We start from the raw sequence: 72,089 nt of genomic DNA, 5'->3' as shown, positions 1-72,089 counted from the left end.
TTAGTAATTATACGTCGGCAAGAGTTGATTTTATTTGGATATCTGCTCTGTGTCGGTCGTGGTGTCCGGTCAAAGTCGGTTGGGTAGCAAAAAAAATTAGAAAAAAATTCTAAATAAATCTTAATTTCTACATTATGACTTTTGTGTATAAGGTAGAAACCTAAAATTTTTTTAGTGAATACTTAGATATCAATGACCATCTGAGAAATGTGGTGTTATGACCGTTTGACCGCTCCCTGACCGACTTTATGACCGATTTTTGTCCGGCTTTTACTACAGACATATATCATGAATATCGTGGCTTGTATTACAGCTAGAGACCTATAATTTTTTTTGGTAAATCCTTGAGCAATAATAAACAGATAAAAATATTATTTGCGCCGCCAACCGCCGTTTTACCGCCGTAACCGCCGAAAATGGCGGTTTCCGTTATTTGCCGTTTTTCGGCGATGATCAGAAAAAGTAATTTTTTTGTTATGAAAAATAAAAGTTCGTCCTAAAATTTGGTCATCCTAGCTGCAAAATTGGCCGCTCTACGGCTGTTTTAAAATTTAGCGGCTGGCCGCTAAAAAGCAGCTAAGGAGCGGCCTGACCGTTATGACTAGAAAAAGTAATTTTCTCTTAAAATATACATGAACCAACAGAAAAAAAATTTTATGTCTTTATCTGTAACAGAAGCAGAGATACAGGGGGGGTCAATATGACCCCCCCCCCCCCCCGATCTATTAAGGTGGGAATTGGGGCCCGATCTGTAAGGGTTAAAAATAATTTGGTTATTTTTGGAAATCAGCAAACATGGAGGAAAAATATTCATTTGTTTAGGTGCAAAATTAATTAATTCTTGGATTTTTAAGTTTAAAAATTTATACTTTTTAAATATGAATTAAATTAAAAATAGGCATACCTACTTCAATTTAAGATTATATAGTATAAGTAGAACTGCATATTTTCCTTTGATTTCAATGTTTATTAATTAAAATTTAATATTTTTTTTCCTTTACTTGCTTTACTTTAATGGGTAATCTAGTCGCGTTCCTGTGAATCACCGCTGTGATCCTATTCCAAGCTCCCTGACTGCTGTAGCTTTAGTGTGGCCTTTACAATGCCAGCCACCCAACCTAATCCTCCAGGTGACCAACCTTTGCAGACCACCAGGTCTCAGCCACAGCAACCCCCCTCCCATCATACCAACAACATAAACAAGAAAAAGAAAAAAAATAGTTGGTGCGCGTCCTTTTTATGAATATAATGGGTAATCTAAGTATACTGATTGATCAATTTTATGGATATACATACCTACTTGAATCTAAGGTTATGTAACTGCATATTTTCTATTTCAATGTTTATTAAATATAATTTTATTTTCATTTACTTTGTATGGGATTAATCCTTGTTATAAATTTTTCTTACAAATAATGAGGTCGTCTCAATGATTTCCTTTCAATTGTACAACTTTTTGAAATGCAAAAATAAATCAGGGAGTAAGGGAGGGGGCAATGGGAAATTTATTAAATTCAAGAGTTTTCGCTGAAAGTCAATGAAAACAAGATTTATCCAGGAACTCCAACTTTTGTAGTCCAAGGAGAGAGAGGTCATACTAGGTAATTTTTAAAAAAAGTCCCCAAAGTTTTCATAAAAATTTGGGTACCAAGCTTCACATGTTTACTAATGGTTATAAAACTTTGGGTACCAAGTCAAACTCCAACCCTTATGGTCTAAGGAGAGAGAGATCATGCTAGGTAAATATAAAACTTTGGGTACCAAGTCTAATTTAGAGTTCCAATGTTTACTTAAACTTTGGGTACTAACCAATTGTAATTTACAGTCAAACTTCAAAGGTCCTTGAGGTCATGTTACCTATCTAACTATCTATCTATCTAACTATATATATAACTATCTATCTAACTATCTATCTATCTAACTATATATATAACTATCTATCTAACTATCTATCTATCTATCTTTCTATCTATCCAACTATCTATCTTTCTGAGCGAGCTGGCGGTCAAACTCCAACCCTTATGGTCCAAGGAGAGAGAGGCCATGCTATGTAATTTTTATAAAAAGTCCCCAAAGTTTTATAAAAGTCCCTAACGTTTTTATGAAAGTCCTCAAAGTTTTTATAAAAGTCCCCAAATTTTTTATCATATGTCCCCTAAGTTTTTATCAAAAGTCCCCAAAGTTTTTAAAAAACTTTAGGTACCAAGTGTCCCATGTTTGCAAATGGTTATTAAACTTTGGGTACCAAATGTAATTTATAGTCTAAAGTTTACTAAAACTTTGGGTACCAGATGTAATTTACAGTCTAATGTCTACTGATAGTTATAAAACTTTGGGTACCAAGTGCAATTTACAGTCCCATGTTTACTAATGGTTGTAAAACTTTGGGTACTCAAATTTGTATGTTTACTTATGGTTATAAAATTTTGGGTACCAAGTTTCCCATGTTTACTTATGGTTATAAAACTTTGGGTACCAAGTTTCCCATGTTTACTAATGGTTATAAAACTTTGGGTACCAAGTGTCCCATGTTTACTAATGTTTATAAAACTTTGGGTACCAAGTGCAATTTACCGTCGAAAGTTTACTAAAACTTTGAGTACCAAATGTAATTTACAGTCCAACTCTAACCCTTGTGGTCCAAGGAGAAAGAGATCATTTTAGGTAATTATAAAACTTTGGGTAGCAAGTGTAATATACAGTCAAACTTCAACCATGGTCCAATGAGAGACATTAATCCGTCAAAATTAAACAGGATTTTTTTATATGATTGTCATTGAAATAAAAAAGTATCAGCTTTTTTGTTCCAAAATTGTAGACACTTTCTGACAAATAATGTGGCCGGTTTGTTCCTACACCTGTGGTGTACCTTAGACCCAGGAGGAGACATTGGACTCAAAATTATTTGCGATTTACAAGCTTATGGAAGTATGGAGACTTAAATGAAATCTTGATAGATGGTTTAACTTAGCAAAGTCTAAAATTTTCAAATATTATTACATCCATCTATCCATATATACATTTATCTATCTACCTACCTAACTATCTTATCTACCTATCTATCTATTTAACTAACTATCTTTCTGCCTATCTAGGAAAGAAAGCGGAGTGTGAAACTTTCTGGAATTTAATCCATCCATACAATTATCTGCCTATCTATCTATCTTTCTATATATCCAACGATCTATCTATCAATCTATCTAACTATCTATCTATCTATCTATCTACTACCTATCTATCTACCTAACTGCCTATCTAACTATCTATCTACCTATCTATCTAGGAATGAAGAAAGCTGAATGTGAAACCTTGGGCCTGGAATTTGATCCATCCATCCATCCATTTATCTGTCTATCTATCTACCTACCTATCTATCTAACTATCTATTTATCTATCTATCTATCTATCTATCTATCTATCTATCTAGGAATGAAGAAAGCTGAGTGTGAAACCTTGGGCCTGGAATATGATGGAAAACTCAACTATTGGGACCTGAGATACTTTCAAGTCAGTGTGTGTGTGTGTGTGTTTGTGTGTGTGTATGTCAGCCATGGTGAAAAATCATGTATAGCATTTAGCTACAGACAATTTTCCGTGGATAATAAACTAAATTATTATAAAATTAATACCTATTTTGTTCAGAGTTTAGTTGAAGAGAAACAGTATGCCATAGATCAAGAAAAATTAAAAGAATATTTTCCAATGGAGATTGTCACAAGGAATGTGATTTACTTTAATATTTGTCAGGGATCTAAAGGGATAAGACAATGGCTGATAAATTGATGTACATCCCCAATGATGATACACAAAATTGCCCCTTCTGTAGATTTAAATTAGTTTTTAAAACATTTATATACTCAACCAAATAAAATTCTAGAAAGTACCCAAAGTTGTTAAGCCAGCGAATAAGAAAACGTTATTATAAAAACTTACGGGCTAGTGTAATAAACAGCTCAATGTCCCTAATTTTTTATTTTAGATTTTAAAAAAAAATTCTGGGGGCAATTTCTCTTGGGAGGGTGGTGGTACCCTCACCCAAAATAGTTATAAACCTTCCCTGGACCACTGAGAAGCTACCCTGTAAAGGAGAACCATATTGGTTCAGCAGTTAGCAAGATCCTTTGGTACAAAGACACACTTATAGACAGACAGACAGACATTCTGTTACTTTATTATAAGGATAAAAAGATTAAAGTAAACATGTACAGAGGATTGTTGGAGATATACCAGCGAATCCTGGGCCTCAAGTTCACCAAGCTTGATGATATGGAGGTGTGGCACGATGATGTCCAGGTCTACAAGGTCGAAGACAACTCTAGTGGACAGGTAACTTTAATCCTAAAAACACTGAAAATAATAGGTCTTCTGATATTTCTAGAATGGAGTTCCCCAAGGTAGTATATTGGGTCTTTTGATATTTCTAGAATGGAGTGCCCCAAGGTAGCATATTTGGCCCTTTGGTGTTTCTAGAATGTTTAGTAAGAAAGGGTCAAAAGTTTTGAACACCTTAATCTTGATGACATGGAGTTGTGGCATGATGATGTCCAGGTCTACAAGGTTGAGGATAACTCCAGTGGACAGGTAAACGCCTTGTCTGATTTTTATTTTTCCATGTCATATAAAGCATCTGGATAAGATAAGATAAGATTTATTTCCTAAGGTGCATACAACAAGGGCGAGTTACTGATAAAGTTTACAATGTTTTTACTATAGATTTCTTCCTGAAATTGCAATTTATATTTAATTAGTTAGGTTTCTTTCTGAAATAGATTGCCTTGTTAAGATTAATATATCAATCACAATAACATTGGATTATTGATTCAGGAATGTAATTTTTATCAGTTTATTTAATTTACACAAATATGTTTAAGGTATGTACCAGCTCAGGGCTGTATTGAACATTACTTCTCCTCCTTATTCACATACATTTGAAATATATGATTTCATGAAATTTTAATTATGAACACTGAGCAGCTGTGACATGAGTGGATGGCTTAACCCTTCAGGGTTGTTTAACTGCATGGTGTCTTTGCAGCGCTTACCAAATCACGTCAGAGCTTATATGTAGGATATTGCATGAATGATATAATAAAGGGTGTTTAAAAAAAACCAATTGCTTCACTCTTTTCAATATAAACCCTACAGTTTAAGTAAAAAAACTAACAAAAAATGACTCAAATCATGTCCAAGCAATGACAATGAGAAAGCACTATTGAATTTCGATTTCTACTCACATCTCCTGAGCACTACAGCTTGAGTCCTAGCCCTTGTGAAAAATTTTTCCTTACATGGAGATTTGAATACAACAAATTGTCTTAAGTACTTAAAATCTTGTAGATAGACCCCATAATGTTTGGAATCTTTAATGGAGCATGTAAAGACCTTTCTATAGACACCTTAACCAGGTTTCTAACTTAATCCTAGCCAATTTGGCATAAAAAAGACTCTCTAGTTCTTGATGTTTGAGAGATCTTTCTTTTTGATGTCAAAATGGCTCAGATAGTGTTAGAAACCTGATTAAGGTGTCTATAGAAAGGTATTTACATGTCCCATCAAAAATTCTAAACATTATGGGTTCTATTTACAAAATTTTAAGTATAAAAGACAGTTAGTTCTTTTTTTTTAAAGACAGAGCAGTCATGTCTCAATGTTTGATTGGTCTGTCTTTTTGATGCCAAATTGGCAAGGATTGTGTCAGAAATCTGATTAAGGCGTCTATAGAAAGGTCTTTATATGCCCAATCAAAAACTTTAAACATTATGGGGTCTTATCTACAAGATTTCAAGTACTTTAGACAGTTTATTCTTTTTCAAAAAAGACAAAACTTTCTTAATTTGTAATAAAATATGCACTCTCAACGTATGGAAAAATTTCTACAAGGGCTAGGACTCAAGCTATAGTGCTCAGGAGATGTGAGTAGAAATCAAAATTCAATAGTGTTTTCTCATTGTCATTGCTTGGACATGATTTGGGTCATTTTTTGTTAGTTTTTGACCAAAACTGTAGGGTTTATATTGAAAAGAGTAAAGCAATTGGTTTTTTTTAAACACCCTTTAATAACTACATATAAAATAAAATAAATTCGCTAATAGTACCATTATGGCAACAGTTCCACCCAACTAGTTTCGGGGTTTCCAAGAATAAGATCAGTACGATTATGTTACCGATGCCATAGAGTTACCCTACGTTTCTATTCCCGTTTTGGACCCTCCCTTGCCCCACCCCAACGTTTCCTGGGATTAGTTGTTTGTACACTATAATGTTATTTTATATCCCATGGGATATATCATCCCATTTTAGTAGGTACCTAGTGACTTATTCTCATCCCGACATTTTCCTACATCCCTGTGGCAATCTAGTGATTAATAAGTGTTAGATAAACATTAGAATGTTAACAAGAATGTTAACAAGTTTTTGCCAGTGCATTGGATGTATTTATGACAAACTGAATTTTTACTGTATAAATGACAGTAAAATCGATTCTCATGCCATAAATACATCCAACACTGGCAAAAACACATCCCATATTTTTATACATATGTCAAAAATACATCCGACACTGGCATTTACACATCCATACTTTTTCATTTATATGTCATAAATACATCCAACACTGGCATTTATACATCCATAGCAATTTAACACAAATTAATAAGAAAACACACTTGTATATTATTTGAGTTAAAATATATTTGTCAGGTTAAAATAAAAAAAACATTATGTGATGGATTGTTGTGACGATCTTGACCTTGTCACAATTCTATATATTGGTCTACCAAAATCATCAACCAACAAGTCAGACATATCGCCACTTCCATATTGATTGTGGGGTCTTGGAGGTCCTGTCCCTTGAATCCCTGTACTTCTATTGTTAATAAACAAAATAAGATTAGTTTTTATTGTTTATTGAATTTGATTATAAACCTTATTTTATACCAATTAAATATTCTCTAAATATAAAATGAAAATACTCACCAGATGTTCTGATAGAATTCAGTGTGGTCGCGACACAAGCTTCGTAAACTTGGGTGATGAAGGAGACGGATCGGATTCTATAGCTTCCCGGATGGTAAATTTGGTCTTGGTGACTTTTGATTCAGCAGGGCTAGGTAGATGTAATCTCCCATCACTCATTATATGCACTGTTGGAATACTAAAAAACAAAATGCAATTTACAATTTGCAAAGGAATAATATATATTTTACAAATAAATAACAAGATCTTATGTAATTGTTTAGAACCCCCAACTGTTTTGATATATACATATATAATATATATATTAATTAAAATACAAAACGTAAATTACAATTATTTTAATCCCAATATTATATATTTTAAATCGATAACAAGATCTAATGTAATACAATTAATTGTAAATAAATATTCATATAAATTAATCTAGATGTGTATTTGCCAGTGTTGGATGTATTTATGACATATCATCGAAAAAGTATGGATGTGTAAATGCCAGTGTTGGATGTATTTATGACATATAATTGAAAAAGTATGGATGTGTAAATGCCAGTGTTGGATGTATTTATGGCATGAGAAAAAGTAAGAAAACATTTTGCCAAAAATACATCAACTGTAAATTTGCTGGATGTATAAGTGCTATAGCCCCATTATTTCAGGTGAACGGCAGAAATCCGTGGTGGCAATGATCTGCAACTTCTCCAAGTCGACAGCGGACAAACCCTCGCTGCTGGACCACAAGGAGGTCGAGACTTACTTCCACAAGTTTGGTCATGTCATGCACGGCATCTGTTCTCAGGTATCATATTTCATAATATTACAGTTTATTGTCTGTAGCCGAGGGTCTTGCTAGCCGCTGCTAAACCAATATAGTTCCCCTTTACAAACAAGCATCTTATATGTGAGCACCTTTTTCACCAATAAAATGGCCAGATTGATCTGCCACTGTAATTTTAGTTTAGATTTAGTTATACTGGGTCTTATATATTCAATTGTCACAGGCTGATACAAGCAAATTCTTCGGCACCCATGTGGAAAGAGACTTTGTGGAGGCGCCAAGCCAGATGTTGGAGAACTGGTGCTGGCAGGAAGAGTCCCTCAGCCTCATGTCAGGTAATCCAATTTTATGTGGAGTCCATCAATTAATTCCTCTGATTCAAATCAGTTGGACTGCTATCAATGCTATAAACTAAAATATACCCCATACCTAGGGTGAGGCGGGGATGAACCGGTAACTTTTTCGGTTTTTTTAAGAAAAAAAATGGGGTAAATATTAATATTTTTAAATGGGACCAAGACCATTAGAAAGCTTACGGAATGGACTATCAGGTCCTATAAGGATGTTATCCTAGGACTTTTAGAAGTTTGTCATAATTGGACTCAAAGAAATTACGGACCAATGCCCCAGGTAACGTCTTTTTAACCTAAAAAAAAATCGATAAAAAACGGCCAAAAGGCCAGTCAAACATAAATAATCATAATTAGTTTAGGTTATAGGGATTAACCACAAAAATTTTCATAAGGATCGGACTATTCCTACTATGTCAAAAATCATTTTTTTTATAAAACGAGAAATTTTGATTTTTTTCTTGCAAAAATTTTCTTAAAAAACAAAATTTAAATTTTTTATATAAAAAAACCTGTTCTATTCAGTTTTTGGCCTAATTCTTAAAAAGCCCATATTGAATTTTAGATTTTATCAAAGAAACCTAAACATTGATCTTAAAAATCGAATTTGAATTTTTTTTTCAATGTTACTGAAAAATACCCCACGTGAACTTTGGGCATTTTTGAAAAAAATATTAACTCTACATTTAAGTTCTCAACGGATTTGGCAAGAGCGGGCAATTCTTAGTTTAAAAGGTTTTTACGGATCAGTTCTAGGTCTTACCAATTTTTGTGTAGGTCGATACACCTAGGTGTAAAATTTTTTGAAAAAATTAGAGCTATTAGAGCTAGAGGGCTAAAATTTTTTGTGTAAGTCCCCTGTGTTATGATGAATTTCCGACCTAAAGTAAGTCAAGGTCAATTTTCGCTTCCTTCATCCTTTTATTTAACAACCTTTGTTTTTAGGTCCTTTTTTACTTAAAAATTTCAAATATTTCAAATATTTAGCTAGAGTAAAAATTATTTTTGCAGAAAATGTTAATCTTTATGTAAATTCTATATTTCAAATATCAAAATATAAATTTCAGCGGCCGCAGCTGTACTTAGCAGCTGCCAGCCGCCGCAGTCGGCGGTCGGCGGGAAAATGGCGGCTGATCGAAATTTTAATACGTTATGTAGACATGTAAGAAAAGCTTAAGTTTAAAATTTGAAGTCTCTAAGTCAAAAATTGCGGCCACAGGAGCCATTTAAAGATTTCTGGAGACCTGGAGGATCAGGACCTGCAGGATCATACCTGGAACCTGAAATTGACTTGAACACCTGTATTTAATATGAGGATGTACTACTAGAGGATATTTTAGTATTTTTGTAAGATAAAATGCTTTTTTTAAGTCAAAACAATATTTTTGCTCTTTTCCTGGATGACCCTGCCAGGTTTGCTGGCATCCTGTGCCCACCAGGATGGAGATATTCAAAAAATTCCAACTCTCAGTTATGTGTCATACCCAAACCTAAAAAGTCACGCAGTTTGGGCCCCTTATCTTTCACACACAGAAAATGAAATAGAAAAAACCGGATGGGGGGGCGTTCAACGCCCCCCCCCCCCACCGACCTTTAAGGGTTAATTGATAATATAATATAAGGGGTAATTTTGTGTAACATCATTGAGGATGTATATCAAGTTATAGGCCATTGTCTTATCCCTCTACATCCCTGTTTTAATATACTTTCTCTACCTTAAGTCAATGAATATTAAATTAAATGGGGAGGGAATGGATATTGGACTGTAAATGGTACCCAAAGTCATATAACTAATTTTATCTTGGGGTAGAAGGAATAATTTTGTTTATCATCCGTGTGGGTATGTCTATTAATTTATTATCCATTGTCTTATCCCTTAAGATCCATGTTAAGGCCCTACTATATGATATTGCAGCAGTCTAGTGCAAAAAAAAAGATTCATAAAAGCGAATAGATCTAGAATTATGGTTGGTCTGTCAGTCCAACTGTAGAGGAAAATTATATCATAAACAAGGATGACAACATCCATAAAAGTGAGGCACTGAAACGGAGGGACAAACGGACATTAAAACTTGTATAGAGTCAGAACTGAATAATCAGAATATAAATGTATAAGAGTCGAAGCAAAATTGTAAGTAAAATTGTTTAAAAACTGATTAATACAGATTAATGTATTAATATGGACATTCTTACATTTTTAGGACTTGATTATATAATTGCTTCGCTTATTATTTATCTTACTTTGTTTTCCCAGGAATCAATGTACCAAAAATCAGATCAATCGGATTATTAGATCACATAAAAATTTGTTGTTTAAAAAGTAAAAAAATCAACATGTTTAAAATGGACGTAATTATTATAGAGTTGCTACTACAGGAATCACAGTTCAAAGTTTAAATCAATTGGACAATTCTAACATGCCTGAATTAACAAAAAAAGCTATCCATTACGGACAGATGGACCGACCTTAATTATAGAAAAGCTTCGCTTTTAAAAATTTGTCGCCAAAAAAAGTAATTAATGGATATGCAGATTTTCTTGTATCGATTATAGAGTTGCTATGCTGTTAAATCTTATTAGTTATTATCATTATTATTAGCTTAATTTATTTCAGTATGATTATAATTATAAATTATGAATAAATAACATGAAATAAACTATAATATTTTTGGAATTTTTATAATATAAATACAGTAAAATATTTCGCATCAATAAAACAACATGTATAATATTTTGTTTTCAAGAGTTTAAAAAGAAATATTTACTTTATTGGAAAAAAGCATTTTTAGGTTCGAACAGTTTATTTTTTACAGCCTCTTCCTGCTAATTGTCAGGTTTTTGGCAAATTTTATTTTTTCACATTTTTCCCATATCTTTGGCGTTTATTGTCAGATTTTCAATACTTTTTAAAAGATATATTTTAATATCAAAATTTAATTTTTTATTGTTTCAAGAAAACATCAATGGCAGTCTGACTATCTTTTAGCAGGTTTTTGGCTATATTTATAATTTTCCCCCATATCTTTGGTGTTAGTTAATTTTTTTTAGTTAAAAAAAACAAAAATAAATGTCCTGTTCTTTTTAGAAAACATCTATGGTGGTTGGCTCTTTTTATATTTTATACATATTTTCCAATATGATTTTGGTCGGATTTTCAAACTTTTTTGGGATGACAGTAATAAAATATTTTCCCGTTGTTTTGAGCATCTAAAGTTTAATTTATTTTAATCCTCATTCTGTCAGTCAGAATACAAAATATAAATATTAAAAGAAAAAAAAATAAATTGTTAGAAAGGTTTGGTGATTTTTCTCTATTATTATTGATTTTAACAAGCAAATGCTCTTTAAAGTTTTTATGTTTAGCTACTTATTATTAAAGTTTTTATGTTTAGCTTTATATTGGCATCTTTGTGCTTCTTATGATTAACATTTAAAGTGATGGTCGCTTTCTCCTTCTACCCCCCTCCTCCCCTTTCACTTAATTGGCTCTAGACGATGACAAAAGTTGGAGTTATTTCTTATCCCCCTCCTACCTTAAGAACACCTAGAGGCTTCTTTCTTTTGCATTTTTTTCAATTAGGTGTTTGATCATGAATTACATATGGTAAACATATTTTTCTTATTTAATTGTTATCCTAATAAGATAAAGGTTATGCTTGAAAATTGTTTTAATAGAAAATTAAATATTGCATTTAAAAAAAAAACGTGAATTTGCGTAACTTTTGTACTCATTTGCGTCATTTCTTTTTTTTTGAAATTTTCTTACCTGTCATTGCTCTAGGCACCTTTAGTTGTAGAGTAGCTTCACTACCAAGTATTAAATATATATACTAAAGTAACAGGATGTCTCTTTGTCTGTCTGTTTGTTTGTACCAAAGGATCTCGCTAACCCCTGAACCGATCGGGTTCTCCTTAACAGGGTAGATTCCCATAGGTCCTGGGAAGGTTTATAACTATTTTAGGGGAGGCTACCACCACCCTCCCAAGAGAATTTTTTTACGTTCCTCGATTTTATAAAGAGAGTTTAACGAAACATAAATGTCAAATGCAACATTTTCAATTCTCTCTAGACCCTTTTATTGGCGATATAGTTAAAGATATAGAGTAGCTTCTATACCAAACATTTGAATGAATTCTAGCTAAATTGATAAGGAGTCTACTTCCTAAACAAAAAATTCAAACATCATACATTTCAATTTTAGTAGCAAAGCTACTCCATAAATATTTTTAGTTTGTCAATTTGAGCACCAACAACCTCTCCATGATAAACCCTTGTTTTATATTTTTTCTTAGTTTATTACCAAAGGCATAGGGTTATCAAAGAAAAAAAAAAGGCAAGTTGAATTATATAAAAGCCACCCAATAGCCACCCTTACAAGCGCAGCAGAGCATATAAAATCCTCACAAACAAGCTGCGTGGCCTCTTAGGCATCCAAATAAGCCACAAACTGTCTCAGTAACAAGGCTAAAATTACAGCCACGCATATTCAAGATAGCTTTTGCGGTATGTAGCTACGGCTGACAGCCCTGCACCGGACATTCGTTCTAATAATAGAGCGGGTGTATGCGGAGGAACCTACTAGCCGATACACTTCTTCATTAACCCTTAACGGTCGGGGGGGGGGGGGCGTTGAACGCCCCCCCATCCGGTTTTTTCTATCTCATTTTCTGTGTGTGAAAGATGAAGAGCCCAAACTGCTTGACTTTTTAAGTATGGGTATGACACATAACTGAGAGTTGGAATTTTTTGAATATCTCCATCCTGGCAGGCACAGGATGCCAGCAAACCTGGCAGGGTCATCCAGGTAAAGAGCAAAAATATTTTTTTGACTAAAACAAAGCATTTTATCATACCAAAATACTAAAAAATCCTCTAGTAGTACATCCTTATATGAAATACAGGTGTTCAAGTCACTTTCAGGTTCCAGGTATGATCCTGCAGTTCCTGATCCTCCAGGTCTCCAGAAATCTTTAAAAGGCTCCTGTGGCCGCAATTTTTGACTTAGAGACTTCAAATTTTAAACTTAAGCTTTTCTTACATGTCTACATAACGTAATATAATTTCATGAAGATCCGCCGCCGTTTTCCCGCCGACCGCCGACTGCGGCGGCTGGCAGCTGCCAAGTACAGCTGCGGCCGCTGAAATTTATATTTTGATATTTCTAATGTAAAATTTACATAAAGATAAACATTTTCTGGAAAAAAATTTTTCTTCTAGCTTCAAAAATAAGAAAATTACAGCCGTTTGAAATTTTTAAGTAAAAAAGGACCTAAAAACAAAGGTTGTTAAATAAAAGGGTGAAGGAAGCGAAAATTGACTTAGACTTATAAAAGGTCGGAAATTCATTATCAAACAGGGGACTTGCACAAAAAAATTTAGCCCTCTAGCTCTAATGGGAACTGAGATAATAAGGGGGGGCGTTGAACGCCCCCCCCCCCCCCGACTGATTAAGGTGCGGCAAGGGGCCCGACTGTAAAGGGTTAAAGAAGAACTGAATGTGTTTATTGTTTCATAAGAAGATGATTAAAGTCCCTCAACAGATTATGACGTCATATGATAGATTAGCCATTGAGAGGCCATTATACACTATAAATGACCAATGGTAAAATTTATGCTGGTCTTTCTTTTGTTATTTTATTTGTATAACGTCATAATTTGTTGAGGAACTTTAATCATCTTTGTTTCATAACTTTATTATTACTTAATTAAATAGTGCATAATAATCAATATTTACACAGAATAGATAGACAAAAAATAGAAATGTAACAATATATAAGCATAGGGTACAATGATAGGGTTGGAGTTCCCACAGTTATAATTACAATAGTCAAAAAACTAGGGGCGGAGCATGCTTTGTACATTGTACAGGGTGTATAGATAGATAGATAGATAGATAGATAGATAGATAGATAGATAGATAGATAGATAGATAGATAGATAGATAGATAGATAGATAGATAGATAGATAGATAGATAGATAGATAGATAGATAGATAGATAGATAGATAGATAGATAGATAGATAGATAGATAGATAGATAGATAGATAGATAGATAGATAGATAGATAGATAGATAGATAGATAGATAGATAGATAGATAGATAGATAGATAGATAGATAGATAGATAGATAGATAGATAGATAGATAGATAGATAGATAGATAGATAGATATATATATAGATAGATAGAAAGATAGATAGATAGATAGATAGAAAGATAGATAGATAGATAGATATATACCGTCCCCCATTACTACAATTTCCTGGGGCTTAGAATCTGCCACTTAAATCCGCATCTGTCCTAAACCACACTCTATCTATGTACTTATATTACTCTAAGGTGAAAGACTAAACTACATAACTTTTGTGTCACTTTTGAGGAAGACGATTCCTGTAACGTCATATACATTTTGGAAAAGAAAAAGGGAAGGGGGGAAGTAAATCTCTTCAAAAGAGATGGGAGAAAAGGGAATCGTCTTCATTTAATTTTACACAAAAGTTATGTAGTTTAGTCATTCTCTACCCTCAGCAATAGCAACCCTAAGCAGGAGCCACACCAACCCTAATCCACAAAAGCAGCTCTATAAAACTACTAAATGTGCTGCTGCCAATTATTGGAAAAGCACTCATTAATTCTTCTTTCTTTTTCTAGTTCATTTTTTCTCTCTCTTTGTACATGAAACAGCTTTTGAAATTGTAGTTCCTAGAGTAATATTACTTCATATGCCTTGCATATTTCTATATTTATGTTGAGACATTAGGATGAAATCATCTACATATAAAAGCAAAGCTCTAAAATCAGAGGGTAGGTCGTCAAACAAACTTATATAGACTTACAGAGTGTCGAAATTCTATAAGAATCTACAAGTAAAAGCATTATTAAATAAAAAAAGTTGTTTCAGGACATATTTACATTTCTAGGACTTGATTATAGAGATGCTTTGCTTATAAAATTTATAAAAAAGAACCTATATTCTAAAACTCAGATGAATAGGATAATCATATCATACACTAAAACTTTTTGTTTTAAGTTTTAAAAAAAAATATTGAATATTATCCTTAATTTGTCCGTCTGTCTGTCTGTCTAATTTCACCTATGTTGATGATGTCATCCTTGTTTTTAAAAGCGAAGCTTTTCTTTACTTAGGGTCCGTCCGTCAGTCTGTCAGTCCGTAACGGTTAGCTCTTTTCTTATTGTCTTATCAATTTCAGACTTTGAATGGTGATTCCTGTAGTAATTATGTAGGATTTAGAAAGCACTGCAACTCTGTAATCATTACCAGAATGTCCGTATGTCCATTTTAAACATGTTGATTTTTAACTTTTTTTAACAGCAATTTTTTATGTGATAAAATTATTTGATTGATCTAATTTTTGGAATACTGATTCATATGACAACAAAGTACAACGTTATAAGCGGAGCAGCTCTTAAATCAAGTCCTAAAAATGTAAGTATGTCCTAAAATATTATCCTGAGCTGGATCTGGATCACTGGATTTCTTTAGTGGTGAGCCAGATCGGGGTGCGCCGAATTTCCGCCAATCACAGCGCAGCATTTCATAAAATGATGTGCTCTCATTGGTGGAAAGTTGGCTCACCCCGATCTGGGTCACCACTAAAAAGATTTAAAGATTCAGTTCTGTATTAAGCAGTTCTTCAACAAATTCACTTAGATTTTAGCTACGACTTTATTTTCCGATATTATTCAGTTCTGAAACTCTACAAGTATTAATGTTTATTGTCCTACCATTTCAGAGCTTCGCTTTTATGGATGTTCTCATCCTTGTTTTTTATTTAAACTATAAATTCAATGAAGATATTTCAAGTATTAAACATGTAAAAAAAAATCCACTTAATAAAAAGAGAAAAATCCGTGAACTTTAAAGATTAAATTTTAGTTTTTATTGGCATCTCAAGAATGAAAATGTAATAAGCATCAACTAAGGTAAAATATTTAATAAACAAGGATAAGAACATCCAACTTATTGTCAGGCAAACGAACGTAAACAATTATAGAGTGACAGCCAGGGAGGGAGGAGACATTGGACTGTAAATTATAAGGTCCCAAAAAATTTTGACACTTATGTTGACTTAAAAACTTTTGGGATTTGATTTGTATGTACAAACTATTATTGCCTAAACTTTTCAACCATTAATTTAAACCCACAGAATTGATAATTTTGTTAATTTGCCATCATAGTAATCTTATTATATCGCCAATTTTCTTATAAGATCCAAATGGACAGTGCTTACAATTAAAACCAACCAAACAGGGATGTAAAGGGATAAGACAATGGCCGATAAATCATTGAACAACCCCAATTATTATATACAAAATTACTTCTTCTTTAGATTATAATTTATTGTTAAAATGTTTGGACACTCATCTTTATGAACAAACTAATCAAAATTTAATGAAAGTCTCCAAAGTTGTTGAACCAACGAATAAGAAAGTGTTATGTAAAGCGTTGGGGACTATTATGATAAACAGTATCTAAACTTTTCTACTGATTATTTAATCTTTACAAGATAATATTGTGTTAGGAAACATTCTATTTACCTAAATGTTTGTCTGTGTGTATAACTTTTTAAAAAAAATTGTCTATAGTTCTTTTCAATAAGAAATACACATATTTAGTGAATATTATCGTTCTACTACTATTTTTTAAGCTTTAAAACACACACCTTTCCGGATTTCACCCGCAACCTACTTTTCTCTTTATAAACAATTTCTTTTATACTTATGAATTAATGTTCTGCTTATTATGTTTAAACATATTTAAGAAACCTTGATTACTACTTGCCACAGTTTCTGACAGGATTTTTACTTGTAACATCCAGCATGTAAAGATGCCCATCTGGTATCAATAATCAAAAGTCGGCCATCTGCTGCCACAAAGCTAAATATCATAGTTTAGCTGTATTACTGACTAGCGGCTACGCCCCCTAGAAGCCTCTAGACGCATTTAAGTCAGGAGAATGAAAGTCTACGTCATCCCATTTAAATTTGTGTTTAAAAAGAGAAAAAAAAAATATTTTTTTGGGGGGGATGGGGGTGAAGACACCCTCCCAAAAATAGTTTAAAACCTTCCCAGGACCTATAAAAAGCTTCCCTGTAAAGGAGAACAATATCGGTTCAGTAGTAAGCTAGATCCTTCAGGACAGAAAAAAAACGCTTACTACTTTACATATTAGGATTACATTGATTGAGTATCTTTATTATTTTCATATCTTTTAAATTGATATATTGTAGTATGATCAAGCTGACGGATAAAGCGAGCTATAGAGCAGTTTTGTCACCAACAAATTATATAACTTTTAATATTACAAAGCTTTATTAATAGACTTAAAACATAAAACAATCCTTAATAGCATAATGATGCTTTACTTTTTGTTACTAATGCTTTGTTATATAGGTAATCTGGATCAAGCCAAGCCACCAAGAGCCTTAGTGGATAATTTATTGCCAGCAGGGATGTCCTACCACAATTGAAGAACAACCAAGACTTAAGATAAGGTAAGCACTTTGTTCAGTTAATTTAGAATGTTTAAATTAGTGCAGACTAAGCTATGTATTAAATAAGAGAGAGAACAAAGCAACTGTAGAAGGCACTTAAATGCCATAATGCACTACTAACATTTGTTGAGTACCTTAATTGAATCTTACAATCAAATCAATATAAACACTTGAAACATCAAGGGGATCTATACTTAGTGGAAGTGAAAAATATCCTAAACTCATCTAGAAATTAAAATATTTAAATATTCTTAAGGTATATTATCCAGGACCCATATTCAATTTCTATAAAATGGAGTAATCAATCAGTTTAGACATTGAGATCTTAACCCTTAACGGTCGGGGGGGGGGCGTTGAACGCCCCCCCATCCGGTTTTTTCTATCTCATTTTCTGTGTGTGAAAGATAAAAAGCCCAAACTGCTTGACTTTTTAAGTATGGGTATGACACACAACTGAGAGTTGGAATTTTTTGAATATCTCCATCCTGGCGGGCACAGGATGCCAGCAAACCTGGCAGGGTCATCCAGGTAAAGAGCAAAAATATTTTTTTGACTAAAACAAAGCATTTTATCATACCAAAATACTAAAAAATCCTCTAGTAGTACATCCTTATATGAAATACAGGTGTTCAAGTCACTTTCAGGTTCCAGGTATGATCCTGCAGGTCCTGATCCTCCAGGTCTCCAGAAATCTTTAAAAGGCTCCTGTGGCCGCAATTTTTGACTTGGAGACTTCAAATTTTAAACTTAAGCTTTTCTTACATGTCTACAATACATATTAAAATTTCATGAAGATCCGCCGCCGTTTTCCCGCCGACCGCCGACTGCGGCGGCTGGCAGCTGCCAAGTACAGCTGCGGCCGCTGAAATTTATATTTTGATATTTCTAATGTAAAATTTACATAAAAATAAACATTTTCTGGGAAAAAATTTTTCTTCTAGCTTCAAAAATAAGAAAATTACAGCCGTTTGAAATTTTTAAATAAAAAAAGACCTAAAAACAAAGGTTGTTAAATAAAAGGGTGAAGGAAGCGAAAATTGACTTAGACTTATAAATGGTCGGAAATTCATTATCAAACAGGGGACTTGCACAAAAAGATTTAGCCCTCTAGCTCTAATAGGAACTGAGATAATTAGGGGGGGCGTTGAACGCCCCCCCCCCCGACCGATTAAGGTGCGGCAAGGGGCTCGACTGTAAAGGGTTAATAGACAAACAAAAAAAACTTTACTACTTTTTTAAATCTTAGATTTTCTATCATTAGAGTCTTTTGTAACCATAACCTACCTTTGAGCTCCACCTAAGGGATAGTTCTTGTCAACTTTAAACTTTGCAGGATGATTCCTGTTACAGTTAGGTACGATTTTTAAAAAATATGATCATCATCAAGAATGTTCATTTAATACATGCAGATTTTACCAATTTTTTCATCTGAATTTTGGAATATTGATCCATAGAAAAACAAGGTATAATGTTTAAAGCTAAGCATCTCCGTAATCAAGTCCAAAAAATCAAGTCCCAAACATTATATACATCTATATGAAATATTTTTCATCTCATTTAATACAATTTTTAGGCATAAAAATTAATATTCTGCTTCTAGAAAAGTTTATGTCCATATGAAATATCCTCAATCTTTAGAGCTTTGCTTTTATGGATAGTGTAATCCTAGTTAAAGTCATCCTAGGATAGAAATTACAATTGATCATTAGAGTAGCAACACTAAATAAAATAACCAACATCTAACAAAATATATTAAGAGTCAAGGATTGATAATATCCATAAAACCTTTTAGAACATATAAAGCATCTTTTTAAGACTTAAATTAAAATATCTCATTCAGACTTGTAACTGACAGACAAAGTAAATTAAAAGAAGCTAAGCCAGTAAACAAAATTAAAATTATAAGTAAAAAAAATTTAAAATCTAAATATTCTTATTTTGAAAATCATGAATCTTACAATAATCATTTTTTATATAAAAAAGGCACAATATTTTTTAAAATAATAAAGCATTGTAGGTAATTATTCTGTTCATCCAAAGCAGTTCTGTTCTGAAATAATTGTTATATTAATTTTCAAAAATTATATTAGAATTAAAATCAGATATAAGGTATAAAGAGATGGACTGGAGAAATTCACAGAGAAGCTAAAAATTAAAAAGTCTTTTTTGTCTATTAATTCTAAATCAAGGATTGCAACATACATCTACATAAGCATAGTTCTGAAATGGTAGGACAAACAAACATAAATACCTGTAGAGTGTCTGAACTGATTAAGCAGAATATAAATCAAAACAAAACTATATATGAATTTCTTGCAAAACTACTGTTTAAAGACATGCTTTCATTATTGGGACTTTGGAAAACATTTAAAATGTGGCATATTTTGAATGTTTTCTAAATCATACTTTACTGTTATAGGAATCAACATGCAAAGTTTAAGATTGATGGGACAATTTTGATATGTCTAAATAAACAGAAAGAACAAACCATTATGGACAGACAGACAGATCAAGCCTAATTATAGAAAAGAAAATAAGTATTCAAAAAGTACTAACTAGATGTACAATAACAGATAGTTAAATTACAATTACAAAAGATAAATAAATAGATAAATATATGACAAGTAAACTAGTATACAAAAATTAACAGACTCCTTTTTTGAAATTTATACACAAATAGGGGGTGGAGTTATATTTGCTCCCTGTGCACTTTGAGTGAAAGAACTCATTTGTTCTTTAACCTTTTCATAAGAATTATTTAAATGTTTTACCTTGTTATATTGTTGTTATTCTGACTTTACTCAATTTCACTTCCTTTCTTAGCTCCTAAAAAAGGTTTTAACTTTTAAAATATTTTTAAATGTATATTTTGCATAATCATCATATAAAATGATAAACTAAAATAGCCCTAAACCATCCTAGGAATTTTCAACTCAATTAGTTCAGTGGTTATCAAAGAACAAATTAAAAACTGTATTACTTGTTTGTCTTTATGGCCAAGATTTCCCCCCCTTCCTTAATTTTGCAATAAGGGTGGATAAAACCCCCATTACCTCTGATCTGCATGCCTATTGAATAAACTAAAGACTATTTTTTTCAATAAATTCATTATTTTCTGAACTTAGCCCCTAACAACCCTCCCCCACCCTTAATCTATTTCATTGAAAGTGACCAATAGAAAAAATTCATGAAAATCTGAATGAAAGGATAGCTATACTTATAATTATAAGCTTACCATTTTCTCTAAGTATATCTGCTATTTCTCTCTTTCTTTTCATTCTTTCTTCAGTATCCCAAAACATTTTTTTAAGGGCCTCATCCAGAGCTGTGTCCCCTATAATATTTATTGATTATCTAATAATACACTATATTAACCCTGTTAAAATTTTGCCATGTTAAATGATAATAGTCAAGTAGTCATAATATAATTACAATATTATTAATATTGTTAATATGTCAGCAATTTGACTTTTATATAGTTTATAAAGTTGGCATAAACTATATTTGAATTGTACACATAAACATAATGTTTCCAAGGTAAATAAACAAGCATCATAGCAAAGTATTACTGAGTAGAGAGATGGATAGAGATAGAAATAGAGAAAGAGAGAGATAGAGAGAAAGAGAGAGAGAGATAAAGTTGAAAGGAAAATTTACGTATTCATGCATAAGATTGATAAATAGATAGATAGAGAGATATACAGATAGATAAATAGATATTAAGATTGATAAACAGATATATATTTATATATAGGTGCATTATTTGCCAAATGTACCACTTTTCTGCACTACCTCTCCGATTTTGTTAATACTCTATATTTTGGTCCGTTGGATGATTCAAGGATGCTGGATGGCCAAAAAAAAGTTTCAGAGTCCCTGGATGTCTAGATATCTAGCTATCTATGAAGGTAGGTAACAAAAATTTAAAAAACACCCATTTTTTCACAATTTTAAAAATTAATTTTTTCATCAATCTTACATCCAACCTATACATTTTATACACCAAAATGATCGTTTATTCATGTAAAAAGCGCACATAATGCTATTTTGGCCAAAACTCTAATTTTACAGGGTGTCCAACAAAAAGTGTATTTTGGATATCTAGCGTAATACCCAAAATACCTGTCCAAAAAAAATAATTTTTTTTGGCTTAAATCCTGTGTTTTATCTGTGGGCATATGTGGTATATAACGGTTCGGAACACCCAGGACTATAAGGTTGTCAAATTTCATTTTGGAACACCCTGTAAATGTGATTTTTGTGTCTGTAGAGCTAAAACTTGGTCCAAATTGGCTATTTTTTCAAATTACTCTAATATGTGTCTTAGTATGTTTGGCCATAGTGTTTTCTGACCAGATCAATATTTTCCTATTTTTTGGACACCCTGTATTTTCAAAAAAAAGAAAAAAAAAATTTTAGTTTTTTTTTAAATTTTATTTCTATTTTTAAGTTACTTAAAACTGTCATATAGATACAGATTTTGACTAATAACAATAAAATTTTCCTATTTCACAAATTTTTACACTTTTGGGACACCCTGTGCATGTTTTTGAAAAATGATGGTTTTTGCCCATTTTTGGGGGGAAGGAGTCGTTTTAAGGCCATAGACTATTTCTTCATTTTTGAAGAACTTTTCAAGATACATCATTTGTTATTTATGCAAAAAGCGCAAAAACCGAACCGTTTTGCCGTTATTCACTGCCAAAGGCGGAATTTTTTACGTTTTTTGCCGTTCCCGAGGATTTAATGCGCATTTTAGGTAGGAAGACGTTGAGTTTTCAAGATTACTCTGAAATACTTTTATTTAGGAAATTTAATTTTCTAAAATTCATATTATGTCAAATTTTTTGTGCAGCTAACCGTTTTTCGTCAAGATGGATTTTAATTATTAACCCATTAGTGCCGAGCGCCACTTTTATGGGCCGATCGAGCTGTAAGTTTCAGGGAAGCTTTATAATGGTCAAAACGGAATTCGTATTTTTTTGTTTTGCTCTAGTGGCGTGCACAGGAAAGTTGCAAAAAAACCCGGTTCGGCTTGGCCATAAATACCAACCAGGCATTAACACCCGTTTTTGGTGCTTTCCCCCAGTTTTAAAACCCGGTTGACCTGTATAAACCCGGTTATTTTGACCAAAAATCGAAAAATGTAATTTTTGAACGCCAAAAGTGAGATGAACACTTTTTAGAACTTTGATACGATCCGTAATTGAAAACTACACAACCACATGTAATCTAAAGAGCTACAAGTATAATACGAAGCGATTTATTTCAAATTTAGTGTTTCGGCTATAGGTGCCGCCGTTTTCGGGTAAAAAAACCCGTTGCTCGAAGTTTTAAAAGACACACACTACAAAAAAAAGAACATATAAAATTTGGGTGTTACATATCAGAAAACGATCATAAAACTATTGGGTGACACCTATAGAGATTACTAGGGTTATTATGGTGGCTCAAACCCTTACTAATGACGTTAATTGTTATTTTTATTGGTTGAAAAGTTAAAACCGGGTAATAAAAACCGAAACCGAGCCGGGTTTTAAAATTTTCGGGTATGTATGGCCAAGCCGAACCGGGTCATAATAGGGCGTAAAAAAACGATAAAAAAATCATATAAAAAATAATAATTTGAATAAAACGAATTCACATATAGATGTACTTGTCAATAAACATTAGATTTCACGAAAAAAATCAGCGACTTTACTATAAAAACAAAAAAGTTAGAAGGGGTATTTTGAATTTCATGATTTTCAAATTTTGTTGAGCTATACCATAAAACGGAAGTAAGCTAAACTGCCTGCTCCAGGGGGAAATGAAAGCCAGGGTAGTAGAGGAGGGATTCATACTGAGAATGATGCAATTATGGAGCCGGAAACCGGTTTTTTTTCCATTTTTCGGAACCGGGTTTTAATGTCCGGTTCGGCAATAATGGGTTAAAACAAGAAAATGAAGTGTATATAATATAAATAATTGCTATAACATAAGTAATAAAAGAAACATAAACCATGTGCATTTGAAATTCCTTTTGACAAAAATCGGTTAGATATACAAAAATTTTTACTTCACGTGAAATTTAGTAAAATAAAATGCCTAAATAAAAGTATTTCACAGTTATCTTGAAAAATCAACGTCTTCCTACCTAAAATGCGCATTAAATCCTCGGGAACGGCAAAAAACGTAAAAAATTCCGCCTTTGGCAGTGAATAACGGCAAAACGGTTCGGTTTTAGCGCTTTTTGCATAAATAACAAATGGTGTATCTTGAAAAGTTCTTCAAAAATGAAGAAATAGTCTATGGCCTTAAAACGACTCCTTCCTCCCAAAAATGGGCAAAAACCATCATTTTTCAAAAACATGTACAGGGTGTCCCAAAAGTGTAAAAATTTGTAAAATAGGCAAATATTATTGTTATTAGTCAAAATCTGTATCTATATGACAGTTTTAAGTAACTTAAAAATAGAAAAAAAATTTAAAAAAAAACTAAAATTTTTCTTTTCTTTTTTTTGAAAATACAGGGTGTCCAAAAAATAAGAAAATATTTATCTGGTCAGAAAACACTATGGCCAAACATACTAAGACACATATTAGAGTAATTTTAAAAAAATAGCCAATTTGGACCAAGTTTTAGCTCTACAGACACAAAAATCACATTTACAGGGTGTTCCAAAATGAAATTTGACAACCTTATAGTCCCGGGTGTTCCGAACCGTTGTATACCACATATGCCCACAGATAAAACACAGGATTTAAGCAAAAAAAAATGATTTTTTTCGGACAGGTATTTTAGGTATTACGCTAGATATCCAAAATACACTTTTTGTTGGACACCCTGTAAAATTAGAGTTTTGGCCAAAATAGCATTATGTGCGCTTTTTACATGAATAAACGATCATTTTGGTGCATAAAATGTATAGGTTGGATGTAAGATTGATGAAAAAATTAATTTTTTAAATTGTGAAAAAATGGGTGTTTTTAAATTTTTGTTACCTACCTTCATAGATAGCTAGATATCTAGACATCCAGGAACTCTGAAACTTTCTTTTGGCCATCCAGCATCCTTGAATCACCCAACGGACCAAAATATAGAGTATTAACAAAATCGGAGAGGTAGTGCAGAAAAGTGGTACATTTGGCAAATAATGCACCATATATATGTATAATGTATGTATATAGATGCATACATATATATATATATAGATAGAACAAACTGTTACTAAAGAAATACAAATATAATATAATAATAATATGTAACTAACCATAATTATCTTTATAGTTGACATCGGCTCCATGCTCTAGAAGTATTTTGACTACTCCTGTGTTTCCACCCAGTGCTGCCCTCATAAGACTTGTCTCACCTAGATATAAATATATTAGTTACATTGTTTATTATTTTGTTCAGAGTACAGTTATAGATATACAGAGAGAGGTATACAGATAAATGGATATAAAGATAAAGATAGATAGAATATACTAAATATACAATATATAAATAGTATAATAATATTATATTGTAACTAACCATTATGAGCTTTATGGTTGACATCGGCTCCATAGTCTAGAAGTAGACTGACTGTTTCTAAGTTTCCACTAAATGCTGCATACATAAGACTGGTAGCTCCTAGATATAAATATATTGGTTACATTATATATTCTTTAGCTCAGAGTACAGTTATAGATATACAGAGAGAGGTATAAAGATCGATAAATGGATATAAAGATAAAGATAGAATATACTAAATATACAATATATAAATAGAATAATAATATTATATTGTAACTAACCATTATGAGCTTTATGGTTGACATCGGCTCCATAGTCTAGAAGAAGACTGACTGTTTCTGTGTTTTCACCCAGTGCTGCATGCATAAGACTTGTCTCACCTAGATATAAATATATTAGTTACATTGTATGTTCTTTAGTTCAGAGTATAGATATAGATATACAGAGAAAGGTATACAGAAATAAATAGATATATATATAGATACATAGAATATACTAAAGATACAAATAATGTATAATATTTTAACTAACCATCATTATCTTTATAGTTGACATGAGCTCCATGATCTAGAAGTATTCTGACTATTTCTGTGTCTCCATATAGTGCTGCCCTCATAAGACTTGTCTCACCTAGATATAAATATATTAGTTACTATACAATCTTTAGTTTAGTAAACATTTATAGATATGCAGGGAGAGGTGTACAAATATAGATAGAGAGATAGATAAATTGATTTATAGATAGATAGAATATACTAAAGATATACTATATAGTAAAATAATATTATGTAACTAACCATCATTATCTTTATGATTCACATTGGCTCCATGATCTAGAAGTAGTCTGACTGTTTCTGTGTTTCCATACCATGCTGCATTCATAAGACTTGTCTCACCTAGATATAAATATATTATATACATTATATATTCTTTATCTCAGAGTAGAGTTATAGATATACAGAGATTGGTGTACAGAGATATATGTTTAGACTATATTTAGATAGATAGATAGAATAAACTAAAGATACAAATATAGTATAATAAAATTATGTAACTAACCAATATTATTCACATGGTTCACATTGACTCCATAAACATTGCTAATATTGTTAATATGTCATAATATTGCATAGTTTTAGAGATAGAGAGATGAAGAGTATAAGCGAGAGAGAAAGAGAGAGAGAGAGAGAGAGAGAGAGAGAGAGAGAGAGAGAGAGAGAGAGAGAGGGAGAGAGAGAGAGAGAGAGAGAGAGAGATAGTGAGAGAAGGAGAGAGAGAGGGAGAAAGAGAGAGAGAGAGAGAGAGAGAGAGAGAGAGAGAGAGAAGAGAGAGAGAAAGAGAAAGGGAGAGGAAGAGTTTTTAATCTATAATACAAAGTAGCATGATGTCTGTCTGTCCACCCGTCCTTTAAGATCTTGGTATCCACTGAACCGATTGGATTCTACTCTTCAGGGAATATATCAGATGGCCCTGTGATGGTTTCAGGCTATTTTCTTGAGTGTGGCCAGGACACCCCCAACCCCCCAAAAAACAAAAAAAAATCCCCTTCCATCTTTTTGCTGATGCATGTAAAAAAGGCATTGGTGCTGCACCACCACTTTTTTTTCTTTTTTTAAAATTATCTCTTGTGGCAAAGCCCCTAGAGGCTAGGGGCGAAGTCGCTAGTTCATTATAAAGAAAGATAAATGGATAGATATATATATATATACAGAAAGATAATAAGATAAATGGATAGATAATTAAACAGTTAAATAGCAATTAGAACTATTAATGAACTAAATAAGATGATAATACTTATTGCAACGTCAATATTTATATGAAATATATTAAAGACAGAAATATTATGTAACTAACCCCACTTATTTTTATAGTTCACATTGGCTCCATGTTCTAGAAGTAGTCTGACTATTTCTGTCTGTCCATTCCGTGCTGCATTCATAAGACTTGTCTCACCTAGACATAAATATGTTAGTTACATTATATATTCTTTAGTTCAGAGTACAGTTATAGATATACAGAGAGCGGTGTAAAGAGATAGATAAATATATATATAGATAGATAGATAGAATAAACTAAAGATATACTATGTAGTAAAATAATATTATGTAACTAACCATCATTATCTTTATGGTTAACATCAGCTCTATGATCTAGAAGTAGTCTGATTGTTTCTGTGTTTCCATACTTTACTGTATACATAAGACTTGTCTTACCTAGATATAAATATATTAGTTACATTATATATTTTTTAGTTCAGAGTACAGTTATAGATATACAGAGAGAGGTGTACAGAAATAAATATATAGATAGATAAATAGAATATACTATAGATACACTATAGTATATTAATATTTTGTAACTAACCATATATATCTTTATGGTTCACATTGGCTCCATGTTCTAGAAGTAGTCTGATTATATCTGTGTTTCCTTTCCTTACTGCCTCCATAAGACTTCCTAGATATAAATATATTAGTTACATTATATATTCTTTAGTTCAGAATACAGTTATAGATTTTCAGAAGTTGATAGATATATAGATAAATAGAATATACTAAAGATACACTATATAGTATAATAGTATTATGTAACTAACCAATATTATCTTTATAGTGGACATCAGCTCCATGTTTTAGAAGGATTCTGACTGTTTCTGTGTTTCCAAACTGTACTGCAACCAAAAGACTTGTCTCACCTAGATATAAATATATTAGTTATATTATATATTCTTTAGTTCAGAGTACAGTTATAAATATACACTAAGATATATGTGGAGAGATAGTTATAGATAGATAGAAAGATATTTAGATATACAGATAGAAAGATAGATACTAGATATTTACTCCAGATAATATAAGAACTGGTATTGTAGGCCACTAAAAAATCTGATATAGATAAGGTTATTAACCCATTAGTGCCAAGCGCCACTTTTATGGGCCAATCGAGCTGAAAATCTCAGGGAAGCTTTATAATGGTAAAAACGGAATTCCAATTTTTTTGTTTTGCTCTAGTGGCGTGCACAGGAAAGTTGCAAAAAAACCCGGTTCGGCCTGGCCATAAATACCAACCAGGCATTATTTGGGCGGTTTCCGCCGGCATTAAAACCCGGTTATTTTTGGTTGTTTCGGGTAAAAAAGCCCGTTTGTCGAAGTTTTAAAACCCGACATACACAAAAAAAGGGTGTAAAAAAACGATAAAAAAATCATATAAAAAATAATAATTTGAATAAAACGAATTAACAAATAGATGTACTTGTCAATAAACATTAGATTTCACGAAAAAAATCAGCGACTTTACTATAAAAACAAAAAAGTTAGAAGGGTATTTTGAATTTTCATGATTTTCAAATTTTGTTGATCTATACCGGCAAACGGAAGTAAGCTAAACTGCCTGCTTCAGGGGGAAATGAAAGCCAGGGTAGTAGAGGGGGGATTCATACTGAGAATGATGCAATTATGAAGCCGGAAACCGTTTTTTTTTCATTTTTCGGAACCAGGTTTTAATACCCGGTTCGTCACTAATGGGTTAAGTGCATTCAGAGCGAGCTATACTTAAACAATAAACAAAAAAGATTAGTATTATGCTTATTTTTACTATGTTGCTTACTTAAATAAACCTCAGATTCTTGAATAATGAAAATTTTTAGTTTGCCTTCTAACGTCAATTATATTTTTGTGCATTGAAAGTCTGTACTGCCATTAGTTTGGCCCCTAGCTCATACTCAAGTTCATAATATAGGTAATAGATAGAAAGTTAGATATAAATCTAATAGAAAGACAAATAATCATATTAATAGACAGTTAAATAGATAGATAAATAGATGCATAAATAGTAGATAAATAGATAGATTGATAAATAGATGGATAATTGTATGGATAAATAGATGGATACATAAGTAGATAAAAAAATAGATAGATAGGTAATAAATAGATAAGTAATTTTGAGAAAATGGAATTTGTGAATTAAATATTTTTTAAATTGTAGGATATTTTTTGTTTCAATGTTTCAATTTATTTCTAACCAAAGCAAATTAAATCTTTTTCTTCTTACAATTATTGACTCTTTGAAGAATTTTTAAAGTAAATTTTTAAAATTGTCACATTACCTAATAAATAATGTGTATAATTTACTAATCTTAATGTAAAAGCTTCTGTGACTGAAATTTCTTTACACTGTCTAATAAATATTACCAAAAGAGTTAGTTTCATCAACAAAAAATTGACCAGTTTTCAAAATATTCTCTACTTCCGTATAGTCTCCAAGTTCTGATGCTGCAAACAAAGCTGTAAAAAAATTATTATATTAATAGCCAGGCTGTAATATGAAATGATTTCTTTAAAGTTACATCAGACTTTAGTGCAATAGAATCTCTATGAATTGGAACAGATTTACTTGTTTAGAATTCTAGATATTGTTGAATGTTAATTGCATTTTTGCTTTAAATATGTCAATGATCATGTGTTGCATTCTGTTTTATTTTTATATTCTGCCCAAATTTGTTTTAGAAAAAAACTTATTTATCAAAGTTCTATTATCGTACATTTACCTTTTCTCTCCTAGCTTATATCTGATGCTAAAAAATAAAATTTAATTGTTTAATTTTGCTTCAAAAACCATTAAGATTTTATTTTCTAATATAAGTGTATAGATTTAAAATAAATACAACTAAAATATTTTTTTAAAAAATAATCATACCTCCACATTGACTTTGTCCAAAATCCCCACCAGCCTGTTTAATTTTCAACACAAAACGAGGATCACCACCTGCCATTACAAGAGGTGTTCTTCCTGATTACAAAACATATTTGAAAACTGAACCTTGTGATTTTTACTAAATTTAAAATGTATATAAAATAATTTATTGTATTAATAAATTTCACCTTCTTCATCTTGGATGTTTATATCTTCTTTGTAAACCATTACCACGGTATCAAATAAGTTGATGCATTGAGAAAGATGCTTGCTACAATTTAACCCTTAATAGTTTAAGAATATTTAAATATTGTAATCTGCATCTTTTGGTGGGCTAACCAACATATATTTATAGCGTATTTGTCCAGGGAGTAAAGGAGGGGACAATGGATCAAATATTCAAGTCTCTTGAGTATTAAGCAAGATTTTGGGTAATTTTGGTACTAGAGTGCATTTGCCTCTGAATTTGTTATGATAATAGCAGACAAAAATCAATAAAAATAATAAACACAATTTCTAGCAGACATAAATGTTTATATCTTTTAAATTATTGTGGCTGTTCTAAAAATAATTTTTCAAGAAAATATCACTTCATGTATTAAAACTGTACTGTGATATTTATGTAATAAACAATCTAAGAACCCTAATGTGTTATCTTGAATTTAGGTAGCAGATAATGATATAGGAGATGGGATGACAAAGTTATAAGGACGATATTTTTATTGATTAAATACAGAAAGTTTTCTACACACACCCCACCCGAAGGCGTGTTAGGTTAGAAAAAAAACCCCGCAGAAACGGTTTACACAGGATGTACTGGGACCTTATAAAGTCTCAAAAAGTGTGGATTTGGATTGTCCATTGAATGTAGATAGTTTTAGGCACCTTAACTGTCCAATTTGGTCAATTTGGAGCAAAATTAGAAAGATTTACATGAAGATACTTGAAATTTTCTCTAAAATAACTAATTTTTTATTTCAACTTTTTGCTGTGTAAAAGATGATTTTACAACAATACTTTGAAATAAGATATCTCAAAAAGTATTAGAGCTAGAAAAATGTTAGAGACCTTTTTAGAAAGCTCCAATATCTGTCATTTCAACTTTAATGTGAACGAATTTGCATAATTAACATGAAAGACAAAATAAGACAATAAAGCAGGTTAGGTGAAGGTGGTCTAAAAATAAAAGTAAAATTTGATCACCAAAAGTAATTTTAAAATTTTCTACTATGGGAAGGTACTAACTCAATTTAGGGAAAGCATGTTCTGAACTCACCATAAGGTCCCAGTACATCCTGTGTAAACCTTTTCTGCGGGGGGTTTTTTCTAACCTAACACGCCTTTGGGTGGGGTGTGTCTGGTGTGTGAGTGTGTCTGGTGTGTGAGTGTGTCTGGTGTGTGAGTGTGTCTGGTGTGTGAGTGTGTCTGTGTGTGAGTGTGTCTGGTGTGTGAGTGTGTATGTGTGTGTGTGTGTCTTGTGTGTGAGTGTGTCTGGTGTGTGAGTGTGTATGTGTGGTGTGTGTGCGCACATATGACCAACACCTACAAAAGACCAACTCTACAAAAGACCAACACCTACAAAAGACCAACACTTCAAAAGACCAACAAATATATATTGTTATATTAACATCAATTTATTTATAAAGTAATACATAATCAAGCTTGCCTAGCCGTGGGCGCTCGGCCCCCTTGCCTATAACCTAACCTAACCTTATCTAAATCTTGTAAAAAAGTATTAAAAATTTGAAAAAAATCTACCAACCACTTTTTGTAAAATCCACGAAATTCTAAACTATAAATAAGTTCATGGACATTAAACATTCATACATATAGGTTAGGTTATAGGCAAGGGGGCCGAGCACCCGCGGCTAGGCAGGCCAGGGGGCCGAGCTCTGCGGCCATGACCTTCTAGCATTTTGTATGTGTTGATCTTTTGTAGGTGTTGGTCTTTTGTAGTGTGGTTCTTTTGTAGGTGTTGGTCTTTTGTAGAACCGACTTGTTGGTCTTTTGTAGAGTTGATCTTTTGTAGAGTTGATCTTTTGTAGTAACGCCAAAAATAAGAAAACGCTATAATAAACCCCGTCCATTGTCCCCTCTCTCTTTGTGTGTGGGGATGTTTTAGTTCTGGTGTTTGTGTGTGTTGGTATGTTCAGGAAGGGAGGGGACAGGTAGACTATAATAATCTTTTTCTTATTCGCGGGCTTAATAACTTTGAGGACTTTAGAAAATTTTGATTGGTTGATTCATTTAGTTGAGTGTTCAAACATTTACACCACTAATTTTAATGTACAGAGATGGTAATCTTGTGCATCATTGGGGATGTACATCAATTTATCGGCCATTGTTTTATCCCTTTAGATCACTACACACACACATACACTGAAAAGTTGACTTGTGAATTACAATTTAAAAAGAAAACTTGTTGGCCTAAAAAAAAGAGAAATCTGAAGGTGACTAGCAGCACCACCACCACTAGTAGTTCAGTTCTTTCTCATACGTGATCATGATAACATTTAGTTTTGTGAGTACATCTTACACACATATCTATCTATCTATCTATCTATCTATCTATCTATCTATCTATCTATCTATCTATTTATCTATCTATCTATCTATCTGTCTATCTATCTGTCTATCTATCTATCTATCTATCTATCTATCTATCTATCTATCTATCTATCTATCTATCTATTTATAACTTTCTATCTATCTATCTATCTATCTATCTATCTATCTATCTATCTATCTATCTATCTATCTATCTATCTATCTATCTGTCTATCTATCTATCTATCTATCTATCTATCTATCTATCTATCTATCTATCTATCTATCTATTTATTTATTTTTGGATAACTAAATAAACTAACCCTTCAAATCTCTCTATCTATCTACATAGCTATCTATCTATCTATCTATCTATCTATCTATCTATTTATATATAGATAACTGAATAAACTAACCCTTTAAATCTCTCTATCTATCTACATAGCTATCTATCTATCTATCTATCTATCTATCTATTTATATATATCCTAATTATATTGTAACCGGATGTATTTTTGTCTGTCTGTTTGTACCAAAGAATCCCGGTAACTGCTGAACCTATAGGCTTCTCCTTTACATGGTTGCTTATCAAAGGTCCTGGGAAGGTTTATAACTATTTTAGGGGAGTGTACAACTACCCTCCAAAGAAAAATCGCCCCTAGAAAATTTTAACCCCCCCTTTTTAAAAAACATTAATATTGGAAGCCTAATTTTCTTATCAGCTATTCAGGATTTAATTGAATTTTTTTGCTAATATTAACTACTCCAAAAAGCGGCTAGTATGTAATTTACCAGGTCTGTTTGTCTTTCGGTTATGCCAGAAAAGATTTATATATTAAGAGCCTTTCAAGAGAAATAGATTTTATTAACCCCTTACAGTTGGGCCCCTTGCCGCACCTTAATCAGTTGGGGGGGGGGGCATTCAACGCCCCCCCCCCTATTATCTCAGTTCCTATTAGAGCTAGAGGGCTAAAATTTTTGTGCAAGTCCCCTGTGTTATAATGAATTTCCGACCATAAGTAAGTCAAGGTTAATTTTCGCTTCCTTCACCCTTTTATTTAACAACCTTTGTTTTTAGGTCCTTTTTTACTTATAATTTTCAAACGGCTGTAATTTTTTTATTTTTGAAGCTAGAATAAAAATTTTTTAGCAGAAAATGTTTATCTTTATGTAAATTTTATATTTGAAATATCAAAATATAATTTCAGCGGCCGCAGCTGTACTTGGCAGCTGCCAGCCGCCGCAGTCAGCGGTCGGCGGGGAAACGGCAGCGGATCTTTATGAAATTTTAATACATTATGAAAACATGTAAGATAAGCTTAAGTTTGAAATTTGAAGTCTCTAGGTCAAAAATTGCGGCTACAGGAGCCTTTTAAAGATTTTTGGAGACCTGGAGGATCAGGACCTGCAGGATCATACCTGGAACCTAAAATTGACTTGAACACCTGTATTTATTATGAGGATGTACTACTAGAGGATATTTTAGTATTTTGGTAAGATAAAATGGTTTGTTTAAGTCAAAAAAAATATTTTTGCTCTTTACCTGGATGACCCTGCCAGGTTTGCTGGCATCCTGTGCCCGCCAGGATAAAGATATTCAAAAAATTTCAACTCTCAGTTATGTCTCATACCCACACTTAAAAAGTCAAGCAGTTTAGGCTCTTTATCTTTCACACACAGAAAATGAGATAGAAAAAAACGGATGGGGGGGCGTTCACCCCCCCCCCCAACCGTTAAGGGTTAAAAACTTTAATTTATGTGCCTTCCATTTTTTATTTTAGTTTGGAGAAGGGAAATTTTTTCAAGGGCGATTTCTCTTGGGAGGGTGGTGGTACCTTCCCTAAAAATAGTTAAAATCCTTCCCGTGACCTATGAGAAGCTACCCTGTTCAGCAGTTAGCGAGATCCTTTGGTACAAACAAACAGACAAACACACATCCTGTTACTGTATTATAAGGATTTGGCCATAACTCTTTAAATGTTAGTTAGCCCAAAAAGAATATAAAATTTTTGAAAATATTTTAGGTTTGTTTGCTGCTATATGTTGGAGGATGCTTATCCAAAGCTATAGGTGAGATTTTATTGTCAGGAAGGGAGGGGAAATTGCGCTGTTTATTATACTAGACCCCAAAGTCTTATAATAACATTTTCTTATTCGTTGACTTAACAACCTTTAAGACTTTTATTGAATTTTGATTTTTTGGTTTATTTAGTTGGGCGTAAAAATGTTTCTACTACTAATTGTAATCAACAGACGGGTATAATTTTGTGTATAATCATTGGGGATGTACAATTATTTATCGGCCATTGTCTTACCCCTTTAGATCCTTGTTTTATTGTGGTTTCTCTCGAATTATTCTTACCCCAACCCCTATTTATAAAATGAATTGTTTTCTTTTTTGCCTAACCCATGTGGATGGCCTTAACCCTGCAGGGCTCAAATCTAAAAACTAACCCTCCAGGGCTGCCATGCCTCTAATAAAACCTTACCTAAAAACAAAACACCCCATTTAGATAAGCCCAAAATGTAATCTGTATAAAAAGGATCTTTGTCTGTACCAAAGAATCTCACTATCACCCCTACCCCTCCCCCTCCTCCTAAATCCTTACCTAAATCATCCTAAAATAGTTCTTTATTGCACCGTATTATAGCCAGCTTTCCTTAGGTATTGAAATGAAAAAAATAGAAAATTGAAACCAATTTTGTTAGCCCTGAGGGGCCAAAGGCCCGGTCTATAAAAACTGGTATTTATTTTATGGTCTTTTTATTTTGGTGTTCATAGAAAATTGTCTGTAATACAATACTATACAAGATTTCTTGATGATCACAAGGGGTCATACAAATACATGGAAATGTTACATACTGCTGCTTTGTCAACTGAATGACATGAATGATTAGACTAGGGTTTATTGTCTATTGAATGTTACTTAAAGAAAGCCTGCTAGGAAATACACCACTCTAACTTCTGTCAGAATTTCAGCTTTTAGTATTTCCAGCCAACAGTATTTCTGCTCAACAACCAATCACAGCTGTGATGGTTTTAGAGTTAATTAATGGGAATGTTTTAAGCTATTTCCTGCACAGAATCTAGAATCGCATCTGCTAGTCTATAATACATAATAGAACAATAGCTGTTCATCAGAAGCTTAGTATCTTGGTAACCACTGAGTTGATTAGGTTCTACTCTACAGGGAATATACTTACTGGTCCTGTAGTTGTTTTAAGATATTTTCTTGTATACAAAAACAATTAATTACATCACTATGGGGCGAATTTGACAAGACAAATTTTTAGATAAAATCTCAAATACCTATTTCACAAAAGACTCTTTAAAAGCTTTAGGTCAACCAATTGTATAAAGGTACTTGTTATTGTACATGTTTAGGTTGACATGTGTAAAAAGGTTGAACTGGGCTTTAAAGGAAGCCTGCTAGAAATGCACAGATTTAAATGCTAAAAGACTGCCACAGGTAGATAAAATGCTCCAAATTTGTAGCCAAAATTTTGAAGTAACTAAAAATGTCATTTTTAAATAAATATAACTTTTTGCTTATTGAAGCTAAAGGCTTCAAAATTAAGGTATTGGGTATTGTCTTTTAGCAGGTAATCATTGTATTTCTTGCTGGTTTTCTTTGAGATCTATGTTATATATATAGGAGTTCCAAATAACTCTTATGAGGTAAAACATATAGGTAATAAATCCACAATATAGCAAATTTAATTTGACTATTACCTTGTTCTAAATAATAAATCCTATTACATTCTCTAAATGATCTGCATACATCAATTGTTGTATGAAAAGCTGTCAAAATTTTCACATCATTCCTAAATAATTTTATAATGGTTTAAAATTTTTTTTTATATTTTATAAATTACAATTTATTTTTTGTACAATAACTGCTTGCTTTGTTTATTACATAGAAGTAGGTGTGTAAATCACATTTCCCATGTAAATGAACTCTCATAGCCTTACTGACAAACAAAGGGACAAAACAATGGTTAAATTGGATGTTCATTTTCAAAGGAAACATCATTAAACATTTCAGCTTTATACATTAAATGGGAGTTTAGAAAATTCAGATAGACAAAATGAAAGATTGAGTAGTTTTGCTAATAAAAAATATAAACTTGCCCTGTTTTTATCCAAATTTTGTGTTTTGGTCTGCATCTTGAAATAATTTTCTCTGCCCATTCAAATTTGTTATCTGGTTCCTCATACTTGGTGCTGGCACTCTTGATAATTTTATGGAGAGTAGATACAACTAATAATATGAGTATTTTTGTAGACGTAAAATGGAAAAGCTTTTTTGTAATGAAATTTTACATTCCCAAGCATTAGATTTGGCTAATGTTAGTTTACAAAGTTGAAATAGATTTATATTTAAAGATATCACACATCAAATTAAGTATTGACCATAAATATAATATGAATCACAAGAAACTATAAAGGATATGGCAAAAAATCCATTTAAACTGTTTTTAAACTATTTTTGAAAGGTATATCAAAAATATTCTTTGACACCTGTAGAATCATACTGCAAAGCCAAAAATTAGAACAATTGCCCACATAAATTTTTATTGGGGTTTTAAAGTTTATTTTTTACTATGGATTAAATAATTTTTACTGAATCGTGATGTTTCTTTCCTTTGTAGGTAAAATACTCAGCTTTTAGAGTGTCTTGCTTTGTAAATATTGTATGCTAGTATACAGTAAAGTTAGGTCTTTTGATTTTATCTATCAATACTAATTAAAAATTAATAGTTTAAAATATATCAATGAATTAATATAAAATGTTTCATGTCTATTATACATTAAAACACATAAAAATTGGCTGTAAAGGGTTAAATAAATTAAGATGACAACAAATGTTTATGCAATAAAACAAATTTATTTTTGTCACATATACAAATATGATATAAAATAAGATTATTCAAACAATTTTTTAAAAATATTTTCAAAAAGTATGTATCTTTTATGAGTAGGGTTTTCATTCTTTTCATTTTTAATAAATAAAACTATTTAACTACGTTTGAAATAAGTTATTTTGTGAAAACACTCTTTCGGAAATTATAGAGAATTGAAATGAAAGAAGATTTCTTATTGGTTAAAAATCAGCATTATGTTTTTTATTGTATTATGTCAGATTTTTCAATGAAATTTATTGTTTTGGAAAAAAAATTATTTCCATTGAACAGAGTAATGTTTTTTTTTATTGTATCAGTATAAAGTGAATTATATAAAATTGTTCACTAAGTTACAATATTACACGAAGTAAAAAAGGACCTTTTGATCTGGTAAAAATGACCAGAGCGACAGTAAAAATTAATTTTTAAATCCCCCAAAAAAAGTTTATTGGGGACTTAATTTAAATTTGGGCTCTGCAGTCTGATTCTTAGGTGTCCTAGTATATTTTTGACCCCCCATTCAAAAATAGTTTAAAAACAGTTTAATAATTATTAATTCCTCTTCATAAAATCTTTTAAAGGATGCAAACATTTTGTGTGGTAAATTTCTATTTTAATTTACATCAGGAAAAAATTTCCAAATGAAACATTCTAATAACATTTATTTTTTTGCTGTAAATAAGAATACTTTCCTAGTGACTCTGGTTTGTTTTCCAAAAGATTACATACACTGTCATTTCTAAATAATAAATTTTATAGTGTAGTAAAATATATGTTGTCTGTTCTGTATATCCAATATATATATATATATATTACAGCTAGCGCTACACTGACTTTACCCTATTTAAAAAGTTGGATGTGTTCAAAGAAAAATATTTAATTTATAATGTTATTGTCTATAAAAAAAAATGTGGGATTTTTGCTTTTGGGTTGGGGTCAATATAATAATAAATTAATAATACTTAAAGAAACTAGTTTTGAAATATCTTTCTGATTAAAGGAAAAATTTGAATATACTTAATAATACTGTTATGTTATTCAAATACCATAAAATCAAAAATGATGATAATTCTCCATATATTTTTACCATTCTAAAGTTGGTTCTGTTCAATTTTCTAATTTTTATGAAATAGGTATAATATTATTTAAAAATAAAAATTAATGATTTTTTATAAAAAAAAAATTGTGAAAATAAGAAATTTTACTCATATCACTCTAAATGACATCTTCTACCTTCTAGTTTTCTGGATGTTGGTTAATACATGTTAAAGATAAAATAAGTATGCAAAACATTTTTGGAAAATTTTGATAAAGTGAATAAAATTCTATTGCAACCAAAAATATTAAAAATTAAAAACAAATCTTCCTAATAAAATAGAAAAATCTTTTTATTTTTAGTCAATTGCAGTCTGAAGTTTTTTTTTGTAGTTCAGAAAAAGATATACATATACCCCATTTTTGGGTTAGCCATAATTATGACATTAAATGTGTACATTATAAATAAAATGTACAAATTGGAATCATAGATTATATTTGATCCAGAAATTATACAGCAAATATTTTGGCAGCCCCAGTAATAAAACTTTTTGATGACAATTTTTCAAATGTGTGAATATTATAGAAAATGATTACCCTGATTTTTCAATTTTTTCTATGAGATGGGCAATTTCAGTTTTATTAATGTTTTCTTGGACTTCAACAAATCCTGTTTCTCTGTGAGTTTGAACAATTGCCAGCGAAATTGCTAAAATGATGAAACCAAAAAGAAGAAGACCTAAACATGGAAATAAGCTTCATACTGAAAGGGCTAGTTATTTTGTCAAAAATATAACAAAAATTAATAGATATTCGTTGTAACTTTATACTTCTACTGTTTCATAATAGTTTAAAGATGAGTTAATATAAGCATAAATTTTAATTTAATTTTAATCAACATTAGGAAGTAACAATAAGAATTGAATTCCCCATCATTTTTTAGTGAAAAAAAAATATTTCTTATTTTCAAATATTTATTTATCACAATACTTTTATATATTTTTAAATTTTTAGCTTAAAGAGTGTTTTTCTTTGATTATTTTGTTACTGTAAGAATTTTAACCTCACCTTAATAAATTCCCCTCCCCCACAAAAACAAATTAAAAAAAAAAAATCTTGCATTTCTTGTTGTGCCAACCAACAGCCATTTATCCTACCTGCAGCAATGTCAACAATTCTTCTTTTTTCAAGAAATCTAAGCAAGATAACTCTGAAGATTATTCATAAAATTTTAACACAAGTCACACACTATTTTTTACGCAATTAGAATGAGAGGCATAAAACTTTACAATTAACATATCTCAAAATATCAAACTGGTAGTAATGTTAAATTTGCTTAACTTCCCAAAATGGAATGGTCAGGGGTTTTTGCTTCCACTGGATGTAGTTGCCAAAAAAAAGTATTACTTGGAAAGGTTGATTTGATATGAAGTTTTAGTGGGTGTTAAAACAAATATTTACCTTTTCAGATTTTCCATTCTAGAGGTGACAATATTTTCTTCTAAACAGGAAATAAATGTTATATAATTTGATTCCTAAGAGAAATAGATAGCAACAATATTCAAAGATCTAAAGTTACAAAACAAGAAATTTTAGCATACGAATTTTTCAAGACTCACCCCGTAAGACTTTTGAAGCTAAAAGAATATTTTTTTTAGAAAAAAGTATTATTGACATCAGTAAGGATAGATAAGAATGGCTATTTGGTAGCTATGCAAGATAAGGCCATCTTTTTTTTCTCCTGACCTTGTAGGTTTTTTGCTGAAAAAGCAGATAATTTTTCCAACTAACCTGTAGTGCTTCCTTGTGCTTCCAGAGTGTTCTCATTTCTTTCAAGAAAGAAGAAATTGATCCAACATGTCTTGAACATCAAGTATTGAATAAATTCAACACTTGATATCCCAAGACATGTGGCAATTGTCACCCATACAATCTTCTGAAGAAAGAGTAACTTTCTGGCTCTCTCTGCACAGTTCCACCTATCAATAAAAAAATTACAAAATTGAGAACATTAAAAAAGGTAAAATAAATCAAATGTATATAATCAACTAAATGTCCAGGTATATTTAGGTATCTTTTATATATTTTTTATACATTTGCAAGATATACAGGGTGTTTTTTTTCAAAGAGGACAAAAGTATTGCTTAATATATACCCACTTGCCATTGACAGAAATTGATAATCTATATCTCAATTTCTTTATTGGGTTGGAGCAATTTTTATAAGAAAAAAATATTTAGCGATTTTCAACAAATTATGCTTTAAAAACCGGTTTTTCCAAAGTACCTATTTTTGGAAGATTTTTAGATAATGACCCATTTGAAGAGTGTGCAAAAATGCATATTTCTTAAAAATTCAAATTGCGCGGCTTGTTTTAATAGTAGAAAAATGCTATACACATCACATTATCTCACATTTTCCAACATAGCATTTATACTACAAATAGCACGAATATAATACATATATCTCCAAAAACTGTAGTTTATGACAATTCTAACGGTATGTGTAAGATTTTTCTATTATTAACACAAGCTGTGCAATTTTATTTTTTAAAATACACACAATTGTGCACACTCTTTAAATTGGTCATGATACGAAAATCTTCCAAAATAGGTACTTTGGAAAAACCGATCTTTAAGGCATAATTTATTGAAAATTGCTAAATTTTTTTTCCTTAGACAAATTGCCCCAACCTAATAAAGAAATTAAGATATAGAGAATTAATTTCTGTCAATGTCAAGTGGGTTATATAAATCAATACTCTTGTCCTATTAAAAAAAACACCCTGTATAATTTTATCCTTTATCTAAAATTTTGAAATTTAGAGTAAAGTAATCTTATAGTTTAGTAATAAATTTTGACTTTATGAGGTCAGAATACATATTTTTGATATCATCTATGAGCCATTTATATCAAATTTTAGAAGCTTACCACAAATCAGGTTCAACAAACTGAAAAACTTCTTGCCAATTCAGGATTTGCAGGACCACAACTACTACAATTAGAATGAAAACAACAAATTTGTTGTACATTCTGGACAGAATGATGTTGTCAGGATTTTCAGCCAACTTGAATGTAGGAACAGGCATGAAAACAGTTGATCGGTCAGAAAGAGAAGTTTGGTGTCTAGAGTGTTTATTGTACCACACAGCTAGTGAAGGAACGGTGAACACAAACAAGCACATACAGGATGTTGAAATAAGAACCCCAATCTTCCAATTGAGACTTACAACTATAATGCTGACCAATGTAGCCAATCTAGATAAAGAACAAGTAATTAAAAGCTTTTGCAATATTCCTAAATTAATTTCTAAACCATAAGAAATTTTTTAGATGGACTAGATGTATTTTCAATCTCATTTGATTTCTAAACTTTTCTTTTTATTCTCAAAGTAAAAGAAAAACACTAAATGTAAAAATGTGAAAAAGTAGTATTTGTTTTTTTTTTATTTTCAAGGAAAGTATGTTAGATATTCTGTATCCTTATAAAAATGTATTAGGATGTGTCCTGGTTATTGTGTGACTGTTATCAAAAAGTGAAAATTTGACCAGGGAAAATTGTGTCCTTGTGTTTCTGGATGAAGACAACTCTTTGTATGTATGTTTTACGCTGCATTTGTGCATATGGTGAATTTTGATGATTAATTTATTGTGAGCACATTTTCCCAATGTGCTTGAGTATTTTGTTTTGAATGGATAGAGTAACTTTGTTATTGAGAGAGAAAAAATGTATTGTGTTGTGCTATGTGGATGCTATTGGTGGTTGTTTGGGTGATTTCTTAATGATTTCTCAAAACAGGTATGAGTGTTTTTATCTAATTTAACCTACCCTAATACTTTATAATTGCATGTACAAGCGTAGTGTAAGAGAAAGAAACCAATTTATTTTATGTATATATTAATTTTTTAGAAGAAAAAAATAAGGAAAAGCACAAAAACAAATATTTTTTTAAACCAGTAGATTTTTCTTTTAGCTATAAGCAAGCAACTGTAAAGTGTTTAGGAACATAATTTGTATAAGAAAATAATACCTTTTTAACAGTTATGTAAAATAAAATAAATGATCTGACCTTACAATGATATCAACAGAGCTTCTCACCATCAAGATAAGCTTGTCCAAAAACTTAGGTTCTGTCTGAGTCACATTTATCTTGAAACTGCTAAGGCCCCACAAGATGCTGATGAATGAGGTTGTGATACTCACTAGTTCCATTGTGTAATCATCTTCTTTCATGAATTCAAATTCTGATGGCGCAGTGTAGAATAACTTGTATAGTAAAACCCCAGTCTGGAGGAAAAATTGTAAGATTGCCTCCATAGTCAATTCATAAACCTATAACAATATAATTAGAAATTAATGTGATCTTAACGCAATGTTTGAAAGTTGGATATATGTTTAAAATTACTTACCCAGTTATTCAAAATTATGAAAAAAAATTTGCTAAATTTAATAAAATAAAATAAAATAAAAGGTAATATCCTCTTAGAAATATTTTTTTTCAATTTTGAAAATTTTTATGCTCTCCTGTTTAAAAGTCTAATACTTCTTGTATAATCCAGCTATTGTAATGATTATATTTTCACCATTTATAAATTTAGCCCTACCCCAAAATACATTAAAAGAGGAAGGTGGTTAATTCTATTTTGCTGTACCTGGCCTAACTTGGACATGTAAATTAGTTAGTATTGTGTAGACATTTGTTAAATAAACCCACATATTTTTGTGACCTAATAGTGATAATAATAATAATTTGCACTTATTTAGCTTTACAGAATTTGTGCCTTAACAGTTCAAGCTGCTGTCAGCTGTGGGAAAAAAAATTTGATGCTAGAAATGAAGATTTTTCGAGAATATAAAAAATAATTTCAACATATTTAGTAATTTTCTGCACTTTTAATAGAAAACATAATTAATCAAAATAGTTTTTCACTTGAAAAAATTATATTGGTTTTAGTAAATAAAGCATATACATACAAATATTTATACCTAATTAGTTTGTAATCAAAACTAATCCCCCTAATAAGCATGTTTTTCTAAATGTTTTTTTTTATATTTTCTAAATGCTTTAAATGTTCACCTTTTGTTTTTGATATCTTTTCTTCTGTTCATCATCATGATTCAAGAAACATTGCAATCCCTTAATAATTAAATATCTTAGATAAATATATACAAATACAGGGTGTTTCAAAATAAACTGCGTTTTCCGATTTTTGGAAACAACCAGTAGGAGTATGAAAAAAATAATTATATATTCTTATTCTCTATAAAAATATGGATCAATTTTATAAATAGTGTTTTCTAACATCTCTTAAAACAATAGCGCTTTTTAGAGCTTAACCCCTTGCAGTCGGGCCCCTTGCCACACCCTAATCAGTCGGGGGAGGGGGGTGGCCCCCTATTATCATAGTTCCTATTAGAGCTAGTCCCCTGTTTGATAATGAATTTTCGACCTTAAGTGAAACAAAGTCAATTTTTGCTCCCTTCACCCTTTTATTTAACAACCCTTATTTTTAGGTCCTTTTTCACTTAAAAATTTCAAACGGCTGTAATTTTCTTATTTTTGAAGATAGAAGAACAATTTTTTTACAGAAAATGATTATCTTTATGTAAATTTTATATTATAAATATCAAAACATAAATTTCAGCGGCCGAAGCTGTACTTGGCAGCTGCCAGCTGCCGCAGTCAGCGGTCGGCACAAAAACGGCGGCGGATCTTTATGAAATTTTAATATGTCTCTAAGTCTCTAAGTCAAAAATTGCAGTCTAAGGAGCCTTTTAAAGATTTCTGGGGACCTGGAGGATCAGGACCTGAAGGATCATACCTGGAACCTAAAATTGATTTGAACACCTGTATTTACTGGTAGGATTTACTACCAGAGGATAATTTAGTATTTTAGTAAAATAAAATGCTTTGTTTAAGTCAAAAATATATTTTTGCTCTTTACCTGGATCACCCTGCCAGGTTTGCTAGCATTCTGTGCCCGCCAGGATGGAGATATTAAAAAAATTCCAACTCTCAGTTATGTGTTATACCCATACTTAAAAAGTCACACAGTTTGGGCTCTTTATCTCTAACACACAGAAAATGAGATAGAAAAAACCGGATTGGGGGGCGTTCAATGACCCCCCCCCCCCCCCGACCATTAAGGGTTGAATAAACAAATGTATGTGTGTTGCTTTATTCAAGTAGAATTTAGGGCTATAACATTCAATTAAATTTTTCTTTTTACTTGAAAACAACATTATAGCATGCTCAACCAAATATTCTAATAATTACATTTAAAATCTAATTTAAAATGCCTTTTTTTAAAACAAAAAATTAATATTCTTTTTGCTTGGATTTTAGTTCTTAGTATTAAAATTCTTCATATTATTCCTCGCCCCTCCCCCTTTAATCTCTTAATTTTGATTGACAGATTATAAGAGATCATGTAAAAACATGAGTAATTGAAGAAAACGCACTTTTTACCGACAATTTCAAACCATGATAACTTGCTTATTTCTAAAGATATCAAAATGAAATAAAAAGTGACTTCTTTTATTTGTCAATGCACACAGTATTAATAGAGATCTTTTTTCTAAAAATGACTTTGCCATAGAGAAATAGAAAAAACTAAATTCTGAAGAACCTAAAAAGGTCTTTGCATGGAGCCTAAAAAGAAAATATGTAAAAAAATTCATTGGGGAACATTGATTCAACCTTTTACTACTTGGATATTGTACTTTTGAAACAATATGTTGCAAAATATACAAGTTTAATCAATTGATATCTCATATTCAACATTAAGCATTTTTCCCCTACATGTACCAATCAGTACAGCCGCATTTTTAGAGATATTAAAAAACACCTTAAGTAAATCCAATGTACATTTTTGCATAGAATATGGACCTCATTTTTTTCATATTCCTTCTGGTTGTTTCTCAAAACCTGAAAACGCAGTTTTTTTTTAAACACCGTGTATATTTAACGTAACCACATTCATCAAATCAAAAATGTGAAAAAAGGCTCTCTTTGATTTTAAAAAAAAATTTTACAATAAAATTAATTAATCCTTATACTAAAGTAACAGGATGTTTGTCTGTATGTGTGTCTGTGTATCTGTGTGTCTGTACCACAGGATCTCGCTAACCGCTGAACCGATCGGTTCTCCTTAACAGAGTAGATTCTCATATGTCCCGGGAAGGTTTATAACTATTTTCTTGGATGATGGGACACCCCCAACCCCCCCCCCCCAATTTTTTTCATTTTTTTATTTTTTACTAAAATTTAAAATGATGGGGGGAACACCCCCCCCCCCCAGAAAAAAAAAATTTTCACCCCCAAAAATATTTTTAAAGAATTTTTCTTTTAAAATCTAAAATAAGAAATTGGTTTATCAAATTCGATTTCCCCTTCCTCAAGTGCCCCTAGAGGCCTCTAGGGGCATAGTGGCTAGTGAGAATATACAATAATTACCAGTGATGGATTGTACATTACAATAGTACCAAAAGTTTTATAGCAATGAAATTTTTATTGTTAGCTCAATTGTCCTTGGTGAAGTGTATAAAATTATTGTTCATTCTTTCATCCCATAGCATTCTTGATAAATGCTTATTCAAGTTATAAGTATACAATTCACAAATAGAATTCAGACTTTTAGACAAAAGATTTAGTTAAGTGTTTATGAAAATTTTTGTTCTCTCAAGCAGAGCTCTAAATCTGCCAGGCTACCCAGATCACAATATAACCTTAACTAAAGTGATAAACAAATCAACAACCCCCTCTCCTCTTCTGTATCCATTTGCTTTTGAAAACACAGGGGTGGGAGAGGTTATCTATGCACCACAAGGTACATTGTGTTGTAACAATATATTTTAATGAAAAAATATCAAGAAACTAGTTTAAACAGTTTTTTTAATAATTCTTGTTTTTCGGGCTGATTTTTTCTTACATATATAAATTTGGGCTATGAAATATATGCAGCAAGAAAAGTGTAACAAATTTACCCCTATCTTGGGGGTGCCGTATCTACCCCCCGAAAAAAAAATTCCCAACAAAGAAAATGTTGGCGTTTTCGAGTGCAATTTTACTCCTAAATATTTTATAGTATTTTAATATTATGTAGGTACCTTTTTACATTATCAAATTACCAACCCCAAAAATTTTACCTTGGGGGTAAATTTTTTTGGGGAGGGGGGGTAAATAAAATTTACCCCTGCCAACAGATTTCAGGGGGTTAATTAACCCCCCAAGCTAATTTTACCCCTGGGGTAAAAATTTTGGGTGGGTAAATAAATTATAAATTATGCGTTGCACTTCGTGTCCATTTTACCCCCCCCAAAATAAAAAAGCTTTGTTTTCTTTATTGCTTACACAGCATTTTACTCCATAAAAGTTCTTTTAATTTCATTAATAAAAATATAATTATCTCTATACCTACAAGAAGCTACATTGTAAAGGAAAAACTTAAGGCAGTAATTGAGTTCATTGGAACTTATATATAAGGATCCAAGCCATTTTTACATACTTACCTTGTACAACATCACTAGTTGATAAGCAAATGCCATTCCAAGCTTTTTGACACTCCAAGTTTTCTCCAATACAAGGTCTAGTATGAGTGATATGCTTGGTAGAAGTAGAATGATCACTGAAAAAAAGTCATTACATCAATAATTAAAGTTTAGAGATTATTGAGCAAAATAATTTTTTTTTTTTTTCTAATATATGTACATAATCTAGTTATGAACTATTATTTAGGTTTGAAATAAATTTAGACTTTTAAATTTGAAATATTAAACAGAGAAAAATCATTTAATTTAGTTCATTAATCAGACCATTTATCCTTCTATTTCCCCATACATAGGTAGAATTAGAATAATTCATACTCCTAAAATATAGTATTTTAAATTTGATGTCATTATTAACCCTTACAGATCGGGGGGGGGGGGGCTCCAAGAGCCCCCCCCTCTAGTTTTTTTAATCTCATTTTTTTTGTAGGTAAGATGGAGTGCTGTGACTTCATGACTTTTTAAGTTTAGTAATTATACGTCAGCAAGAGTTAATTTTATTAGGATATCTGGTCTGTGTCGGTCGTGGTGTCCGGTCAAAGTCGGTTGGGTAGCACCAAAATTAGAAAAAAATTCTAAAAAAATCTTAATTTCTACATTATGACTTTTGTGTATAAGGAGAAACCTAAAATTTTTTTGGTGAATACTTAGATATCAATGACCTTCTGAGAAAAAATGTGTTATGACCGCTCCCTGACCGACTTTATGACCAATTTTTGTCCGGCTTTTACTACAGACATATATCATGAATATCGTGGCTTCTATTACAGCTAGAGTACTATAAATTTTTTGGTAAATCCTTGAGCAACATCAAACAGACAAAAATATTAATCGGCGCCGCCAACCGCCGTTTTACCGCCGTAACCGCCGAAAATGGCGGTTTCCGTTATTTGCCGTTTTTTGGCGATGATCAGAAAAAGTAATTTTTTTGTTATAAAAAATAAAAGTTCGTCCTTAAATTTGGTCATCCTAGCTGCAAAATTGGCTGCTCTGCAGCTGTTTTAAAATTTAGCGGCTGGCCGCTAAAAAGCGGCTAAGGAGCGGCCTGACTGCTATGACTAGAAAAAGTAATTTTCTCTAAAAATACACATGAACCACCAGAAAAAAAATTTACGTCTTTATCTGTAACAGGAGCCGAGATAGAGGGGGGGGGGGGGGGGCTCCGATCTATTAAGGTGGGAATTGGGGCCCGAGCTGTAAGGGTTAATATCATTATTAATAAAAAAAAAAAAATTAAAAGAATAGCCCAAAAATGACAAAATTTTTATGTAGTGAAAAAGCAGATTAGTAGAGTTTAGAAATTTTCATAGAACCTTTTATTTGCTAAAGAATAAGTATAGTGTTGATAAACTAAACAGTACATACAGATGAATTTTAATTTTTAATTTTAGCTAGGATTTATTTGGGATCATTGCAAGAAATTAAGTAACAGGTTTTGACATATTGTCGCTGTAGCTTTTTTGGTATTTTAGTTTAGGTAAATATAAGCTCTCAGAGCATACAGTCTTGTGACTTAAGTGAGTAACCTCACACAAAAATCTAACATATAAATATCAACTTTAGTTAAATAAAAATATTTATTCCAAGACAAAACTTCTAGAATCTACATCTAAAATGGATTAAAGTGATGATATCTACTAACCCAAATTCAATATCAACCACGTTTCAAAGCCAATTACAACCCTTCATCTTCAAGTTTTATAATCGCCATAAATTCAAATCGCTAATATGTCATATCTGCCTTCATTTATAAAAACAAAATTCTTCAAATCTAAAATATTTTACCTAAAACGGCCACCTCTTCCCAAGAAAATAAGTAATATTTGATAGTCGACCTAACCTTCAAAATATAATCTTCCATTACAACTTCATCTTCAAAAAATAATCTTCCATCTAACCTTCTAATATAACTTAAACTGCCAGACATTAGTTATAGAATTATACTTATCACTTCTGCAGCATACATAACAATTTTGGCCTAGCATCAGAATTTTGCTAGCTAATGATGGGGGTTAGCATTTTTCTTTTATGTAGGTCTCCCAAAAATTAGTCCTTAGATGTATACAACTTAATCTTTAAAAAATAATCTTTAATCTTATCGTCTAACACAACTTAATCTGCCAGACATTAGTTATAAAATCATACTTACAATATTCACTTGTGTAACATACATATCAAAATCGCCCTATCATCAGAATTTTGCTAGCTAAGTTTAGGGGGTTAGCATTTTTCTACAGTATGACCCTCGAAAAAGTATTTTTTTGGGTGTACAGCCCTTTTTTCTTAATGTATTATTAAAAGTAGCATATGTCCGTGTTCTCTGTATATTTCCACACAAGCATATATAAAAATTTGAATTTTACCTCCATTTACACCAGCGATTTTTAGAGCTAAAGTTTTGAAAAAGTGACTGAAATACTTTTTCGAGGGTCATACTGTATTGTGTAGGTCTCCCAAAAATTAGTCCTTAGATTTATGCTTAATGGGAGGGGGGCATGTATCTATTAGACTACATATAATAATTTAAACTTTCAGGTGTTTATTTTTAGTTGATTTAACAGCAAATGTCACCTATATCAACTACAAACCTAAAATAATGTATCCTAAGACTATATATAATAATTTAAACTTTCAGAGGTGGTTGTGTGTAAGTTGATTTAACAGCAAATGTCAGCAATGTCATCTTCTGCAAATCAAATACTGTATCCTAAACGGCCACAACACCCCATCCTAATAAATCACAGCTGCAAACAATGTAGACATCTAATAATAGAGTAGCTTTCTCCTAAATATCATAATGAAAATTATTTTCTTATGATACAATCAGCATAATTTTCTTCTAAACATACAAATCAGCATATTTTTACATTTTTGAACTTCTAAATGACATTCATTATTTCTATATATACAAACAAATTCCAATTGAAACACATAATAAACACCAGTTAAGTCACATTTAATTTAATGCAGTGTAAATAACTGCAATCATATCTCCAAGGATTTTTTTTTATTCCCTTATCAGAAAACACAAACAGCGGCTTGGGTAAACCCTCAAACTTGACTAATGGTCAAGTCGCAATTATTTACTTATGACTGACTTTATGTTCTTTTTTGCATTATGATTAATTGTATCCAATTGTTTTTTCTTCTATAATCCACTTACATAAACGTTGTCATATGTATAATAATTGAATTTGAAATATACATACATTATTGCCCCTCAGGGTTAGGAAATAGGCTTGCAGGGTGTTAACACACTGCAGGGTCTAGAAATAGGAGAAAATCTACTTTGAAAATACAACAAAGTCAGTTACTTTGCTTTCTTTCCATGATCCTTACTAGGGAGGGTCGAGTTTGAAAATTTTGTTCAGAGACCAAAGCAGGGATCTGCAAATAATTTTTATGATTTGGATGATTTAAAATTTATCCTAAGTCTTAAAACCGCTGACGACGAGGCATTGAAGCCATTCCTGGGAGCACCATGAAGCCATAGTTCTGATCAATAAATTTTTTACTCTCATTTACAAATAGCTATACAATTGTATGTCTGATCATTGGTAAAAGGTTGGTAAATAAAGGGTAAGGAAGCCAAATATGACTTAGACTGGCTTAAAGTCGCAAATTTATTATTAAAGTGGGGAAATGCACAAAAATATTTAGCCCTCTAGCACTAAAAGGAACTGAGATAATAAGTGGAGAGACTTAAATGTCGTCATTGCATAGTTTTTATTGATGAAATAATATTTTAAGTGGTCATGTTCTAACTTCTAAAACTCGATTTTAATAACATTTTTTTGGTCAGAAATTTCATTTAAATTAGTTTTAGCTGTTGCACATCCCCTCTTTGTTTAATTCCGATATGAACCCGCCCTAATCCTTACACAATAGTCTACTTTATTAAAAATGTTCATTTTAATTTCTTTTTTACTTTTTTTGGTTCATGGTTTGATTGTTACAACTGTGTAAATTAAACTTAAAAAAAATACTAAGGTTTGAAAATGCTATTGGGACTTTGGTTTACACCTTCTCATTAGGATAAATTTTGACAAATTGCTGTTATTTTTTAAAGCAGGATTACTTCTTTTTAATTTTTTTTTTAAAAACAGCCTATAATCATAAGAATTTTGAATTACTTGGTTTTGGTTTATACATATTAATTATACATTAACTTTATAAAGGTTTACACTTATACCCTATAAATACAGAAAAAGCAATGGACTTTTCGAGAAAAAGATATTGAGTTTAATTTTAAACTTTTAAAAATTTCTGGTATATTTTAGGCAATTTTTCAAAAATTTTATTAATAATTATCATAAATCTTAGACATGAATAAAAAAAAGTCAAATAATTTTGTCATTACAACATGAAAAATTTATTAAGTACCTGATGAAATAAATCCAATGGAATTCATCTGTTCTTGTCCAAACTTTGTATATCTGTATGTGTAGTTGGCTACAGCTGTATATCAAATGAACAATCAATAAGTAAGCTAGAAATTTGATCTTGTTGTTACACTTTAGTTGATTTAAAATATTTGCTTTTACATTACTCTTGGGTTTATCTATTGAGACACACCCTGCCTTAACCATTTAAAGGATAGAAAAAATTTACCATCAAAACGGACAATGCAGCATTCAAATAGGACCTAGTGCCAAGTAGAATCCATTGAGCATAAAATCCTAGCTGCTCCTTCTTGGCAGAAATTTCATTTTTAAGATTGAAGGTGAAAAACACTTAATTCACCCAATATACAAGGTAATTTTACTTTTAATACAGGAAGAAAAAATGTGTTTCTGTAAATTGTGCTCAATAGGATACTTTTGTGACACAAATAAAATCTTATTAATGTGAAATCAATAAAGCAGTTGTGATTTGACTCAAATTTAGTTAACTTGTCTTTGTGTTTTAATTGTTTTTTTTTAATCTCAAACATTTGGGTATAGAGTTCTTTGCAAATTGTGTATGTGCTAAAATAGAGATAATCTAGAAACGCACTTTCTAAATCATCCAATAGGATACCTGGCGAAGAGAAATTTGGCTATTTTATTGGTTGTACAGATTTTTGCATGGAAGAGATGGAGAGTTTTCATTTTGTGTGCAAAATGTGTAAAAGAAAATATTTGCATTTCTTAGAATAAAGCTTTGAAAAGGTAAAACCCATTCTGTAAGAATTACTTTCTTTTCTTGTTTAAAGTAGAGCATATAGGTATTAAAGCGTATATAATAAGTCAACTATGAATAGTTGCATTTCAAATTGTTGAAATTTCTTTCCTGTATTACTCAAATGGATCATCCATAACCAAACTAATCACAGGTTTTTGTCTTTTAGAATTTCAACAGATTACATGACCTGTTTGACAAACTAGTTATACTTTATGTATATGGCTAAGATATGATTTAAAGGTTTATTGAATACTGTATGATAATCCACTGAGCTAATTTTCTTTTACTTTTTAAAGTACTCTTTTAAAATGAAGATAGAAACTTAAGTCTGCCTTTCTCGAACAGGGAATCTTAGGCTTTAACACAAATCACTCTAGAAGTGACTAAGAATCCAGTTTGCCTAAATGCATGTTAAAATCATCAACCAGGCTCTCATATCTTCAGATGTCAGCTGGTTTTGAGCTTAAACTAGTATTAACTACTTTCTAAAGCTTTGTTTACAATCAATGTACAGTTCAAATTTGAGTTAAACTTTGGCTTTGTCAAGTTCAGATTGTATTGAATTTCTCCCAGAAATTCATGTTTATTAATGAAATTTTTAGCTTTAAAAGGTGTACCATGATAACCTTTTGAAACAAAACGCTTAATTAAAGGGTTCTTTAACTATAAGTCTTGCCTTTGCTGTGCTGTGGCAATGTTTATCATGATTGAGATCTTCAGTATATTTGATGTAAAAGATCAACATCTCTAAATGGTACTTAACATTGAGGATAGGGAAAGAACTTCTGGATGTCTGAGGAACTAAAGCAATCAAATTTCTTTGTAATCAGACACTATTCAATAAAATTTAACTTACTTAGATCAAATATAAATCAAAAGTTGCTGTTTGATTCAACCATATCAGAAACAAGAACTTGTAGATTTTGTAGGTTGGGGCTTATTGCCATTAAACATACCAGTTTCAGGATCATTTTCCCAGCTAAAGTCTTGTGAAAATATAATATCACACACTTAGAAGAATCTATAACTCCATCTATTGGGATTTATATTAGCACTCAGCAGAGACCTTAGGTTTCACCAAAGCATTAAGTTTTTATTATTAAGTGGAAAGCTTTACAGCAGTTTAATATAGAAGAGAACTTGAAAAAAGAATTAGTTACATTTCACAAAGATACCTACCTTATTAATTGGTCTTCAATTTCATTAACAAATTCATATCAGAAATTTTAATAGAAACTGATTTATTACAAATTATTACTTGGCAGTTTATTAGAATTATATAGAATATTATAGAAATATTAACCATACATGTAAGTAATCCGATAACCTGTAGAGTCATATCTTAGCACTATAATCATCTAAAATATCTCTGGTCCTATACTTTTTCAGCTTAAAAGAGAAATTCTAGCAGACAAACACCTTTGTTTATTTTTTTTTATGTATGATCCATTCCAGTAATACAGCAAAGAAATTTTTCAACAATATGATTTCTAAAAAGCTAACTTTGTCTTAAGAAATGCAAAAAAAATATCTATTTTCTGTCAAAATCTTTACACATTTCTACCAATAACTTAGCCAGATTGTTCTTCCATGGTTATTCTATTGGCTGATTAAGAGAGTATGTCTCTAAATTTTCTCTATTCTTAATAAGTAAAGAATTCTATACCTTAATGTTTGATATTAAAAAGAAAACAATTAAAACACAAAGACAAGTTAACCAAATTTGAGTCAAATCACTACTGTTTCTTTGATTTTACATTAATAAGATTTTATTTGTGTCACAAAAGTATCCTATTGAGCAAAATTTACAAAAACACCTTTGTGCTTCCTGTATTAAAAGTAGAATTACCTTGTATATTGGGTGAATTAAGTGTTTTTCACCTTCAATCTTAAAAATGAAATTTCTGCCAAGAAGGAGCAGCTAGGATTTTATGCTCAATGGATTCTACTTGGCACTAGGTCCTATTTGAACGCTGCATTATCCGTTTTGATGGTAAATTTTTTCTATCCTTTAAATGGTTAAGGCAGGGTGTGGAGAGTTATATAGTTATATGCATTTTAAAGTATAACTAAATAAACTTTAAACAAATAAAAAAAAGATAAGTTTTAGGATGGTTTAAGGCTATTTTTTGTTAATTACTAAAACTATGAATAAAAGCCCCAAGATTCTGAGCAGCTGTTATCCATATATAGAATTGGTTGATGATTCAATATGATATAGAAAATAATTGAGGTAAATTTTTTGAAAAGTGGCTGAGTTGTAAACAATAGATTTTATGACCTTTTGTAATATAAATAAAGAAATATATAAAAGAATAGTTATTTATTGCATCATATAATAAACAGCTTTTTGCAGATATAAAAATGTAGAAATTTAAGATCAAAACCAGTTTTGTTTGCCTATGCCTTGGTATCTTGTGGCTAACAAAACTGGATTTAATGCTATGACTGTATATTTTAATACTTGTAGAAAACTGGATATTAAATGATGCCATATATAGTTTTTCAGTGTGTCTTAGAACCAGTTCTAATCCACTGGAAATAGATCAGTTTCACAATGATACTGGAAAATTATTTTATAATAAATGTTTAAAAATAATTACTGAAATAATAGCAAAATAGAATTAAAAAATAGAAAGATGTAATTTGATTGTTTCCTGTTTGTTGAGTATACTCTTCATATTCATTCTAAAATTTAAGAATGATAATAAAATTCAAGATTAAAAATACAAAAATAAAATAAAAATATAGAACTTATCATTACCCAGGTAAAATTTGAGTTAGACCAATACTGAATGAGAACTTTTAGGTCACTGATGAAATCCCAGGCTGGCAAACACACATCAAACATCAAGAATAACAAATTGGCCAATGTAAAAATTTGGCTTCTCTCCAGCAAACTAAACATTAATAATAAGTTTATTCATAATGTAACTGTGCACTATAAATAACTTTAGAATCATATAGAACAGCTTATATTAAGGATAATAACTAACTATAATACAAGTCACTAGAGAGAAAGAAATATTTTCATGTTTATACCATGTCTTAATTAAAGAGATTACAGGCAATCATTCAAAAAGTATGGGAGGAGAGGTTTTGTGTGCTTAACATCACACTTTAAGGGATATTACCATTACTTTTTTACCTTGGACATTTTTTTGTGAGATTTTTGAATTTTCCTCTCTTAACCTAAATTGATTTTAAATTATATATTTTTTTAGCGATACAATATAATAGAAATTGTTTGATACCAATGTCTGCAAAATGGGGGTGTATCTACAATTTATAACCCCCTGTTAGAAAACCAAAGCGGTCATAATAAATTAAATTTTTCATGACTTTTTAGGCTTCCAACACAAAGTTACTTTTTGCCTTGTACAAAAACTGCATATTAACTGAAAAATTTGAGGAATATTACCAAAAATTAAGTTTTTGGGTTTCTATTTTTTCTACCTTTAAATTGTGCATTTATCTGTGAATTTTCAATGTTTCCAAACATGAATTTAGTTTTCCTTATTATGATTGTAAAGGTTTTTAGAAATATATTAGAGAAGTTGAGAAAGGTAATTATCATTCTACTTGCTTAAAGGATGCCTGCAAGAAATACCATGCTTTAACTACTGAAAGACTGACACAAGTAGACCCAATACCCCAAATTTAAAGCCTTCAGCTTCAATAACAAAAAAATTCTAGGCATTTCAAAATAGCATTTCATGTACAACGAAAATTTTGAAAGATGTACAATGCTTATAAAAGAAAAAACAATATTAAATTACGTCGCCTAGACATAAAATTATAACCTTATCCTTGTCAGATATCTAGATAGCTGGTGACTGATAACATTTTTAAAATAAAAACACCACATTTTATTGTCAAAATCTATGAAAAAAAATCGATTTATATTGCATTTGTGAATGAAAATCATAGCGGAAACAAAGGGAAAAACTAATACAAGCTCAGCAGTGATTGGTTGCTAAGCTGATTCAGCCTTCTGATTGGCTACAGTACACTCGGTACAACGCAAGTTAAACTTATTTTTTTTTAATGATTTTGACTATAAAAATGGGTATTTTTATTGTAAAAATATAATTAGTTACTGGCAACCTAAATTTAAGACAAAAATAAGCTTATAATTTTGTTTCTAGGCCACGTAGTTTCTAATTTCTAACATTAGCATTGAGATTTTTTCAAAATTTTCATTGTACATAAAATGTCATTTTAAAATGCCTAGAATGTTTTTGTTATAGAAGCTGAAGGCTTTAAATTTGGGGTATTGGGTCTACTTGTGGCAGTCTTTCAGCAGTTAAAGTGGTATTTCTTGCAGGCTTCCTTTAACAGGGAATAATCTGCATTTTCTTATCCTAAAATTTCAAAGCATACATAAATTATTCAAAAAAATATTTTACTTAATTAAAAATTCTTTACCAGTTTGCTTTTTAATAAAAACTCTATATAATTCATTGAATTATGAATTATTTTATGTTACCTTAGCAAAACAATTTAGTCTAGATAAGATTAAAAATTTTAAATAAATTCTATAGGAAATAGCTTTGTATCTATTAGGGAAAAACCATTATTACCATATCACCAATAACAACATTTTCTTCTTCAGTTCCACAATTTATGTTGCTAGATCTCATTTCTCCCTGTAAAATGAAAAATATAATTAGTCTTATAAAATCAAATTTTTGAATCAAAAAGATTTTTTGTGTTCTGCATCCTGCATCTGTATATAACACAAAAATCTTTTTTTATTATTTCATCATTAATTAACATAGTTAGCAATTTTTTAATTAAACTTTTCCTGTCTAAAATGGAAATTATATGATGAAACTAAAGTTTGAATTTAAGTCCATCATTGTGAAACTTTTATTTTAAAACAATTACCTCCAAAAGAGTAACTTGCTCCTCTGCTGAATTGAATGTAACAGGATCCCTGAATCTTGTTACCCCATGAGATTTAATCTAAATAAAGATTAATTATCATCAAATAATATAAATATTTCAGGGCAGGAGGTACTTCTTGAAGTACTGGGGGTTATTGACGTCCCTCCCCTTACCAGTCACCCTTCCTTCCAGGGATATGGAAGGTTTGCGTAGGACTAACTATCCTACCTATAAAATCACCAAGTTGAAGAAAACACCCACAGAACCTCAAACACTGATGGCTTTCACACAGCCAGAGGTGTGCATGAAACAAGAACTGTTGGAACTGATGCTCAGTTTACTGAGAATATGAAAGATGATTGTGAAATCCGAAAGGAAGTTATCAACTTGATGACAGGACCAATAAGTTCTAAGCAAAGCTGTAAGATAGGAACCTGGAATGTTAGAACAATGTATGAGTCAACTAAAACAGCCCAAGTAGTTAAAGAAATGACAAGTTACAATATTGGAATACTTGGGGTTGCAGAATGTAGATGGACAGGACTAGGACAAACTACAACCAAAGATGGCCACCTAATACTTTATTCTGGGCATGAAAGCCTGCATATGTATGGTCTTGCTATAATTATTCAAAAACGACATGTCAACTACTCACTAATAGACTGGAAACCTATATCAGACAGAATAATTAAGGCTAGATTCCAATCAAGGCACTGCAAGTTGACCCTTATCCAATGCTATGCCCCAACAAATGACAAAGATGAAGAAGTAAAACAAGAGTTTTATGATCAACTGCAATCAATCAGAAACTCAGTACCCAAACATGACATGTGCCTAGTTCTTGGAGATGTGAATGCTAAAGTAGGAACTAACAGGACTGGAGTGGAGCTCAACATTTGGCTGACATGAGCAATTTAAGAGCTTCAAAATAGAAGAGAGAAAGAAGCTTAAAAACAAAATCCATAATGCTCAACATTTGGCTGATATGAGCAATTTAAGAGCTGAATATACTGCTTAAGACAAAGAAGTCAAAAAGTGTACAAGGAAAGACAAGAGAGATTACATTGACAATCTGGCTGAAAAGGCCCAGAGAGCAGCTGACTTTGGTAACATGAAAACAGTATACAACATAACCAAGCAATTAAGTGGCAAATATAGCAAAAAGAGTGGTGAAACTATCAAGGCTAAAGATGGTAAATTACTCACTACAGAAAAAGAAGTTGTTGAAAGGTGGAAATCGCATTTTGAAGAAGTGTTGAACAGACAGGAACCTGAAATTACTGCTGAACCAGAACCAGGACATGAAATAGACATAGATTTAAGACCACCAACTATTCAAGAAGTTAAAGCCAGACATAGATCTTTCTGCTAGGACTCTAACTGATCTTTTTGATAAAATTTGGAGACAAGAAAAGATACCAACTGACTGGTCTAAAGGTATAATCATAAAACTACCTAAGAAGGGAGATTTGAACAATTTTGATAATTGGAGAGGAATTATGCTGCTTTCTATCCCAAGCAAAGTCCTATGTAAAGTTATTTTAAACAGAATTGACAATAAACTAAGAGAAGAACAAGCTGGATTCCGTGCTGGAAGGGGCTGTGTTGACCAAATTTTCACCCTTAGGACAGTTATTGAACAATGTGTTGAATTTAACAAGCCACTTCACGTAAATTTTGTTGATTTCTCTAAGGCCTTTGACTCCATACACAGACAAACACTCTGGAACATACTAAGAAGTTATGGTATACCAGAAAAGATGATAATTATGATAACTAAATTTTATGACAACTTCCAAGCCTGTGTTTCAGTTGGAAACAATAAGACATCTGATTTCTTTAAAATAAGCACTGGAGTTAGACAGGGATGCATTTTATCACCTATTCTATTTATATTGGTCATTGACTGGGTGATGAAGAAAACCACAGAGGACAAAAAACGTGGTCTCCAGCTGGGCATACTAGGACACCTAGAAGATCTGGGCTTTGCTGATGACCTGGCACTGATTTCAAAAACAATTAAACATCTACAAGCTAAGACAGATAGACTAGTCAAATACGCAGGACAAGTCAGGCTCTTTGTTAATGTCAAGATGACTGAAATTATGAATATACCTACAAACCCTGTTCAAACTATAACAATAAATGGTGAACAATTGAAACAAAGCAACAAATTCACCTATTTGTGGAGTGTTATCAGCAGTGAAAATGGCTCAAAAGTTGATATTAAAACCAGGATTGATAAGGCTAGGGTTGCTTTCAACAGTCTACACAACGTTTGGAATTCAAAGAATCTCGCTCTGAAAACAAAAATCAGACTTTACAACAGTAATGTGAAATCAGTTCTTCTCTATGGAGCGGAATGCTGGAGAACTGTGAAAACTGAAACAAATCAACTTAATGCATTTCACAATAGCTGCCTAAGAAGAATTTGCAAAATATTATGGCCAAACAAAATATCAAACATTGAGCTGTATGCTAAGACCAAGTGCAAAAGTATTGAAGCAGAAGTGAAATTTAAAAGACTAAGGTGGCTAGGACATGTGCTTGGAATGGAACAAAATAGGTTTCCAAAAAAGTGCTTAAAATGGAACCCCACCACTGGTAAACGTAAACGGGGACAACCAAAAATGAACTGGAGGCGGAGCACTGAAAAGGACCTCTTTAATTTGGAATTAACATGGGGAGAGGCTGAGAGACTTGCCAAGGACAGGAATTCATGGAGGAGCAGGGTGTCCGTATTCTCTGGACTTCAGTCAAAAAGAGAGATGCGCCTGATGATGATGATGAATATAAATATTTAAGCAAACATCTTTACAGACAAATTTCAAATGGAATTAATTTACTGTATCAAGGCCCCTGAATGGATCAAGTATGTTGTATATTATGCTTTTTGGTTGTGGGTACTTCAAAACAAATTAGACAAATAGTCCATCCTAAAAAGACTAAATTTAGTAAGCTTCTCAAAAGGTCCATTTAAAGTTAGAAATTTGTTTTACTCAAAAACTAGGAACTGACCTAGAACTTTGTCAGTCTTTTGGTTTCATTTTAGCTAGGTAAAAGACATTGGACAAAAAATTTATAACAACCTCAATGAAAATAAACAAAATTTATTCCCCTGTAGATTTCAATTTGTTTGGACATTATTTGTATAGAACCAACCATTCATAAATCATGTATTGAAAGTCTTTGAGCAATGAAATAAGATTTGGGTGCCAGTATAATTAGTCCAAAAACGCTCAAATTGCCGCTTTTTATGACTCTTTGTTTGTGGTTAACCCTTACAGCTCGGGCCCCAATTCCCACCTTAATAGATCGGGGGGGGGGGGGGGGGGGGGCTCCAAGAGCCCCCCCCTCTATCTCGGCTCCTGTTACAGATAAAGACGTAAAATTTTTTTCTGGTGGTTCATGTGTATTTTTAGAGAAAATTACTTTTTCTAGTCATAGCGGCCAGACCGCTCCTTAGCCGCTTTTTAGCGGCCAGCCGCTAAATTTTAAAACAGCTGTAGAGCGGCCAATTTTGCAGCTAGGATGACCAAATTTTAGGACGAACTTTTATTTTTCATAACAAAAAAAATACTTTTTCTGATCATCGCCGAAAAACGGCAAATAACGGAAACCGCCATTTTCGGCGGTTACGGCGGTAAAACGGTGGTTGGCGGCGCCAATTAATATTTTTATCTGTTTGTTGTTGCTCAAGGATTTACCAAAAAAAATTATAGGTCTCTAGCTGTAATAGAAGCCACGATATTCATGATATATGTCTGTAGTAAAAGCCGGACAAAAATCGGTCACAAAGTCGGTCAGGGAGCGGTCAAACGGTCATAACACCACTTTTCTCAGAAGGTCATTGATATCTAAGTATTCACCAAAAAAATTTTAGGTTTCTACCTTATACACAAAAGTCATAATGTAGAAATTAAGATTTACTTAGAATTTTTTTCTAAATTTGGTGCTACCCAACCGACTTTGACCGGACACCACGACCAACACAGACCAGATATCCTAATAAAATCAACTCTTGCCGACGTATAATTACTAAACTTAAAAAGTCATGAAGTCACAGCACTCCATCTTACCTACAAAAAAAATGAGATTGAAAAAACTAGAGGGGGGGGGCTATTGGAGTTAAGGATATAAAGCAAAAATTTATCGACTTGGGCGTCCTCATCCCTCCACCATCCTCCCCCCCCCCCCTTCAATCTATTAAGGTTCTGTTGAGGATTAATCTTTCAGGCTTAAATATGGTTCATGGTTTATAATAGGTATAATATGACTCTGATTTAAAAATATCTAGTAAACTGTGATCCATTATTGTAATTTGGTCCAATCATAATAAATTACAAAACATTCATGATGAACAAATTACAAAAGTTTTTACAAATGTATTTTTGAAATGTCTGTCTTTTTATCTGTCCATTAGCTATAAAGTGTGAGAAACATATAGCCTAGTCAGCTATAAAATATCCATGGCAGTGGGACTGGTTTGAGGCAGATTTTTAGCTGCTTAATATTTTTTACAAATTTCCCAATGTAATTGGTATTTTTTTGTCAAATTTAAAAAAAAAATTCAAAATTCCACTGGATGTTTTTGTTCAAAACTTACATTTTCTAAACTACCAGAGTTTTCATTTACAGTTTCAATTCCTTGTCCACTTTCTTCTAGGATTGGTTTTATTTCTTCCTATAACATAAAATAAAATAAAAAATTTAGATTTTTTTCAACTAATCTAAAATGAAAAAATGCTTCAAATAACTTATTAACCACTTACAGTCAGACCCCTTGCCGCACCTTAATCAGTCAAGGGGGGGGGGGCGTTCAACGCCCCCCCCCCCCTATTAGAGCTAGAGGGCTAAAAATTTTTGTGCAAGTCCCCTGTGTTATCATGAATTTCCGACCTAACGTAAGTCAAGGTCAATTTTCGCTTCCTTTGCCCTTTAATTTAACAACCTTTGTTTATAGGTTTTTTTTCTTATAAATTTTAAAAGGCTGTAATTTTTTTTATTTTTGAAGCTAGAATAAAATTTTTTTTGCAGAAAATGTTTAGCTTTATGTAAATTTTATATTTGAAATATCAAAATATAATTTCAGCGGCCGCAGCTGTACTTGGCAGCTGCCAGCTGCCGCAGTCGGCAGTCGGCGGGAAAACGGCAGCGGATCTTTATGAAATTTTAGTACATTATGTAGACATGTAAGATAAGCTTAAGTTTGAAATTTGAAGTCTCTAAGTCAAAAATTGCGGCTACAGGAGCCTTTTAAAGATTTCTGGAGACCTGGAGGATCAGGACCTGCACGATTATACCTGGAACCTAAAATTGACTTGAACACCTGTATTTAATATGAGGATGTACTACTAGAGGATATTTTAGTATTTTGGTAAGATAGAATGCTTTGTTTAAGTCAAAAAAATATTTTTGCTCTTTACCTGGATGACCCTGCCAGGTTTGCTGGCATCCTGAGCCCGCCAGGATGGAGATATTCAAAAAATTTCAACTCTCATACCCACACTTAAAAAGTCAAGCAGTTTGGGCTCTTTATCTTTCACACACAGAAAATGAGAAAGAAAAAAACGAATAGGGGGGCGTTCAACGCCCCCCCCCCCCCCCCGACCGTTAAGGGTTAAGAACCTGTAATTTGTTTAATTTAAAATTCTGGGTAATTGAAAACTGAGGTGTCCAAAGACAATTAGTACCTCGGATAAAACCTTTGGAGAATGTTGATAACAATGTTGACAACCTTTCCAGCAGGTTCCAAGCCAATAGCAGTCAAACTATTGAAAACATCCAACCCTTTACATTCATGACTTTCGTCTGTAGGTCCAAACTCTGCAGGATTATCTTGTGCAAAGGCATTCACCCAACTCTTACCATTACCATTCTAGCAACTTATAAGGTCTTTAGCTATGATGCTGTTTAGACAAAGATTTGAACTCACAACTTTCCAGATATAAGGAGCTTGATCATAATACAGCGGGCCCTGGATACTATACAATCCTACCCCAAGACTACTTAGGTACAAACACAAAAAAACTATAGCTACACATAAATACACATCACAGTATTTAAGAGTTGTTGAAACAAAATTATTTATAGGTTCACCTCCAAAAGTCTATCTTGCTCCTCTGCTAATTTGACATAACCATTGACACTTAATTCGTAATGAGAGTCAACCTAAATAAAGATCAAGATATGATTATTTGTGCAATAATGTAATCTAAAAATTAAAAGGCAGTGGATGAGTTTTTATTAATAATATTCTAGAAAGAAGTAAAAACTATTTTGTCATGAAATTAGTATTTCCTCCAATGGCAGGCGACTAGATCATGCCATACTTAGACCTTGCAATTGATTTTTAGATTTCTGCAGAGTGATAGGTATATATTCAATAAGAGATATAAGTTTTCCGGAATTGTAATGTAGGGAGTAGATTTGAAATCTGCATCAAATTTTAAGGATTGTTTATAAAATTCGTTTTTTGTATAATTCTTTATCTAAAAGCGGAAATACAAATTAAGTTAATTAATTTTGGCATCTGTGATTGGTGGATTTAAAAAATCTGCGCTCTGATTGGATGTCGTATATCATTCAACCAATTAGAGCGCAGGTAGTTTAAAATCCACCTATCCTATTGGTCAAAATTAATTAACTTAAAATGTATTTTCGCTTTTAGATAAAGAATTATACAAAAAACGAATTTTATAAAAAATCCTTAAAATTTGATGCAGATTTCAAATCTACTCCCTAAATTAAAATTCCGGAAAACTTATATCTCTTAATATTCAAAGGATTAAACTGCAACAGTCTGGAGGGGAGGTAGCATTAAAAAGTTATGAAAAGGATAACTCCATGAGGCAGTTATATATGCCTCAGCAAACCTTTCTTGAGCAAAAAAGAAAGTTGGAAAAGAATGTTTCCTAACTTTTGTTATTTTTTATCCCATTCATTAACCTTTACAGATCGGGCCCCTATTCCCACCTTAATAGATTGGGGGGGGGGGGTCATATTGACCACCCCCTCTATCTCGGCTTCTGTTACAGATAAAGACGTAAAATTTTTTTCTGGTGGTTCATGTGTATTTTTAGAGAAAATTACTTTTTCTAGTCATAGCGGTCAGGTCGCTCCTTAGCCGCTTTTTAGCGGCCAGCCGCTAAATTTTAAAACAGCTGTAGAGCGGCCAATTTTTATGACTCTTTGTTTGTGGTTAACCCTTACAGCTCGGGCCCCAATTCCCACCTTAATAGATCGGGGGGGGGGGGGGGGGGGGGCTCCAAGAGCCCCCCCCTCTATCTCGGCTCCTGTTACAGATAAAGACGTAAAATTTTTTTCTGGTGGTTCATGTGTATTTTTAGAGAAAATTACTTTTTCTAGTCATAGCGGCCAGACCGCTCCTTAGCCGCTTTTTAGCGGCCAGCCGCTAAATTTTAAAACAGCTGTAGAGCGGCCAATTTTGCAGCTAGGATGACCAAATTTTAGGACGAACTTTTATTTTTCATAACAAAAAAAATACTTTTTCTGATCATCGCCGAAAAACGGCAAATAACGGAAACCGCCATTTTCGGCGGTTACGGCGGTAAAACGGTGGTTGGCGGCGCCAATTAATATTTTTATCTGTTTGTTGTTGCTCAAGGATTTACCAAAAAAAATTATAGGTCTCTAGCTGTAATAGAAGCCACGATATTCATGATATATGTCTGTAGTAAAAGCCGGACAAAAATCGGTCACAAAGTCGGTCAGGGAGCGGTCAAACGGTCATAACACCACTTTTCTCAGAAGGTCATTGATATCTAAGTATTCACCAAAAAAATTTTAGGTTTCTACCTTATACACAAAAGTCATAATGTAGAAATTAAGATTTACTTAGAATTTTTTTCTAAATTTGGTGCTACCAAACCGACTTTGACCGGACACCACGACCAACACAGACCAGATATCCTAATAAAATCAACTCTTGCCGACGTATAATTACTAAACTTAAAAAGTCATGAAGTCACAGCACTCCATCTTACCTACAAAAAAAATGAGATTGAAAAAACTAGAGGGGGGGGGCTATTGGAGTTAAGGATATAAAGCAAAAATTTATCGACTTGGGCGTCCTCATCCCTCCACCATCCTCCCCCCCCCCCCTTCAATCTATTAAGGTTCTGTTGAGGATTAATCTTTCAGGCTTAAATATGGTTCATGGTTTATAATAGGTATAATATGACTCTGATTTAAAAATATCTAGTAAACTGTGATCCATTATTGTAATTTGGTCCAATCATAATAAATTACAAAACATTCATGATGAACAAATTACAAAAGTTTTTACAAATGTATTTTTAAAATGTCTGTCTTTTTATCTGTCCATTAGCTATAAAGTGTGAGAAACATATAGCCTAGTCAGCTATAAAATATCCATGGCAGTGGGACTGGTTTGAGGCAGATTTTTAGCTGCTTAATATTTTTTACAAATTTCCCAATGTAATTGGTATTTTTTTGTCAAATTTAAAAAAAAAATTCAAAATTCCACTGGATGTTTTTGTTCAAAACTTACATTTTCTAAACTACCAGAGTTTTCATTTACAGTTTCAATTCCTTGTCCACTTTCTTCTAGGATTGGTTTTATTTCTTCCTATAACATAAAATAAAATAAAAAATTTAGATTTTTTTCAACTAATCTAAAATGAAAAAATGCTTCAAATAACTTATTAACCACTTACAGTCAGACCCCTTGCCGCACCTTAATCAGTCAAGGGGGGGGGGGGCGTTCAACGCCCCCCCCCCCTATTAGAGCTAGAGGGCTAAAAATTTTTGTGCAAGTCCCCTGTGTTATCATGAATTTCCGACCTAACGTAAGTCAAGGTCAATTTTCGCTTCCTTTGCCCTTTAATTTAACAACCTTTGTTTATAGGTTTTTTTTCTTATAAATTTTAAAAGGCTGTAATTTTTTTTATTTTTGAAGCTAGAATAAAATTTTTTTTGCAGAAAATGTTTAGCTTTATGTAAATTTTATATTTGAAATATCAAAATATAATTTCAGCGGCCGCAGCTGTACTTGGCAGCTGCCAGCTGCCGCAGTCGGCAGTCGGCGGGAAAACGGCAGCGGATCTTTATGAAATTTTAGTACATTATGTAGACATGTAAGATAAGCTTAAGTTTGAAATTTGAAGTCTCTAAGTCAAAAATTGCGGCTACAGGAGCCTTTTAAAGATTTCTGGAGACCTGGAGGATCAGGACCTGCACGATTATACCTGGAACCTAAAATTGACTTGAACACCTGTATTTAATATGAGGATGTACTACTAGAGGATATTTTAGTATTTTGGTAAGATAGAATGCTTTGTTTAAGTCAAAAAAATATTTTTGCTCTTTACCTGGATGACCCTGCCAGGTTTGCTGGCATCCTGAGCCCGCCAGGATGGAGATATTCAAAAAATTTCAACTCTCATACCCACACTTAAAAAGTCAAGCAGTTTGGGCTCTTTATCTTTCACACACAGAAAATGAGAAAGAAAAAAACGAATAGGGGGGCGTTCAACGCCCCCCCCCCCCCCCCGACCGTTAAGGGTTAAGAACCTGTAATTTGTTTAATTTAAAATTCTGGGTAATTGAAAACTGAGGTGTCCAAAGACAATTAGTACCTCGGATAAAACCTTTGGAGAATGTTGATAACAATGTTGACAACCTTTCCAGCAGGTTCCAAGCCAATAGCAGTCAAACTATTGAAAACATCCAACCCTTTACATTCATGACTTTCGTCTGTAGGTCCAAACTCTGCAGGATTATCTTGTGCAAAGGCATTCACCCAACTCTTACCATTACCATTCTAGCAACTTATAAGGTCTTTAGCTATGATGCTGTTTAGACAAAGATTTGAACTCACAACTTTCCAGATATAAGGAGCTTGATCATAATACAGCGGGCCCTGGATACTATACAATCCTACCCCAAGACTACTTAGGTACAAACACAAAAAAACTATAGCTACACATAAATACACATCACAGTATTTAAGAGTTGTTGAAACAAAATTATTTATAGGTTCACCTCCAAAAGTCTATCTTGCTCCTCTGCTAATTTGACATAACCATTGACACTTAATTCGTAATGAGAGTCAACCTAAATAAAGATCAAGATATGATTATTTGTGCAATAATGTAATCTAAAAATTAAAAGGCAGTGGATGAGTTTTTATTAATAATATTCTAGAAAGAAGTAAAAACTATTTTGTCATGAAATTAGTATTTCCTCCAATGGCAGGCGACTAGATCATGCCATACTTAGACCTTGCAATTGATTTTTAGATTTCTGCAGAGTGATAGGTATATATTCAATAAGAGATATAAGTTTTCCGGAATTGTAATGTAGGGAGTAGATTTGAAATCTGCATCAAATTTTAAGGATTGTTTATAAAATTCGTTTTTTGTATAATTCTTTATCTAAAAGCGGAAATACAAATTAAGTTAATTAATTTTGGCATCTGTGATTGGTGGATTTAAAAAATCTGCGCTCTGATTGGATGTCGTATATCATTCAACCAATTAGAGCGCAGGTAGTTTAAAATCCACCTATCCTATTGGTCAAAATTAATTAACTTAAAATGTATTTTCGCTTTTAGATAAAGAATTATACAAAAAACGAATTTTATAAAAAATCCTTAAAATTTGATGCAGATTTCAAATCTACTCCCTAAATTAAAATTCCGGAAAACTTATATCTCTTAATATTCAAAGGATTAAACTGCAACAGTCTGGAGGGGAGGTAGCATTAAAAAGTTATGAAAAGGATAACTCCATGAGGCAGTTATATATGCCTCAGCAAACCTTTCTTGAGCAAAAAAGAAAGTTGGAAAAGAATGTTTCCTAACTTTTGTTATTTTTTATCCCATTCATTAACCTTTACAGATCGGGCCCCTATTCCCACCTTAATAGATTGGGGGGGGGGGGTCATATTGACCACCCCCTCTATCTCGGCTTCTGTTACAGATAAAGACGTAAAATTTTTTTCTGGTGGTTCATGTGTATTTTTAGAGAAAATTACTTTTTCTAGTCATAGCGGTCAGGTCGCTCCTTAGCCGCTTTTTAGCGGCCAGCCGCTAAATTTTAAAACAGCTGTAGAGCGGCCAATTTTGCAGCTAGGATGACCAAATTTTAGGACGAACTTTTATTTTTCATAACAAAAAAATTACTTTTTCTGATCATCGCCAAAAAACGGCAAATAACGGAAACCGCTATTTTCAGCGGTTATGGCGGTAAAAAGGCGGTTGGCGGCGCCAATTAATATTTTTATCTGTTTATTATTGCTCAAGGATTTACCAAAAAAAATTATAGGTCTCTAGCTGTAATAGAAGCCACGATATTCATGATATATGTCTGTAGTAAAAGCCGGACAAAAATTGGTCATAAAGTCGGTCAGGGTGCGGTCAAACGGTCATAACACAACTTTTCTCATAAGTTCATTGATATCTCAGTATTCACCAAAAAATTTTTAGGCTTCTACCTTATATACAAAGTCATAATGTAGAAATTAAGATTTATTTTGAATTTTTTTTTTATTTTGGTGCTACCCAACCGACTTTGACGGGACACCACGACCGACACAGACCAGATATCCTAATAAAATCAACTCTTGCCAACGTATAATTACTAAACTTAAAAAGTCATGAAGTCACAACTCTCTATCTTACCTACAAAAAAAATGACATTGAAAAAATATGACCCCCCCCCCCCCCCGATCTGTAAGGGTTAATAAAGTTCAAAGTTTTATTAAACTGGGTTAAACAAAATTGATTTTTTCATCAATTACTAAACATAATTCAAAAAGTAAGGTGTCAAATTAAAGATATTACTATTTTTGTTCATAATGGCAATTTTCTTAGTTTTAGTACCTTAAAACCAACTTAATTTTTTTTCAAAACTTAAATTAATTAAAAAATAAGAGGTCTACAAAAAAATTCATTATATATCTTCTACTTACTAAAAACACCAACTAGCTATTTTAAAAAATCACAAAAGTTAAGATACCTTCTTTATTCCCTATCAAAGTTATATTACACCTAGATTTTGGTACAAAATTTTTTTTTTTTTTTATCCACAAACCTCTTTAAATGTTTGTCTGTCCATCTGTCTATCTATCATTCTGAGTAAATCTTTTTCCTGATTGAATGAATCCAATTGATTAGGTGGGTCTTCTGTCAGTATTGATGATTCCAACTGGTGAGGTGGGTCTTCTGTCAGTATTGATGATTGCAACAGGGTAGGTGCGTTCTCTGTCAGTGTTGATGATTCCAACAGGTTAGTTGGGTCTTCTGTCAGTGTTGATGATTCCAACTGATTAGGTGGGTCTTCTGTCAGTATTGATGATTCCAACTGATTAGGTGGGTCTTCTGTCAGTATTGATGATTCCAACTGATTAGGTGGGTCTTCTGTCAGTATTGATGATTCCAACTGATTTGTTAAGTTTTCTGTCAGTATTGATGATTCCAACTGGTGAGGTGGGTCTTTTGTCAGTATTGATGATTCCAACTGATTAGGTGGGTCTTCTTCCAGTATTGATGATTCCAACTGATTAGGTGGGTCTTCTGTCAGTATTGATGATTCCAACTGGTGAGGCTTTTCTTCTGTCAGTATTGATAATTCCAACAGGATAGTTGGGTCGTCTGTCAGTATTGATGATTCCAACAGTTGATGTTGGTCTTCTGTCAGTATTGATGATTCCAAATGATTAGGTGGGTCTTCTGTCAGTATTGATGATTCCAACAGGTTAGGTGAGGCTTCTGTTTGGTTTGATAATCCCAACAGGTGAGGTGGGTCTTCTGTCAGTGTTGATGATTCCAACTGATTTGTTAAGTCTTCTGTCAGTATTGATGATTCCAACTGGTGAGGTGGGTCTTCTGTCAGTATTGATGATTCCAACTGGTGAGGTGGGTCTTCTGTCAGTATTGATGATTGCAACAGGGTAGGTGCGTTCTCTGTCAGTGTTGATAATTCCAACTGATTAGGTGGGTCTTCTGTCAGTATTGATGATTCCAACTGATTTGTTAAGTCCTCTGTCAGTATTGATGATTCCAACAGGTTAGTTGGGTCTTCTGTCAGTATTGATGATTCCAACTGATTTGTTAAGTCTTCTGTCAGTATTGATGATTCCAACAGGTTAGGTGGGTCTTCAGTCAGTGTTGATGATTCCAACAGGTTAGGTGAGGCTTCTACTTGGTTTGAATCAGGTTCCTCTGAGGACATTTTCTGAAGAAAATAAATTTAATGAACAACCTTTGTTTTAGTTATCTATAATACAAAATAGAATGATGTCTGTCCATCTGTCCGTCCGCCCGTCTGAAGCTTAAGATCTCAGTAACCACTAAACCGATTGGATTCTACTCTTCAGGGTATATACCTATTGGTCCTGTGGTGTTTTTAAGCTATTTTCTTGGGGGGTGTGACAAACCCAACCCCCCCCCAAAAATGAAAATTTCATCCCCATTTTTTTTTTATTTTCTTCTAATTTTTTTTATTTTCATACACTTTTATATTTCTTTATATTTTTTTATACTTTTTTAAATTTTTTATATTTCAAAACTTTTTTTTCTTCAAAATTTCTTTTCTTCTTTTAAACTTTGTTTTATCAAATTAAAAAGATTGTCAAACCTTCCTTCTCCTGTAGGGGCGAAGCCCCGAAAAGGCTAATGGTTAAGAAATTTTAAAAAACATCAAAAAAGAGAAAAAAATTTAAAGGTTTTGAAACATAAATCAGTATAAATAAATATAAAAAGTTTTTAAAAGTTTTAAAGTGTTATAAAATACAGAAAAACATCAAAAAAATGTAAACTAATTTTTAAAGTTCTCCCCTGGACTTTAGGAAAAAAAACCTCTAGAGGCTAGGGGCGAAGCCGCTAGTTATCCTATATAACTGTAAGGACAAAATCAAGATATGTATAAGCTTTGATAAGTTTAAATAAGTTTTAATTTAAAAGTTTTTTTTGGAGACATTCAGGAACATTTTTTAAAATCATAGGTATAAATCATAAAATTTATGATATCTATAACAATTGCTTAAAATAAAAGGAATTATGTAAATTAAGGTTAGAAATTATTGATATGATTCAAAAAGATAACAATACCCCTGCAGTATAAATTATTTGAATATGTGTAAAACATTTTTTATATGATTTGGGTCTAGTCCCTTTTGTAGCAACACCTCATAAAAGGTGTTTCTTCATATTTTCAAAGTAGCTTTTCTCCTATTTTTAGCCCCTGTGTTGTAACTTAACCCTGCGGGGCAATCGCCAAACCTAAAATTACCTATCAAGAGCCATGGTGAAAATTCGAAAAAACGTTCCTTAAGAGGCGTCATGAAATTGATTATATCCTTTGATTTAGAAATATTTAAAATACAACAGTTCTATTTTTAGTGTGTACCTGTAAATCTTTCTGGTCTAATCTTTCATTTAACTCATTTTTTACTTCCTTACCAGCAGCACTCTTCTCATTCAATTCATCTTTTACCTTGTCCATCTGTAAAAGATGAATTAAAAAAACAAATTATGAAAATGGAATTTTAAGTTTAAAGAATGATTTAAGAATAGTTATTTGTGGCATTGTATTAAACAGCTTTCTGTGGATATATAATGTACAATTATCAGATGAAAACCATATTTTCATCCCCAAGATGCTGAAGGAACAGGCTAAAAAAACCAGTTTTAATCTTATGATTTTTATATTCGTAGAAAACTTGATATAATATGATGCTAGACATAGCTTATAGCTTTTGGTATTGATGAGAACCAGATCTAATCCACCGGTTTTAAATGAGAATAGTTATTTCTCGCATCATGTTATAAATAGCTTTCGACGAATATAAAAATGTACAATCATAAGATTAAAATTAGTTTTTTAGCCCCAAGGTGCCAAAGGCACGGACTTAAAAAACTGGTTTAATTCTTATAACTGTACATTTTTATATTCGTAGAAAGCTGGATATAATACTATGCTAGACATATTTTTTTGGATGGATGAGAACCGGTTCCTATCCACCGGATTCGAATAAATATGAGAATAAAAAGTAATTTTTTCATCAATCTTACATCCATTCTATACATTTTATACACCAAAATGATCGTTTATTCATGTAAAAAGCGCACATAATGCTATTTTGGCCAAAACTCTAATTTTACAGGGTGTCCAACAAAAAGTGTATTTTGGATATCTAGCATAATACCC

The 72,089-nt window shown here is 31.9% G+C and overlaps 2 protein-coding genes across 2 annotated transcripts; both read right to left on the bottom strand.

Moving 5' to 3' along the window:
* Positions 1-19,533: 19,533 nt before the first annotated feature.
* On the bottom strand, positions 19,534-26,006 carry LOC145307667 (uncharacterized). The gene is made up of 5 exons (XM_080150159.1): positions 25,913-26,006; positions 25,647-25,745; positions 20,854-20,952; positions 20,390-20,444; positions 19,534-19,668 (listed from the first exon to the last, which is right to left on the bottom strand). Exons 1-4 carry the CDS (start codon positions 25,995-25,997, stop codon positions 20,416-20,418), a joined length of 312 nt encoding a protein of 103 aa, XP_080006285.1. The 5' UTR covers positions 25,998-26,006; the 3' UTR covers positions 19,534-19,668; positions 20,390-20,415.
* Positions 26,007-38,653: 12,647 nt separating this feature from the next.
* Positions 38,654-65,177, bottom strand: LOC145307007 (uncharacterized). The gene is made up of 16 exons (XM_080149347.1): positions 65,172-65,177; positions 62,995-63,066; positions 61,502-61,579; positions 56,896-56,973; positions 56,589-56,654; positions 55,154-55,197; positions 54,680-54,693; positions 51,226-51,300; positions 46,807-46,922; positions 43,373-43,432; positions 42,365-42,627; positions 41,226-41,552; positions 40,086-40,273; positions 39,756-39,795; positions 39,363-39,489; positions 38,654-38,668 (listed from the first exon to the last, which is right to left on the bottom strand). Exons 1-16 carry the CDS (start codon positions 65,175-65,177, stop codon positions 38,654-38,656), a joined length of 1,569 nt encoding a protein of 522 aa, XP_080005473.1.
* Between the last annotated feature and the right edge of the window lie 6,912 nt (positions 65,178-72,089).

This window comes from Acartia tonsa, chromosome 15, assembly GCF_053477335.1.
Source record: "Acartia tonsa isolate MP-2025a chromosome 15, ASM5347733v1, whole genome shotgun sequence".
NCBI classification, from domain to species: domain Eukaryota; kingdom Metazoa; phylum Arthropoda; class Copepoda; order Calanoida; family Acartiidae; genus Acartia; species Acartia tonsa.
The sequence above is the reverse complement of the archived record's forward strand: the minus strand, read 5'-3'. Positions and strand labels throughout refer to the sequence as shown.

Excerpts from the sequence above, each read along its gene's own strand:
- LOC145307667 (XM_080150159.1), bottom strand. The coding sequence starts at position 25,997 with ATGAATGCAGCATGGTATGGAAACACAGAAACAGTCAGACTACTTCTA. Across the intron at positions 20,953-25,646 it reads CAACTATAAAGATAATGATG|GGGACACAGCTCTGGATGAG; the intron begins GTTAGTTAAAAT and ends TAAATATTATAG. Across the intron at positions 20,445-20,853 it reads AGATATACTTAGAGAAAATG|GAGCTAAGAAAGGAAGTGAA; the intron begins GTAAGCTTATAA and ends AACCTTTTTTAG.
- LOC145307007 (XM_080149347.1), bottom strand. Across the intron at positions 61,580-62,994 it reads AGCAAGATAGACTTTTGGAG|GAAGAAATAAAACCAATCCT; the intron begins GTGAACCTATAA and ends TTTATGTTATAG. Across the intron at positions 41,553-42,364 it reads TCTGTTGATATCATTGTAAG|ATTGGCTACATTGGTCAGCA; the intron begins GTCAGATCATTT and ends TTCTTTATCTAG.